Consider the following 72,089-nt stretch of genomic DNA (forward strand, 5'->3'; position numbering starts at 1 on the left):
TTCTGATTGACAAGGAAAAACACAAGTGGGATGATCACTGGTGGCCCTCCATCTTAGGTCCTTCCCCCATCCCTAAGATGGAAGTAAAAAACCTGGGTGTGACTATGGACAATTCCCTCACCCTAGAGTCGCACGCAAAAAGAGTGGCTGGCGTGTGCTATGGTCGCCTTCGGTCGCTTAAACCCATTTTGGGCTTTTTTGACCCCTCTGTACGTCAAACAATAGTCCAAGCCCTTGTTTTATCACATATAGACTACTGTAACGTACTAATGTTGGGTTCCAATCGGACAGCTATCAACAGACTTCAAAGGGCCCAAAATGCAGCTGCTCGCATTTTGTTTGCTCTGCCCAAACATTGTCATGTGTCTCACATTTTGCGGCGTCTACACTGGCTTCCGGTGCAAAAACGCATTCAATTTAAAGCCCTCTGTCTATCTCATAAAATCCTTCACTGCTCTGGCCCCCCAATCTTGCAGGGTCTGTGTTCCTTCTATGTTCCCACACGTGCTCTCCGTTCAGCGGATCTCCATCTCGCCTGTACCATCAAAATTAGAAGGAGTAGAGCTGGTGGCCGTTCCTTTAGGTATCTGGCTCCGAAGCTGTGGAATTCGATCCCCATGGAGATGCGTGCTACTAACAACTACCTGTCATTCAGAAAGCAAATTAAAACATGGCTGTTTCCGCTTAGTTAGGGTTTCGAAGTATTGCCACATGCTCTCTCCTGGGGCCTAGTTGTTTTGTTTCAAACTGTCCGCAAGCGCTGGGACGCCCTGTTACTGGGGTAGCCATGCGCTATATAAGCGTTTTTAACATAACATAACATAACATAACCTGTTATACAGCCACACTTATTCTATACTTCCTAAGTCCTGCAGTACATTCAAAGTACTTTTATACCTTTACACCTTATGTGTCTACACTACTGCTCAATATTTACGATTATGCTCTGCATCTATATTGCCACTATTCATTCACCCTTCATCTTTATAAGTAAACCCTGCAAGTCTCGATCAATATCTCACTTCTGCCATAAATGGATGCTTCTGGTATATTTGAACACACTTTATACATTTACACAACTCCTACATGGTTACGCCCTTTCTTTAAAATGAAGGGCCTGCTTTACATCCGCACGTCTTCTACCATATGTTGGCACGCCTGCTGTACTTCTTGGACTACCGTGCCCAGCAGGACTCTCGTCCCCTCGCCTCCCTCTTTATGTCGATGGCAGAAAGTGACGTGAGATCATTTTCGATCGTGCTACACATGTGAAGACACAGAGGAGCCAGTAGAAATTCGGCGAGTGCTCACACCTCGCTTGGTGCTTCTGCCCTGGTGGCGCAAGCCAACCGGCTAATCTTAAATTATCATCCGCCTAACACTGTGGTTTTAATTAGGACAGTGGACAAAGATAAAAACCAGAAAGCAGGTCAGTGTCACGCTCGCGGGATCTCACGCCCGATTCACAAAGGGACTTACATGTAGTAAAGTTATGAGAGCGGATTCTCCAAACTCGTGGTGGAATCTATGCACTCGGGATGGAATCTTTGCACTCGGGATGGAATCTATGCACTCGGGATGGAATCGTTGCACTAGGGATGGAATCTTTGCACTCAGGATGGAATCTATGCACTCGGGATGGAATCTTTGCTCTCGGGATGGAATCTATGCACTCGGGATGAAATCTTTGCACTCTGGATGGAATCTATGCACTCGGGATGGAATCTATGCACTCGGGATGGAATCTTTGCACTTAGGATGGAATCTATGCACTCAGGATAGAATCTATGCACTCGGGATGGAATCTTTGCACTCGGGATAGAATCTATGCACTCGGGATGGAATCTATGCACTCGGGATGGAATCTTTGCACTTGGGATGGAATCTATGCACTCGGGATGGAATCTTTGCACTCGTGCGGAATCTATGCACTCGGGATGGAATCTATGTAATCGGGATGGAATCTTTGCGCTTGGGATGGAATCTTTGCGCTCGGGATGGAATCTATGCACTCGAGATGGAATCTTTGCACTCGGGATGGAATCTATGCACTCGGGATGGAATCTATGCACTCGGGATGGAATCTTTGCACTTGGGATGGAATCTATGCACTCGGGATGGAATCTTTGCGCTTGGGATGGAATCTTTGCGCTCGGGATGGAATCTATGCACTTGAGATGGAATCTTTGCACTGGGGATGGAATCTATGCACTCGGGATGGAATCTTTGCACTCGCGCGGAATCTATGCACTCGAGATGGAATCTTTGCACTCGGGATGGAATCTATGCACTCGGGATGGAATCTATGCACTCGGGATGGAATCTTTGCACTCGGGACGGAATCTATGCACTCGGGATGGAATCTATGCACTCGGGATGGAATCTATGCACTCGGGATAGAATCTATGCACTCGGGATGGAATCTTTGCACTCGGGCAGAATCTCTGCACTGCGTGCTGCAGAGAGTGCATCATGTCGGAGACTCTGCCCCAAGTGTGGAGACTCGTAACTTTACTATACATAAATCCACTTGTGAAACAGGCCCTCAGATTTTTGTAGAGAAGTTGACGGGACACAGACTTTTTGTTGGAGTAAGGACGAAGAACCTTTGTTGAAAATGGAATTCACAACAACACTCATATTAAAAAACTCCAGTTTTATAACACAAGATGCTGTATCTGATGTCCTATCAATCGCAACTTGTTACTTTATTCTCAGGAGTGGTGGGGTGGGGGGCTGGGCTAGAGGGAGGGGGAAAATAATTTAAAAAAAAGAACACACCTTTTTACCACTGACCGCCACCTCTTCTTTCTCCGTCCTCCTCTCTGCATGGCAGGAAGAAAACAGCCTCCCAGAATGCCCTGGCCAATCACAATGCTGCCTTAGCAGCGTTGTGATTGGTCTGGGCGCCATGGTTCAGTGCTCAGACACCGGCTGGCAGGCTGTGCATGTTCTCCACCCAGGCTGTAATGCAGCCTGGGTGGAGAACATGCAGAGTGCGCATGACGCTTTGGCTGGCACTTTAAGTGCTACCACCACTCCTCCCCCTGTGACACGTGCAGAGCCCTACCCAGCCTGCCTGGATTCAGCTGCAAGCTGCATACAAAAAACCAAAATGATAATAACGGACGTTATTATCATCGTTATTATAATTTTTTTATTATTCAGCTTGCAGGTGAAGCAGTGCGGCGACGTTCCTCCGCCTTAGCGGAGGAGCCGCCACTGAATTATTTTACAACTCTCTCGACAGCCAGCAAGTATTAGGCGAAAACCTGCCCCTTCTTCCTGACTCTGTAAATGCAAAAAAACACAATGTCACTTATAAAACACCCTCAATTCATTGCAAGTATTTTCAATTACAGCAATTCCTTAATAGATTACCTTCAATTTTTTTATTTCTAACTAAACTTTCATATTGGGAGTAATGAGCATCCATCTTTTATCCAAATCGAAACAAACTCACAAATCTCCTTACCACACACTTGTGGTTCTGGAGCAGTTGGTAATCAATGACTTTTTCTCGGAGGGCTTAAATACCCTGCTTTCAGCCACTTGCAGTCCTCCCTCAGTTTCTGATCCCCACCATGGAATCCATTCACGCTCGCAGCCTGTTTTGTCCTCTTAGAATCAAATCTCTTTTTTATTGAGAAGGAAAGCAGAGAAACAATTATACAGCATGCTGCCGACAACCCAACCGGGCCGTCCGCGAAGTCTATCTCAATGCAATGTACAGGTTATAGTGTAGTGCGTTGTCCAAGTGTCTTTGCTCAGCAAATTATGTGTAGGGCGGTCCTGTACAGAAATATCTACCATTAAGACGCCTGCCCCAACAACACAATCGAGGACTACTCTGGAAATAGGAGTTACACAGCATGCCGCATACAACCCGCAGCCGCATCACAGGGTAGGATGCGTAACATGTCTCACATGGATAGAGTGAAGAAGTCCATTTAGCGGGGCTAACAGACTATTTTAACAAGCATTGTCTATGTCAGTAAGTCTGCCTTACAAATTAAAGTGCCTTTTGTTTAATTGAAGGGCTTAGGCACTCAAGTCATCATGCATGCACTCTGTCACTCGTCTTTGTAACCCATTCATCCAGTCATCCATCAACTGACTCATTCTTGGATATACCTTCTGACACAACCACAATAAAACACACACAAACTCAACAACATATGCAAGATAAATTAAAAGAATATAAGTAGAAAAAAGAACACATGCTGCTGTCTACACAAGGTGTGCATATGCTTGCAATAACAAAACTAAATAAAGCAGCGGGTGTCTGTCTTGCAGAGGTATCGTACATTGTATATTGTTGCTTCAAAGTTCCAGCATGGACGCCACATTTGGAAACAATGTGTTGGCCATCTTGGAATTGTAAAACAGTAATACACTATGGACGACCATTTTGAATATTGGTCACCTGATTTAGAGGAACGTCCATGTGGGATGTGGAGCACTGCAGATGAAATTAACAGCGTGCAGGCAACCCGTTAACACTGCCTATAGAGCTGTAGTATCCTCTTAGAAAAATGAAAATACAAAAAGTGAAGCAAAGAAATGAAAGGAGAACTATAAAAGGAGAAATTTGAAAATTAAAGAACTTGTCAATCAGCCCTGATACATAAGCGTACTCATGTCCAGATGAATGCGCACAAGTGATCAGAAAATGCTGTCATTCCCAGGCCAAGAGAGTGAATGACTGATGTGGACTGAATGATTACTCCATGTGGTACTGTTTCGTGGATGGAAGCAGAGTGCAAATGAAAGTCAAACCAATGGCAGAAGAAGGCTAACACGAAGGCGAAATAGAATGTATGTATTATTTAATGATTTACATATGAATGTATGTATTATTAAATAATTTTTTATATTACACGATCTTGGCAGACAGCTAATACGCCTGTTAGCTTTCTGAAGAGATTCTAGCAAGCATGATTAAAGGGCAGATATCCTAACCCTTGGATTCCTTAGAGATCATACAGAACACCAAGGCCCTTCTCTACAATGGTAATCAATGAGATATCATGTTCCAAAATACTTATCTGTAGGCTAAAACAATCAATAATCCATGCTTTCACAATCAATATGTCACATCTCATATAAGATTTGTCGCAAACTAAAAGATCCAATACACCTACTCGTCTTTAGTGTAATAACAATCCACCCTTAAAATCCTTTTTTTCTCGAAGTTTTATGCAGCGCAAACTTGACCCAGAATCAGGTATCAGAGCGATTTACATGAGCACCTGTTACATGAGGCCACATTCATTTGTGATTTGCCCAGAATCACAGGATGTAAATGTACAATGTCACAGGATGTTGAGCGTCGTTGCCGAAACTCGAACCATGTATCTTTAACACATGTTTTTCACAGTATGTTGGGCCTACTGGCTTTGTCATAACCTTTCATTACAAACAGATCACTGTGAAGGAATCTGACATAACCTTTCCCAGTAAACAGAAAGGTCTGTATCCTTTACCATTGGCTTGACTCTACAACCTACACAGGTCTACCGAGATTTGCATAAACAGACAACCACCAGCTATACAGTTATAAAATTACAATAATGCATACATTTACAATTCGCAAAACAATATACAATCACTCTCAAATGAGGACTAACAGGGATCATCACAGTGAAATTGTACTCTCAGCATTTGCCAGAGTGGACAAACAACATCAAACTCCTTGCCTACGATGGTAATCTGTGAGATTATATGTAACCAAATACCCGTCTACATACTGTAACATAACGTATTAACAATACACTCCAAGAGACCTACTGGCTTCAACAAATGCTTTTCAGAATACATAAACCAGACTTATTACCTTTGTCATAACTTTCCATAATCAGCAGATCTGACCTATGGCATCGGTTATAGTGTTTCTCATTGTACAAATGAGGCTTATAGATTGTCACCATAACCAATTCAGGACTACTGTTTTGAGCTAAAGCTTTTCCACAAGGCAGCCAACAGGCACACAGTCATAAAATAAGAAAGGTATACAAAGTTACAGCTGGTGAGCAAAATAATACCTCATCCAAAACAGCCTAACAAGGATTGTTACAAAGCAAACCTTTCATATCCATTGTTGTCTAAGGGGTACCCAACACCAAAAGCCTTGTCTACTACAGTAATCCATAGATTCCACATAACAAAATATCTATGTGTAGGTTTTAATACAGAGTACCAACAATCCACCGCTAAATCCTAGTGACTCTTTTCACAATTTATATGTCATACCTTATGTCTTTTTTGCATCTTGTCATAATAAACAATCAGGCCTACAGCCATGATCATTGCCCCAAACCATAACCACCTTGGTCTTGTTCTATTGGGTATGCTTTTCCACAAGACAAAACGTTCAATACAAGCACTGCTTCTAGTTAAAACACACAATGTGGCCATATCAAATCCAGTACTCAGGGGCACTTTAGGGTGCAGCCTAAACTTCTCTTTAAGTAGTGGTTTTTAGGTCTCGTGACCTACAATGCGCGCAAGCGCATTGAGGGATCGAGAATTCAAGTGCTCGAAATCCTCGTCAAACCAAGGGCTTCTTGCGCTGCGGTTTTCTTAGAGTTCACGTGAATCACGTGACAAAACAAGCACGCGCATTCACGGCCGCACAGCACATCAAAGGGCTTCGCCCAGCGTGCGCTCTGCAGCTTCTCCTCCCCTAATTGAATCATGGCCGTACTTTCAGTTTCCCGGCCGCCGCTCTGCCGCCGCTCTGCATTATCAGGTACGTGTTGTTTTTACTTGTATCAGGCGCTTGCATGGAGCTTGCATGGAAGTGCATGACGAACTACTTTATAACTAAAGCCCTCTCTGTCTACCCCTCTGTTCCTGCGTGTGTTTTGCTCGAATGTGGTAACTCTGTCTGCATTAGCACATTAAACCGATCCCTGTTTGCTATGCCAATGCTTCGTAACTGTTCGGGAACTGACACCACCTAGTAACTATGCCATACACTGCTTCATAAAATCTTTCAACGTTTTTTCAAACCGACCCCATTCATTTTTTATTTTTTTTTAAGTGCATGACAAACTACTTTATAACTAAAGCCCTCTCTGTCTACGCCTCTGTTCCTGCGTGTGTTTTGCTCGAATGTGGTAACTCTGTCTGCATTAGCACATTAAACCGATCCCTGTTTGCTATGCCAATGCTTCGTAACTGTTCGGGAACTGACACCACCTAGTAACTATGCCATACACTGCTTCATAAAATCTTTCAACGTTTTTTCAAACCGACCCCATTCATTTTTTTTTTTTTTTTAAGTGCATGACGAACTACTTTATAACTAAAGCCCTCTCTGTCTACGCCTCTGTTCCTGCGTGTGTTTTGCTCGAATGTGGTAACTCTCTGCATTAGCACATTAAACCGATCCCTGTTTGCTATGCCAATGCTTCGTAACTGTTCGGGAACTGACACCACCTAGTAACAATGCCATACACTGCTTCATAAAATCTTTCAACGTTTTTTCAAACCGACCCCATTCATTTTTTTTTTTTTAAGTGCATGACGAACTACTTTATAACTAAAGCCCTCTCTGTCTACGCCTCTGTTCCTGCGTGTGTTTTGCTCGAATGTGATAACTCTGTCTGCATTAGCACATTAAACCGATCCCTGTTTGCTATGCCAATGCTTCGTAACTGTTCGGGAACTGACACCACCTAGTAACTATGCCATACACTGCTTCATAAAATCTTTCAACGTTTTTTCAAACCGACCCCATTCATTTTTTTTTTTTTTTTTTTTTGCTGAATTTTTTGTATAGTCACAGAACTTGTTTTATTTGCTGCGGTGTCCGCTTTCACTTTAGCGGCGCGCTTCTTTACTTAACTAATTTGCATGCTTCACGGTCCGCTTTCAGTTAAGTGCCACGCTTTTTTATTGTTTAATTATTTCCATCAGCGTCCGCTTTCACTTTAGCGGCCATGCTTGTTTATATAATTAATTTGCAGACCCCCATGTGTGCCCTTGTGCCTCCCTCTGCTCCTGTGTTAAGAAACACAGCTCTAGACCGGTTTGTCTTCCCAGCCCCCAGTGCCTGCACAACACGTGATTAATTAGCATGCTCTCCTTCCCCCCCGGAGCGCTGTCCTACACCAGTGTGGCCAGATCTAGCTGAACATATATATTGTTATAGATTTAGTACATTTTCAGGACTCCAGGATCAAGAACAGTAGAATTTAGTGGCACATGTATCTGTATGAAGAGTTTATTGGCACTATGAACATTTCAGATAGACATCACGGATCCTTATTTAAACTGCAGACAGGGTAATGCAGTTACATTTATTTTGAGACCAATACAGCGCAGTGAACGGTGGCAGTCCATAAACTCCGAGCATGATTCATGCACTGCTCAAACAATTATATGGCACACCAGAGGCTTCAGATTAGGCTGTATCTTTCTCCAATTTATAAGGCTCCAGCAGCTTTACAAAGAACCACAATCAATAGTACCAAGCACTGGCATTGCCAATAGGTCTCGCAGTAGGAAAGTTGGAGCTATTACAATTGCAAATAACAATGCCTTTTATTTTTGTTTTCATTTTCAAAACATACAGGGCTTTGTCATTTACAAAACCAATAGCTCCAACTTTCCTATTACGAGACCTATTGGCAACGCCAGTGCTTGTTGTTGTTGATTACATAAGGCATGGACAGCTGCACTGTCAAGCCAGAACTAAAACTGCATGTAGATTTGTTTAGCCCTAGGCATAACACACTCTTCTCAAAAACACAACTGCAATCTGCAGTTCAAAGTTAATGATGGAAAGGCAAGTGGAGGGTGTTGGGACTGGAAAGCTCATTGGTAATGACTGCCCTCCTCCCATCTGTGCTGCTAGCAGGGAAAAACAAACACTATATTATATTCTTATCTAAGACACTTGAACAGCATTACAGTGCAATGTGTGTGCCCCCAAAAGGTCAAGCCCCATACCACTGTAAGCTTGATACTTTATTTGTGTTAGTGAAACTTCTCTAGCCAGAGATTATGCTGCTGGATAAACATACACAATAAATACTGTTGTGTGTAAGGGAAACACAATTTTCTGTGAAAGTACATAACTTCTGCTGAATCAAAACATGGACTCCTGTGCACCAACATGAGGGCGGATGCAAAGACCCTCTATATAATAGTCCTGAATTTTATTTTTTAGAAGGCTACATAAGGTCTGACAACAGTTGCACTGTCAAGCCAGACATTAATAAGAGAGGCCAGTATGTCACACTCCCAGGCAACAGTTTAAAGGACTGCCAAGGAGTGTCTCTGCCATCACTGTCAGTGCTCTGGTGATCAGACAGTTGTCATGTTCAGAAAGGAGGGGCGCAGGTGGTGCGGGTCTCAATCCGTTCCCATGCAGGCACCCAGCATACATGCATGATTATCAGGTGTGCTGAAGGCAACAATCAAAAATAGCCAGACACTTGCTGTATAGGTAAGTCAGGGCTGGGATGCTAACTCTTCTGAGGCATCCAAGAACCTTTTTGTCCCAATGCCATACCATTTTCAAAATTCCTGTAGCCAAGCTAGGTTGTGAAATCAGAATCCTCAAGTTGATAGGTGCAGGACTGAAGGTGACACAATGGGGATAGTTACTCTATGTGGGCATATTTCTGGAGGCTATGGAGAGTGGGCAGATGTTAAGTTTGTGCATGCCTGTGACGAGTTTGGGAAACATAATTTACCACGAAGTCTAAACCTTGTACTACCTTTACAACTTGGTCTGTACAACGACCCGTCTTTACCACTGCATTCCTTTCCCACGTAAGTCTTTACAGCTACTTGCCATAGGGGAAGCGCGTTGGACTTGGAAGTCCAGCGCATTCCCTACTGTTGTGCAGACTGGACTTGGAATAGTAATTTATGCCTCTACAAAGTCCAGTGCTTTCCCCTAAGGCAAGGTGTTAAGACTTGCGTGGTATAGGAATGCAGTGGTAAGGACGGGTCTCTGTAAAGACCGCGTTGTAAAGCATGAGTTGTAATGGCTTGCGTGGTTCCATCATATATCTATTGAGCTGGAATGACGCATTGCATTGCGTTGCTGGAGCCACAGAGTAGAAAAAGCCTAATTGTTTAATGCAATGAGACAGTGCTTGATTTTCCTGAGCCGTGACAATTGTGCCTTGTGCCACACCAATAGGACGGTGTTTACAATGTGGTGCTAGGAATCATATCCCTGTAAGAGACTGCTGAGTGTGGCTGGACACCAGGCCTCTTATCTCAATGTGTGCCTGTGGAAGGCAGTGCTCCTGCCAGTCCTTCAAGGGTTGTCCTTCACTTACTGCTAAGGGGCCTCCATGCAGCCCCCAGTTAGTTGTCCTTTCTGCAGTCCTTGTTGGGAAACATCCATTACAACACAGTCATTACAACGCACTACCTTTACAACGCAACTGTTACAACGCATGTCACTACAACACATGCCATTACAACACGCACGATTACAACACATGCCATTTCAACGCATTATAAGGTAAGTAATGGAGATTTTTTAGTTTTAGGGTGGGTATGTGTTTTAGGGGGTATACAACGGTAACCACGCATTTTTTACAACGCGGTACCGTTACCACGCTACTTTTACCACGCAAGTCGATACAACGACTTGCGCTGGGGGGCGCTCCAGGATAGTAAATATATTAATTTACTATCCAACTCCTTTCCCTAGAGTCCACGGGGACTGGAGTTGGAATAGTAAATAAAAAAATTTACTATCCAGCGCCCCTCCACGCAAGTCGTTGTAACGACTTGCGTGGTAAAAGTAGCGTTGTAACGGTACGCGTTGTAAAAGTACGCGTGGTACCGTCATATATCCGTTTTAGGGTACATGGGACTGTCTTTACATCGCATGCCATTACAACGCATGCCATTACAACGCATGTCACTACAACACATGCCATTACAACACGCACGATTACAACACATGCCATTACAACGCATTATAAGGTAAGTAATGGAGATTTTTTAGTTTTAGGGTGGGTATGTGTTTTAGGGTACATGGGAATAGCAATTTTTACCCCTACACTATCCAACACTTTCCCTATTGTTGCACTCACTGGAGTGGTAATAGCCATTTTTACCCCTCCGCTATCAAACACTTACCGTACTGTTGCACTCACTAGAGTGGGAATAGCAATTTTTATCCCTTCACTATCCAACACTTACCATACTGTTGCCGTAAAAGTATTACGCTTTGTAATGGTATGCATTGTAATGGTATGCATTGTAATGCAATGCGTTGTAATGGTAGTTTTAAAAAATAAGTTGCAATGGCATGCGTTGTAAAATAATGCGATGTAATGGTAGTTGTAATTGTTTGTGTTGTAATGTCATATATTTGTCCTTGCTGGATTCCTTTTATGACTCTGTGATATCGCTCGCACATGGGACATCTCAATGAGGCTTACCAATAGGACTGGAATGCCCCCTGCATAGTCAACAGGCATGTACCCCCTCCCCAGAATGCTCAACTGCATGTGAAAATGATATCCTGACTTTTCTTTGGCCAAGCTAACAAGTTCGTCTTGTGTGCGCTGAGGCCTATGCCTGTCCACAGTGTTTCTGAAGTCCAGAGCTTGTTGTGTGAACTGGAGGGTTATAACAAGCATACCTGCTAACTTGACACGCGACTACTATCTGTGTCTTTCCATGTTGACACACCTGTCATAAGTTCCACAACTGTTCTCACAATTTGTTTTAATGTTTCTGAAGCTTCCAGCTTCCCAGGCCAGCAGGAGATGGGGTCTTCTAACTCAGACCATTTAACAAGTTGAAGCTCCACTGAAACCCTTATGAAAGAGAATAATCATGGTAAGCAGGGCCGGACAGGCCTTTTATTCCACCGGGCATTTCCTCCGTGAGCTGTAGACCTTGGACGCTAGTACTCAAAGCCCAGGGAAGTTCCTGGTGCCTCTGTCACTTTCCACAGCTCCCAAAGGTGAACTGCAGCAGGCACAAGGAAGCTTCATGAGAGAGAGGTGTGGAGGGAAAGGTGGAGAGGTGGCAATCAGAGAGAGAGAAGAAAGAAGGACAGGGAGAATGGATGGATGGAAAGAGAGATTGAGACAAAGATAGCACGGTTGGTGTAAACATTTTTGTCCAGTCCAGCCCTGATTGCAAGAGATATCACAGTGTTAACTGAACTATATCAACTGTTTCGATTAAATGAGTTAATCTCACTTAAAATTGATCAGTATTTAATACTATAGACTTATAACCCATCATAGCGGGCTATACCGGCTATTAAAGGCCTGCTCCAGCGTAAAAGGCCAGAGCCGAAGGCGAGGGACTTTCAGAAGGAACCAGGACTTTAATAGCCGGTATAGCCCTGCTACGTAGGGCTATAAGACTATTAGAACATTCTGCCACTAGAGGGCAGAATGTTCTAACAATTAAGACAAAGGCCTCTCGAAGCTCACTCGTGAGGCTTTTGTAAAACATTGGAATGTTGCTCTGCGGGCCTTTACCGCCCGGTAGAAGCATGTAGCACTCCATTGTCTACAATGGAGCTCCCAACATTTCAATGTTCTAATAAAGTTTAGACTAAAAAAATGATGAAAAATGCAAGAACTAAGTTTATCACACTACCGACCCTTCCTAAAGGCCCAGACCAGTGATAACGTCTGTGATGCTCTGCCTGAGTGCTGCCACAACCTGTGTTGAACTAGGTAAATACCACATGTGCAGTTAGTAGTACATTGTGTTAAACAGACCGGCCAACTCAATAACATCAGTCTGAGCAAATGGCACTCATTCCACTCAATCTGCACCTTGAGTGGAAAATCACTGGCACTTGTGAGGGGCTCACACAGGAAGCCAGGTGCAGTTCATAAATGAGTCACAAAGCAAGTGCTCATCAGGGATTTTAATGCTCATATGTTTCTTATTGTTTGTGACTCGCCTGCAATGAAAACATCTTGGCTGAAGCATCTCTTATTCAGAGCCACACAGAGAGGTTGTGAAAGCAGCTGCCAGGGTGTGTGATGGGCACGTGCGGCACTTCATTATTTCTGGGTGTTGGCAGCACAGATTTATTTGAACAATATTGGTGTGTTGTGCTTTGTCTTCTTTTTGCACATGTTTTCCTTGGGTTCTGCCATTAGTCAGAGACTAGGTCTTTCTTGGACTGGCTGCTTGACACAAAAGGAAACAAGCATTGGCGAAGCCAATAGGTTGCGCCTTTGGGGCCTATTGGCTTTGACTGTGGTTTTCAGCGATGCTGTGTACAGCATCCCCAATGCTGTGCAGCATGGCCAAAGAGTACACAGAAAAAAGGCATTATGACACACCCATCAGTGTCATTTTGTAGGAGCGCAACATGCATACGCGTGCCTACAAAGTGCCACAGGATTTTTTTTCTTTTTATTTACTGATCCGCAGTGGCGTCACTAGGGAGTTGCGGGGGGTGCGGACCGCACCGGGTGTCACCCCATCATGGGGTGACACCAATCTGGTTTGTTATGCTGGCTGGCTCGGGCGCTGACTTTGGTGTGGGGGCACCATGTTCAACACTTTAAAAGCACCGGATGCCGCATACTTTGTCCCTGCAATAAAAATGACAACTCCAGTGATTAATGTTCTTCCTGGAGAGAGTCCGGAGCCTTTTCCACTGAAAGTATTGACAGATCGTAGGGCAGAGTTTAACATGCCTGCTGCAAAGTGTGTATCCTATTAACATCACAAAGTGCATATAATAAAAAAAAATAGGTCAATGGGTTACCAGTTTGGTCTGAGATCCCTTTCTTACTTTCAGTTTATAAGTTAAAATCTTAATATAGAGCAGTGAGCTATTAACTGCCATCACAAGCTGCATGCAAACGGCAAGGAAAATATTAAAGCAATATCATTTTTGCCCAGACTTTCGTTGTCCGAATATTGCAAAAGGGTGTCATTTGGGTAAATATCACTACTTTTTATTAATGAAAACCCCTAACAATGGTGTTAAATTTTAAATTCTAATTTGTGCTTTTCCAGTCCAAGGACTCTTAAACTATACTGCCTACCAGTATAGATGACATGTGACTCCTACCCCTTGTAGGTCTCTGTCTTACGTAACATTTCCTATATACTGATTTTCACAGCGATGATTGTCCCTGTGCAATGCATGTGTGATGTAAAAAATGTTGACATCTTAAACTGGCATGAGTGGTGCGTGCTATAAAACTAAATGAATCTAAGAGATAGTGGTTATGGAGACTTGAGGGGACTATCAAATGGTGGTAGTGAAGGAATCTGTGGTAAAGGTGGTCATTGGGGGGGGGGTCGCCAACAGACATTGTCGCACAGGGCACCACCAGTGCTAAAGCCGGCCCTGGTTTGAAATGTGGCAGTGCAGGCACACAATCAGATTCAGATCGCGGCAATCGCATTACTCCCAGACAGGGATGTATGTCATTACAACGCAGGCTTTACACCATGCTATCATTGCAATGCAGCTTTCACAACGCAAGTCGTTACAACGACTTGCGCTGGAGGCGCTGGATTTAGGAATAGTATGATTTACTATTCCAACTCCAGCCCACGTGACAGTAGGGAAGGTGTTGGAATAGTAAATCATGCTATTCCTTAGTATATAGCGCCATCCAGCGCAAGTCGTTGTAACGATTTGCGTTGTGAAAGCTGCGTCGTAATGGTAATGCGGTGTAAAGCCCGCGTTGTAATGGCTGTTTCCCCCCAGACAGTCCCCAAGGCCGGCCCAAGAAGAGACAGACAGTCACACACACAGTGCTATTAAAAAGGAGAGCTTCAGCTTTAAAGAGACGTGTCAAGGAGCGATCTCTACTCATGATTTATTTCAGAGCTGGTGTTTTCTACATTATTTATGTGTGACTGCACGCAATGTTCCAAAAAACAAGCTCTCTTGCTTTGGCTCTTTCTTAGAAGGTTTCCCACTGATCTGTTAAACGTGGTACTGTAATAATTTGACCCCGTGACTCATCAAAGTCCTGGAATGGATGACCTCCTCTTTTTTAAAGTTAAATGGGGCCAAAACGGACATCATGCTCTTAGGTTATAAAGCCCCAATTAACCTGGACCCCTGGTGGCCTCATTGTCTGGGACCCCCTCCGGTGCCTAAGACTCAAATAAAAAACTTGGGGGTCTGGCTGGACTCCTCTTTAGGATTCCAATACCAGGCCAAGAAGGTGGCCTCGACTTGTTACGGATCGCTGAGGGTCCTTAAGAAAGTTTTGGATCTTCTTCCATTTGAAGCCAGACGCGTGCTGGTCCAGTCGTTGATTCTTTCGCGCCTGGACTATGCAAATGCTGTCTATATGGGGGCCCCAGCAGGTCCTATAAAAACTCTGCAATCGGTGCAGAACTGTGCAGCTCGTCTGCTCATGAAAGTCCCTAAACGATGCTCGGCAAAGGCCTCACTTCGGTCGCTTCATTAGCTACCAATTCAGGAGAGGATTATGTTTAAAACCTTGTGCTTGGCGCATATGTCCATCCACAATGTCGGCCCTACCATTCTCGGTCCCCTGTTTCGTCGCCATCAATCGGTGAGACCTCTGAGATCTAACCAGCGAAATCTGCTGGTAGTACCCAGGGTGAAGCTAGCCCAGATGGGCGGCCGCCAGCTTTCCTTCCAAGCAGCCAAGGGATGGAACAAGCTCCCAGATAACATCAGGCATGAAACCAACCATCTGGCTTTCAGGAAGCGTCTAAAAACATTTTTGTTTCAATAATGTCTTTTCACGTCCTCTGGTCTTACAGTGCTGGGATGCTCGAGGGTAGCCATGCGCTCTACAAGAAAGTATTCATTCATTCACTGGTACAAGAAAAAAGGGAAGTGTAAAAACAATGATTTTCCATTTTAATTTCCATTGGAAACTGTTCTCTGATACTGAAAAAAACAACTTGGCAGAAGTTAGGATTTTACTCAGAAGGAATGCTATTACTTATGGTAAATCTGTTTAGCAGGTTTAAGAAATATTAGTTGAAATAAGTCCTTGGTGTGCTTATGAAGGGGTACATTTTTCAGAAAAGGTAGTGATATCTGGACCGTTATGCACTAAAAATAAAAAATTACTTTCTGAGGGAGCATTTTTTCCAGTCAGTCAATGGGGTACTGCAAAACCTGGTATGGTACTGCCGTAATTGACGTTCTGATTGGCCAGCCGTAACTTTTCATGAAAATGCTGTGGTGGTCATGTCAGTACTCTGGGAATTTGCCATCTGTGTCCACTAGCGGACTCGGAGCGGAGGAGGTCCATGCGGTAAGTCGTGAGGGGGTGACATCATGAGTTACCCGCACCGGGTGACACCAACCCTAGTGACGCCACTGCTGATCCGAGTTGGATAGGTAATTTAAAAAAAGTGTAAAAGTAGTTCTTTATTTGAGGAATGGGTTGGGAAAGAAGTAATGAGGTGGGTGAGGCAACATGGAAGCAGAAGCAGCACAGAGGGTGGAGGGTGAAAGCAACATGGAGGGCACAGGTGAAGGAAGCAATACACAGGATGCATGGAGAAAGCAACAGGAGTGAGAGAGAGAAACATGGAGAACATGGAAGGGGAACAGCACCGGACTAGAGAGAGGAACATGAAGCTACTGGGGAAAGTACATTGGCGAGAAAGGAAGACGGAGGAGAAGCACACGAGGGCGAACACAACATGGAGTGATGCAGGAGACAAGCACATGGGTGAGAGAGAGGAACACAAAGTGCAAAAAAGGAGTACATTAGGGAGATAGTGGGAAAACACATGCCTTTTAATGGAAGGGCTTAACCACAAATAAAAATGAAGTGCTGTGGAGGGACACAAGTAATGGTCCATGCTCTAGGGGAGGGACACACACAAAAAAGGAAGTAAATCCCACACAAGCTTTTGAAAAAAATCACGCAAATGAGAGTGACAATGACGCCAGCCAATACTAAGCAACCAGTGGGCTTCAAGTCCACTGCAAGCTAAGTATATGTATTTTCTCCAACAGACAACATGCGCTGTGGGTTAGGCGAGACATAACAAATAAGTCGCAAAACCAATAGGTTTGATGCTCGAACTCTGACAAAAGCAATAAAGGTCCCTGCAGTGGTGCTAAACAATCTTTTAAAGAAAGGATTGCTTAGTGAAAACAATTCATGGAGGGATGATATACATCATTTCTTTTTAGAGGAAATGTAGTCCTTCATGTATTCCCATGAAGGCTGAAGTATATACCCAAACAGCTAACAAACAGAAAGAGAGTGAGACTAATGTACCCCACCTGCCTGATCCAAGAAGTGATAGAAAATATTTTAAGCTAATGGTTGAAGGTTCTGGAGCCACAGAAGCCAATGGCTAAAGGAAGCTGAGCCAAAGCCCCTTTGAGCAAGCACAGAATAAAATATGTTCACAATGAATGGCTCAAGAACCATTACACTTCTAACGTAAGAACTTCTGACCATAAATGTGTATATGTTCCACCTTTATAAAGTGTTGGGTTATGGAACCCTTGCCTCTGCTGAAGAGAATACTCTAATTACTTACTGATAATCTTCATTAATTTGATTCTTCCCCATACTGAAAGTTAGTGAGGTGGATTTATCTCAATGACCTGCACCCCACTGTCATTTCGGAAAATGTGTTCAAGCCCAATTCCTTATAATGGGACCCTCCAACGTAGCAAGACATACCAAAAAGGGTATCTCTCACTTTACCATTAATCTGAAACACTTTGCACCTCAGATGACCAGGCACCTCCGGGAAAGATGTGGTACGTGAATAGTTGGAAAGCCAAAATTAGAATTATGAACATTATTGGTAAATAATGTGAGCATTATCACCATTCTCTCTTCGACATTCAAACCCTTACATAAATTAAGATATGCCTTAGGAGTATATATTTGCCCTTAACCTAACAACCACACCAATTCAAGCCAACTCTAGCCACTTGGCAGCACATCCACTTAATGCAGTAACATAAAGGATTTATAAAGAAAACACACCTCCATGACAGAAAAGAGTACTCTGGAGCTCGAAGGGCTCCCTGCTCCCTCATTCAACAGGTAGTGGGGCACATCCATTGAGCTGCCCTCTAGTTGTCTGAAAGGGGAAACATCCATTACAACACAGTCATTACAACGCACTACCTTTACAACGCGGCTGTTACAAAGCATCAGCCTTTACATCGCATGCCAGTGCAACGCAGCCATTACAATGCATGTCATACAACACATGCCATTACAACGCATGTCACTACAATGCATGCCATTACAACGCATTATAAGGTAAGTAATGGGAATTTTTTAAGTTTTAGGGTGAGTATGGGTTTTGGGGTACATGGGAATAGTCATTTTTACCCCTACACTATCCAACACTTACCCTACTGTTGCACTCACTGGAGTGGGAATAGAATTTTTTACACCTACACTATTCAACACTTACCCTACAGTTGCCCTAAAAGTATTATGCGTTGTAATGGTATGAGTTGTAATGGAATGCATTGTAAGTGTAGTTTCTAAAAATGCATTGTGATGCATTCGTTGTAAAATCATGCGTTGTAATGGATGTTGCGATGTAAAAAATGCATTGTAAAAGCATGCATTGTAAATGTTTGCGTTGTAACGTGTACTATTCGTCTGAAAGAGACCATGTCTCAGCCCAAAATGCTGTTTTCTCCCTACAAGATCATCCTTGAGAAGAATCTCCAAAATCTCATATATAAATTGCAATTTTTAGCAATGGCTCTGTGAGGAAGCAGAAGACATACTGTGACGGGTCTTCCACAAAATGATGAACAAGCTGTCGCAGCACTGGCAGGATGTTGACCCAGACCGATAAATGGCCATTGTTCTAAGTGCATCTAACAGATGCAACCTATCCTGCTCTTCAGAAGCCAAATTTATTCGGATTTAAGTAACATCCCATAGAGTACATAAAATCACAACATCATCCACAACACATAATATCACAATCAAGAGTCGCATAATAAAATCACATAATTCATCATGATGTATGTTAAAAAAAAGTACAAATAACTACATAGATGGATACATCAATAATTTTAAGGCACACAATAATATATACAAGGATTAAAAACACTGCAGTAATGTCAGTAATATGTGCAAAAAGCAGCTACTTGTGCAGAAATAAGCAATGTGCAAACTAGGCAAATGGTGGTGCAAAAACTTTTCACGCCATGTTCAATGACACTCTTGAGCGAACAGCAGCTTTGAGAAAACAACTGACTCTGAAAATCACTTCGTCAGTGCCCAGCCTCAGTAAATCACCAAGGGCTAAGTTAAAGTCCAACTGGGCGGTCTTGCGGAAGTATGGCATTAAAAAATGTTTAGTATATTTTACATAAAAGCCACAAAAGAGCATGAAGTGTAAAAGACTTTGTTTCCCGCCACGGTTACAGGGACAGTTTAAGTTTTCTAAATTTCTATTAAAGCCCATTGGGAAGCATAATAGATTTTTGATGCTCCCATCCCTGAACCGAAACAACAAGCTCCTGTTCCATTTACTCATCTTCCTACACAGGCAGCCTTGGGGTAGGTCATGAGGCCTGTCACTAGATACCAGGATGGTTATGTACCTTATAGTGGCAGGTCTTACGAGCTCTTTCTTTTCCCTCTCATTGTTATAGAGATTATACAGAGCATTTTTTACTAAGTTCTTGTGTGTACGATCTATTATGTGGGGAGATGTAAATAAGTGACCCTGCTCTACACTCGCTAGACTTTTTTCCACCGCCCCAAGCCATGGTATATGACTGGCCCGCTCACATTTTAGACAATCCATGATGATGTCGCGGGTCAGTAACGCAGCTGGATTCGTCCATATTTTTAACCAGAACAAGGCGGGTCTAGATTTTATAAAATCCTCTGTATACTTAAGGCTCAGTTCTCGGTGGCATACATACCCCCCCCCCCCCCAAGATCTTTCTACAGAACCTATTCTCCATCGTCTGTATATTGGTGCAGTTCGTGTAGCCCCACACCTCGGCGCCATAGGTTCCTGTAGGTATGCATTGAGTCTTTTAAATTTGCAACAGTGATATAATAGCCTCAGCGTGTAGAGGTTGACAAAGTGAGGTTACAGAGTTTTTGGCTTTACCCAGTTTGTTTCTCCCCAGAGCAACATGGGGTTGCCATGAGCCGGAGTCGGCAAACAGCAGGCCTAAATATGGGAAAGTGCTTGTGCATTTTAAAACATTATTCCCTATCGAAATTTGATTAATCTTATGTTTTTTTGGGCCACAGCACATTATAAATGATTTGTTAAAATTTGTGCAGAGACCAAGGTCTGCCATGTACGAAACAAAACCGGAAAATTAAAATTCGCAGGGCATTCGGTGTGCGGGCCATAAGGACCGCATCATCTGCGTAGAGAAGGGTGGGAAATGGTTAGCCATTGATTAGCGGAGCATCAGTTGTTAATTTACACACAGAACTGCTTAGTTCGTTTATATACAAGATAAAAAGCAGGGGAGCCAGAACACAACCCTGTCTGACCCCCCTGCCAATAAAAATGTCACTAGAGACTTCACCTAAGGTATTCAAACAAACGCAGGCCCTCAAATCACTATGCAAATGAGCCAAGAAATAAACCAAAGATTCATCTAAACCATAATTCAACAAAACTGACCATAATCGAGAACGATTAACAAAATCAAAAGCAGAACTTAAATCCATAAAGCCTAAATAAAGGGGGGATTTTTTTGCGATAGTATACTTTGCCATTAATAGATTTAAGTTTAGGCATTGCTCCACAGTGCCCACATGGCTTCTAAAGCCTAGCTGGCATGGGTGTAGGATAGAATTGTCTTCTGCCCAAACTCTAATCCTGTTAAAAAGGACCCTGCCTAAAATCTTCAAGGTGTTGTCTATTAAAGATATTGGACGATAACAGGCAGGGTCCGATCTGTTGCCTTTTTTAAAAATAGGCACAATAGTGCTGTTTGACCAGGTTACTGGAGGAGCAGTATGTTATGTTATGTTATGTTATCCGTATTTATAGAGCGCACAGATACCCCAGCAAAGGGGCGTCCTGGCGCTGGAAGAACAGAAAACCGGACAAAAGCAATACCAAGAAAGCAAAACAACAACCTTAGAAATCCAGTGGAAAAAGGAAAGTTTTTATAGCTCTCCTGAAAGCCAAGAGACTATCAATGGCATGAATATACACAGGAAGGGAGTTCCACAGCCTGGCAGCAAGCACACGAAAGGAGCGGCCGCCGGTTCTGGACCTCTTAAAGCGTGGAACTATAGCCAAATGAAGGCTAGAGGACCTCAGAGAACGAGTGGGAACATAAGGAGAAATAAGGTGCTCCAGAATCTGAGGAGACGAGTGTTTAAGGATTTTAAACGAAAGACAAAGGGACTTGAACTTAATTCGCTGAGCCACCGGCAGCCAGTGGAGCTTCTGAATAGTTTTTTTGGCTGAGCAGAATCTGGGTAGGCCAACCAGAGCCCTGGCGGCAGCGTTCTGCACGCGTTGGAGTCTTAAGAGTTCAGCCTGATTAGATCCAAGCAGAAGAGAGCTTGCATAGTCCAATCTTGACAAAATCGTAGCTTGTACAATAAGCTGTCTAGTAGGAGCATCAAAGAATCGAAAGGTAGATCTGAGTTTACGGAGAGTGCCATAACAGGTGGCGGCTACTTTTTTTGTATGGATAGCAAAATTAAGTTGAGGATCAAGCCAGACCCCTAGGTTTTTAACCTCGGTGACAGGAATAGGGGTCGGGCCGAGCTCAGATGGCCACCATTTATCACCCCAGAGATGACTCTGCTTACCGACAATGAGCACCTCGGTTTTTTTGGCGTTCAATTGAAGGTAGTTATCCGTCATCCAGAGGGCCACTGAGAGGAATCCCTCACGGAACTTAGCAAGCTCCAGGTCAGAGGCTCCACTTATTGCAATCGCCAGCTGCGTGTCGTCAGCGTAGGATACCATGGTAAGGTTCCAACGTTTAGCGACAGCAGCCAGCGGCTGCACATAAAGGTTGAATAAATTGGGGCTGAGGGCCGAGCCTTGCGGTACTCCCTGGTCAATGGGATAGGGTCTAGATTCAAATGGTGGGGTGATAACCTTGAAGGTACGACCAGATAGAAAAGATCGAAACCATTCAAGTGCCACATTATCGACACCTGCCTCAACCAACCTCTGTAATAAAACAGCGTGGGAGACCGTGTCGAACGCGGCACTGAGATCAAGAAGCACCAGAGCCGCCGTGTGACCAAAATCTACCAAAGACCGGAGATGTTCGACCATAGAGAGCAGCGCAGTCTCGGTACTGTGACCGGGCCGAAACCCATTCTGCGAAGGATCTAATATATTCGCAGAGTGGAGATGGTTAGATAAGATGGTATTGACATGGGCCTCGGTCAGTTTAGCAGCCCAGGGGAGGAGGGAAATGGGGCGGTAGTTCTCCAGTTTCAGAGGATCCAGAGCCGTTTTTTTTAAGATGGGAATAACCTGAGCCTGTTTCCAGATAGCCGGGACCGTACCTGAAGATAATGATAGATTAAAAAGGTCTCGTAACGGAGGAAGACAAAAAGGAGCGGACTCTCTAAATTGAGTAGGTCGTAGAGGATCGATAGGAGAGCCAGTATTAACTTTCACTACAGATTTGTTAATGGGATAAGTTGTTAAAAATATTACACAGTAATGGCGCCCAGAAGTCAGGTTCCGATTTAATTTGGTCAATGGATAGACCATCGGGCCCAGGGGCTTTATTCCCAGCACTTTCTGAAATGGCATCTTCCACCTCCATTAGAGTAATATTCAATGTAGTTAACGGAGGGGTGGTGTCCATGGGATCAGGTGGGGCCTCATAGATTTTCGAAAAATGGTCTACCCACACATCCCCTGGAATATTGCAATTTATGGGGGTGATATTTGTTCCTAGTGATCTTAGACTCTTAACTTCGCTCCAGAACCCAGTGACATCCCTCAAAGACGCAAAACGCACAAGAGAGTCCCAATGATCTCTTACTAACTTCTCTGATTTTATTTTAAGAGTGTGCTTATAACTGGCCCTCAGTCTCCTCACAGCAGACTGATCTTGTGGGACCGCTGTGAGGGCCGCCCTTAGTTCCCGGTTGGCCTTAGAACATAAGGAATCAAACCACCTCGGTTGTGTATGGTTAATTACTCGGGCTGGTTTAGAGATCTCCTTTTTTATAGCCTTGCAGAGGCCTGTAAAGGCCTCAATGATAACATGTTCGGGACTGTCGGTGGATAGACAAACTGACACTAATTGAGGGTGCTTTTGAATGGTGCGAGTTAAGACTCCCTTATTATCCACCCCCGCCAGACCACCCTAAGTTTATCTGTGGATACCACTAAGTTTTGGACCCCAATTTCCCTCTTGTTCCCCTGCTTCTTAATGGATTTAAAACTAATTAAAATCGGATAGTGATCACTATAGGGGACGGTGACAACCTTAGCCTTTAATAAAAGTTCTTCTAAGGAAGAGGATATGAATACATAGTCAATTGTTGTTGAACATCCTCGTCCTACATAGGTTGCCACAGGTTCTTCGGTCCCAGTGATATTTACCATCTCCATGGCTCTAGCTAAATCACGTAGAGCTAAGTGGTCAAGCAGTTCTGCTCCTCTTTTGCAGCTAGGGGTTCTTGGGTAAATATGGGCATTAACATCCCCCCCTATACAAATGCCATCAAAATTACCGTATTTGTGACCATCAACAATTTCGGCAATAAAATTAAACAGTCTTATAAAATTGTCGTTGGGATGAGTTGTGAAATCATTGTTATAAAAGTTGATTAGACATAGCTTTATCCTACTAATGTATATTAATGCCTGAAAATTCTTATCATTAACAGGTAATGTTTCAATTCTAACTCCTGCCGTGATCTTAGTCCAAATAGATAGTCCACCACCTGGGCGGCCCATGGTCGGGGTGGGTACAATCTGATTGTAACAGCTGTACCCTTCCTGAAGTAGTGGACTAATACACCAGGTCTCCTGGAACATCAGGACATCGAAATTGGTAACCCACTCTGTCCACTCCTTAATTTGTGTTTTAGCTTTGAGACCAGCAATGTTCCAGCTCAGGATGGTCAGGTCATCAGTTGATGTAAAGATGTTGATGGCCTGGGGAGATGTTAAACTTGTAGTTGGTAATGTGGATACTCCTGAGTCATTGGATGCCATTGCATTGCGGCAAATTGGCGGTTCAACTATGGAATCTACTATATGTGGCTGGTCGTTAGATGTTGTGTCAAGGGTGGTAGATGGTAGTGGTCATTCAAAGCTATTCGGCTCAGATAAAACACCAAATCTATTAAATAGGGGAAAAAGTGGTGGGGCTTGGTTAAATGATCTCTGAGGGGGCCTATAGAAGTAGGCCAATGGAAGTGCGGTTATAACAGTTGATGGTCCAGGGTGATTATTGTTGTTAAGAATGTATTTGGCTGTGCCAGGGTGCCGGAAATTAATCACAATGCAGTCGCCGTTAATGTTCTTAAATAAGGGACCGACCCAACTTACTCGGCGTGCTGACAAAATTTCATTGGAGATGTCATAGCCTACCCCTTTGTGCTTGCATAGCCAATCTATACATTTGTTGTTTAACTGGACCCATGACTCGCCTTGGCCATCTTTAAGCGATGGAACGCCTGCTAAGACCAAGACGTATGGGCAAGCATACGGTGGTAGATGCAGGGCACTTCCCTGAGATTTTATGGGCCTTGTTATCACAGCAGGCCCCTTGTCAGGGGCAGTAGCAATGGTGGTTAATGCCCCTGATTTGGGGATAGCTAGAGTTGGGCCATCCTTTCGCTTGCCGCTAACTGTGCTGGAGGTGCTGGAGGACCCAGCTGCCACGGCCGGGGTGTATTGTGGTTTCGTGGCAGTTGGGGTTTTCCCAGCAGAATTACTCCCAGGTGCAGCAATAGGTGTAAATATACTACAACTGGGAGTCTTTGGCCCTTCACCCATATTGGCCTTACAGGCAGACTCTATTTCTTTGAGTAAACGATCTCCCCTCAATAAGTCTAAACTAATCACCCCTTCCTTTTCACGTCTTCCTTTTTTTTTTTCAGAACAAACTTTTTATTAGGTTTTGGCAGTTGACAGCATACAAGAAATAAACCACCGCTCCCTAAGAATCAGAGAGGCAGTGTGCTTGTAAAAGTATCACTTTCAAATACAGTCAGCTAACATTCCCCCAGTATCCCACCCTCCGCTATCCCACCCGGTGCCCTCCCTCCGCCCCGCACGGTGTCTACAGTGTCCATCAAGAGGAACCTAGCAATCTCAATAGCTGCATGTGAACCAATTCACCCAGTGCGACCGCTGAGCCTGCTCCAGGCGAGGTCGCCCCCACCCACCGCTGCTCCTGGTTGGTTTTCTGCCTCTTGTATTCACCTTCCCCTTTTGCCTTCTGTACCCCTATTTCCCCCCCACCTGCTACTCTCCCCCTACTTGTTAGCTCTCCTCTCCAGCCGCCGGACGACCCAGCCGCCGCTGAGCCGCCCTCGGCCCTCCTTCCCGCCACTGACCTCCAGCCGACTCCACCCCCCCCTGCCCACTGGCCGCACCGCTCCCGCCACCCAGCTGACCCGCCCTCCCGGCGCATTACTTAAGGGGTCAGAGTGCAGGGGTAGGGAGCAACCGCTGAGCCTGCTCCAGGCGAGGTCGCCCCCACCCACCGCTGCTCCTGCCCGCTGATTACCAGTGCGCTGCCTGCTGACTGCGTTGCCTTCTGTGTTCCCCCCCCCTCCTGCTGCTTCCGTTTTTTTCCGCCTGTATCCCCTTTGCCTGTTGGTTTTCTGTTGGTTTTCTGCCTCCTGTATTCACCTTCCCCTTTTGCCTTCTGTACCCCTATTTCCCCCCCTCCTGCTGCTCTCCCCCTACCTGTTAGCTCTCCTCTCCAGCCGCCGCTGATCCGCCCTCGGCCCTCCTTCCCGCCACTGACCTCCAGCCGACTCCGCCCCCCCTGCCCTCTGGCCGCCCCGCTCCCGCCATCCAGCTGACCCGACCTCCCGGCGCATTACTTAAGGGGTCAGAGTGCAGGGGTAGGGAGCGACCGCTGAGCCTGCTCCAGGCGAGGTCGCCCCCACCCACCGCTGCTCCTGCCCGCTGATTACCAGTGCGCTGCCTGCTGCCTGCTGCCTGCTGACTGCGTTGCCTTCTGTGTTTCCCCCCCTCCTGCTGCCTCCGTTTTTTTCCGCCTGTATCCCCTTTGCCTGTTGGTTTTCTGTTGGTTTTCTGCCTCCTGTATTCACCTTCCCCTTTTGCCTTCTGTACCCCTATTTCCCCCCCTCCTGCTGCTCTCCCCCTACCTGTTAGCTCTCCTCTCCAGCCGCCGGACGACCCAGCCACCGCTGAGCCGCCCTCGGCCCTCCTTCCCGCCACTGACCTCCAGCCGACTCCGCCCCCCCTGCCCACTGGCCGCCCCTCTCCCGCCACCCAGCTGACCCGCCCTCCCGGCGCATTACTTATGACGCCCCCTGAGCGACCACGCAGCGGACGCGCGCAGCGGGAGCACCGATTGAGCGCCGAAGGTGCGCCAAAGGTAAGCCCGTCTGCACCCGTCCGCGCCTGGATCGCGTCCAGCGCCAGGACCCCTGGCCCCTGCAGGCACCAGCCCACCCGCCGGACCTACAACTCCACCGAACTCCACGCACTCAACACCGGCCGAATCCCGGGATGCTACCGAGCCACCCCGAGACGCACCCACGGACCCTTCAGCTGCCACTCCTGCAAGTACACCTGCAACCGGACCGGCACAACACCAGCACCGACTAAGCCAAACACCAGCAGCAACCACCTCAAGTGCATCCTGCTCAACACCCGCTCCGTCCACAGACACGCCGTCGAACTCTGGAACCTCCTCAACACCACATCTCCAGACGTTGCCTTCCTCACGGAAACCTGGATGAACGCCTCCTCAACGCCTGACATCGCCATCGCCATCCCGGAGGGCTACAAGATCACCCGGAGGGACCGCACCAACCAGACGGGAGGAGGCATCGCCATCATCCACAGGAACACCATCCGCATCACGACCAACACCGACGACACCCTCACGACCGCCGAACACCTGCACTTCCAGATCCACACCGACCCCAAGACCACCCTCAGAGGCACCCTCATCTACAAACCCCCGGGACCACGCACACAATTCAGCGAAGACATCGCCGACTTCATCTGCCCGCACGCCCTCCCCTCCGCTGACTACATCCTCCTCGGGGACCTCAACTTCCACCTGGAGAACAACAACGACCGCAACACCACCACCCTGCTGGACAACCTCGCCAACCTCCGTCTCAAGCAGCTGGTGACCACCCCCACCCACTACGCCGGACACACACTCGACCCCATCTTCTCATCCAGCAAGGACATCACCTTCAGCCACGCCACCGGACTCCACTGGACGGACCACAGCTGCATCCACTTCAGCTTCAGAAAGAACACGATCCACCACCACCAGCAACAGGTTGCACGAAGAAGCTGGAACAAGATCACAGCCGACCAGCTCGCCGCATCCCTGGGCCAGCACCCTCCCACTAGCTCTGCCAACCACAGCCAGGCCGCCGCCAACCTCACGAAATGGATCAACAACTGCGCAGACGACCTCGCCCCACTGAGGACCCCGCCTAACAGACCCGGCAGCAAGAAAGCCCCATGGTTCACCGACGAACTCAAGAGCTCCAAGAAGAACTGCCGACCCCTCGAGAGAGCCTGGCGAAGAGACCCAACTCCGGACAACATGACCACCCTCAAGCTCGCCACCCGAAAGCACCACCAACTGATCCACGCCACCAAGAAAGCCACATTCAAGGAACGACTGGACAACAACGCACACAACAGCAAGGAACTCTTCAACATCGTGAAAGAGCTCTCCAACCGCAACGCCGGAAACAACGACATCACCCCATCTCAAGACCTCTGCAACTCCCTCGCCTCCTACTTCCACAACAAGATCGCTGACATACACAACAGCTTCTGCACTCAACCAACGCTCCCCACGACCGCACCAACGCCCCCCACCACCACCCTCCGCGCCTGGACCCCGATCCGCACCGAAGACACCATCCGCACGATGAACGCCATCCACTCCGGATCTCCTACCGACCCCTGCCCTCACCACGTCTTCAACAAGGCCGACGCTATCATCGCACCCCACCTGCGGGACATCATCAACACCTGCTTCGACACCGCCACCTTCCCGGAGAGCTGGAAGCACGCCGAACTCAGCGCTCTACTGAAGAAACCAACAGCAGACCCCACCAAACTCAAAAACTACCGCCCCATCTCGCTCCTCCCGTTTCCAGCCAAAGTCATCGAGAAGACCGTCAACAAGCAACTGGCCGCCTTCCTCGAGACGAATGGATCCCTCGACCTCTCGCAGTCTGGCTTCCGGGCCAACCACAGCACCGAGACCGCCCTCATCGCAGCCACCGATGACATCCGAGCCCTGCTCGACAACGGAGAAACAGCGGCCCTCATCCTCTAAGACCTCTCCGCGGCATTCGACACTGTCTGCCACCGCACCCTAGTGCAGCGCCTCAGCAACGTCGGAATCCAGGAGAAGGCACTGGAGTGGATCATCTCCTTCCTCGCCGGAAGGACACAGAGAGTCCGCCTACCCCCGTTCAGAGGCCACCAAAGTCATCTGCTGCGTTACTCAGGGCTCCTCGCTCAGCCCCACCCTCTACAATGTCTACATGAGCCCCCTTGCGGCCATCGCACGCCAACACAACCTCAACATCATCTCCTACGCCGACGACACCCAGATGATCCTCTCCCTCACCAACGACCCCGCCACCGCCAGAGCCAACCTACACGAAGGGATGAAAGACGTAGCCGAGTGGATGATGACCAGCCGCCTGAAACTGAACTCAGACAAGACGGAAGTCCTCATCCTGGGCTCCTCGGCCTCCGCCTGGGACGACTCCTGGTGGCCCCCCGCCCTGGGCACCTCACCCAAACCAACAGACCACGCACGCAACCTGGGCTTCATCCTGGACTCCTCCCTCTCCATGACCAGACAAGTCAACGCCGTCTCCTCGTCCTGCTTCAATATCCTGCGCATGCTACGTAAGATCTTCCGGTGGATCCCCACCGAGACCAGGAAGACGGTCACCCAGGCCCTCGTCACCAGCTGACTGGACTACGGCAACGTCCTCTACGCCGGAACCACCGCCAAGCTCCAGAAGAGACTCCAGCGAATCCAGAACGCCTCAGCGAGACTCATCCTCGACATCCCCCGACACAGCCACATCTCCGGACACCTGAGAGACCTGCACTGGCTCCCGGTCAACAAGAGAATCTCCTTCCGGCTCCTCACCCACGCACACAAAGCCCTACACAACCAAGGCCCGAGATACCTCAACAGCCGCCTCAACTTCTACGCTCCCACACGCCAGCTCCGATCAACCAGCCACGCTCTCGCCGCCGTCCCCCGCATCCGAAGAGCCACAACAGGAGGAAGGTCCTTCTCCTACCTGGCCGCCAAGACCTGGAACTCCCTCCCGACCTACCTCCGCCTCACCCAAGACCACCTCACCTTCAGGAAGCAGCTCAAGACCTGGCTGTTCGAGCAGTAGCGGACCCCCCTCCCAAAGCGCCTTGAGACCCGCCAGGTGAGTAGTGCGCTATACAAATGCTATGATTGATTGATTGAGTCAGTAAGGACGCGATCCGCGTCGGTGGCCCGAGGCTCCGGGGGGTCAAGCAGAAGGCCCCTGTAGTCCGCCCAGTTCTTCCAGATCTTAAAGTGTTTTGTGGGACACCCCCTGGCCTCAAATATTGGGCGTTCCAGTCCCATGTTAAAGTCCAAGCCCCGTTTCCACACCTCCAGCAATGGGGCTCTAGGAGCCTTCCAGGCCCGGGCTATATCTCTTTTGGCCACTATGAGGCCCAAGAGAAGCAGATGTCGTTTGTATAAATTCCCCCCCACTTGTTCCATGACATGTAGGAGGCCCAACTTCGGCGAGCGGGGAAGCTCCCAGCCCAGCACCTCCTCCAGGCACTCCCACACTCCGGTCCAAAATCTCTGCAGTCTCACACACTCCCACACCGTATGAATAAAGGAGCCTATGGCACTTCCACATCTCAGGCACTCCGGGGAGGCAATCAGCCCCGCCCTCCACAGTCGTTCCCTCGTGTAGTACGCCCTATGGAGGTACTTAAATTGAATAAAGCGCAAGCGCACCTCAATCGCTGCTCCCCTAGGGGCCTCCAGGGCTTCTCTCCAGTCCTCCTCTTCCAATCTCCCCAACTCTCCCTCCCAGACCAACCGCAATTTATCAAGGGAAGGGGAACAGTGGGTGACCAGCGTCTGATATATGCTAGATATTTTTTGGTTTCTAGTTCCCCATGAACAGTTTAGCCTCCAGGGGGCTGAACTCCGGTAGAGAAGTTAAGTCCGCTATAGTGGGGGTCAGGGCGTGTCGAAGCTGCAGGTATCGAAAGAATTGAGATTGGGGCATGTCATATTCATCCCGCAGAGCCTGAAAAGACTTGAGGACCGAGCCCTTCATGACGTGGCCCAGCGCAGAGACACCGATAGCGTCCCAGCCATCAAAGCCTCGCAGGGAAGCTAGAGCCGGCAATCTCCCATTGTGCCACAGCGGGGTTTCCCCCGTCAGCCTGTTCCACCATCCCATGCGTCGGAGCGCATTGCGCCACACCCGGAAGACTGTCTGAGTGACCGCTGGGAGCCTTTTCCGGAGGGCTGCCGAGTATAAGATTGTATGGAGCGTGTGCGGGTCCGTCAGGTATCTCTTCAGGGCATAGGTCGGGTCGCCACGATCGCCGTACCACCATTCATTGAGGACCAGCAGGTGTGACGCTTGATAGTAAGACTGGACGTCAGACGTGGCCAGCCCCCCACAATAGGTCGAGAGGAAGCAGGTGCGGAGTGCCACCCTCACTGCCCCCCCAGTCCACAAGAACCGACCCAGTGCCGAATTCACCTGTCTAAACCACTGCGGTGAAATAGGGTATGGATGATTTTGAAGTTGGTACAGGATACGGGGTAGGGCTACCATCTTAAAGATGGCCGAGCGTCCATAGACATTCAGGGACATCCTGGACCATATTTGCATATCCGATCTTATTCTATCCCACACGGGTAGCACATTGCGGGACCACGATACTCCCGGCACATCAGTCAAAAAGACTCCTAGATATTTAAGGCCTCCCGCCGCCTCCTGAAGGGCCGAAGCCCAAGGACCCAGGACTCCACTGTCTCCCAGGACCCACAATTTCGATTTCTGTACATTTAGCGTGAGACCGGACACTTCGCCGAAGATACGCATTATATCAAGGACCCTGGGACCGGATCTGTTCAGGTCCGTAAGAAAGAATAGAACATCATCGGCATAAAGCGCGATTCTTTCGGACAGACCCCCCACCCATTCCACCCCACGCAACTGTGCATCCATCCTCACCCAAGCCGCCAGCGGCTCCATCGCTAGGGCAAACAGGTAAGGCGAAAGAGGGCATCCCTGCCGGGTACCTCGGCCTATAAGGAATGAGCTGGACACCGCTCCCGCTCCCCTCACCGCCGCCGTCAAGTCCGTATATAGTAAATGAATGTAGGACAGGAAACGCGGGCCCAGGTTGAGGCGGAGAAGTAGTGCCCGAAGATACGGCCAGCTCAGGGAATCGAATGCCCTATCTATATCTGCTAGTAAAAGGGCCGCTGGGATGTCCGCCGCCCGCGCCGCCTCCACCACTAACTGTGCACGTCGAATGTTATGTCTAGTTGCCCTGTGGGGCATAAAGCCGGCCTGGTCCGGATGGACCAAGTCCGTAATATAGGGGAGAAGGCGTTTTGCTAAGGCCTTTGCTAAGATTTTCGCTTCAAAGTTGAGCAATGAGATCGGACGATACGACTCAGGGCGATCCGGCGGCCTCCCAGGCTTGCAAAAGACCACCACCTCCGCGTGTCGCCAGTCCGCCGGCAGGCACCCACAGTCCCTGGCCGCCTCCAGAGCCTTCCTGTAGCGCATCCCCAGTTGGAGATTAAACGTTTTCATAAATTCGCATGGGAAGCCGTTAGGCCCAGGGGCCTTGCCAGCATTCAGTTCACCCAGAGCCTCTCCCAGTTCTTCAGCCGACAACGGGAGGTCCAGTCGGGCACGACCTTCATCCGAGAGCGCCCGGGGCGGGAGATCCGCTAGGAATTTGTCGATCTCTTCCGCCGTGAGGGACTCCGGGGGGGTGTATTGTGTCGCGTAATATTGAGCAAAGGTCTCGGCCAGGGCCTCCGGGGCCGTTATAGGGCCACCCGCTTCGTCTCGGAGTCCCGGCAGGGACTGGGCCTGAAAGGTACCCTGGCACAGCCTGTAAAGCATCGTGCTGGATTTATCCCCCCATTGATAAATTCTACTCTGCGTAGCCAGCCAAAATTGGCGGGCCTCATCTAATAATAAGGAGGTATATGTCTGCTGGTGATAGAGCAACTGCCCCACTGCTTCGCCGCTCCCTTCCGACGTGCATTCCGCCTCTCGGCTACGAACCTGACTCGCCGCTTCTGCGATGGCCAACCTGTGGGGCCTACGGTTCGCAGCGCACCACGCAATGTCCACGCCGCGAAGCACCGGTTTTAGGGCCTCCCACAGGGTCATAGCGTCAGTATCCGGGCCATCATTTTCCGTCAAGTAATGCGCTATAGCCTCCCTCATGTGCGACTGGTAATCATCGCGCTGTAGGTGCCACGTGGAGAGGCGCCAACGAAACGGCTGTCGCTTCGTATCTAAAAGCAGCGTCAATGAAACCGGGGAGTGATCCGACAGACCCCTCGGAAGTATTGAGGTAGAGCCCACCCTTCCTATCCAGGGCTGGGGGACAAAAAGGTAATCGAGGCGAGAAAAGGATTTGTGGACTGCTGAGACAAATGTGAATTCACGACTACACGCATGCTGATAACGCCAGGCGTCTACCCAACCCATCCCCTGCACCATTCTGCTCAGTTTTGTGGTGGCCTCAGGCAACTGACCCACCCCAGGCCTACAACGGTCCAGTCTCCCATTCATGACGTCATTCCAGTCACCGCCCACTATCGTCAATGCATGCGGGATTTCAGCCCAAACATCAAACAGCCGTTCTATCAGGGCTTCTTGCAGCGGGGGTGGAGCATAAACACTGCCGAACACCATGGGCTCATCTTCCCTTGACCAAAGCAAACCTTCCATGCGCATCCAGCCATTGTGTCTCATGTGTATATTGCACTCTACGGTGTATCAAAATTGCAACACCTCTGGATCCCCTCGCAAACCCAGCGTGGAACACCTGATCATATCCATATCTACGTAAGCTAAGGGTTTTGGTGCCCATAAGGTGCGTTTCTTGAAGGAGTAATACATCCGCCTTTTCTTTCTTCCCCATTCGTAAAACCGCACCCCTCTTAATTCTGTCGAGCACCCCTCTCACATTCCAGCTCAAAATGTGCAGTGAAGCTCGCGGGGTTTCCGCCCCCTGTCCATCAGCCGCCATCAGTAGGCCAGAGCTTCAATCTGTCGGGCATCAGAGGCCACACACATACATATACCATCCTCCAGGCTCCCGTATACACCGTGCATAAACTAGGCCTACCCACTCCCTCAACACCTCCCCTACCCCCCCACCCCAACCTGTCCCCCCGCTAACCCCCCCCGCCTCAAACTATACCAACAACCCCCCCTCCAACCCCCACCCCATACCTCAGCAACATTGAAGTACCTGTCGCGGCGCAGGCGATCCCGATCCTCCAATGGGAGGCCGGAGACCCACTACACCAATGGATCCCTCCCAACTACCCACCAAGTGTCGAACAACCCCCCACCCAACACGTGGGAACGAATTCCGGGAGAACGCCCGCTCTCTCTCGAGCGTCTCCCGACCCATGGTCTACCCACAAACAGTCATTCATGTAGTAGCAGTTCAAGTGGCATGTCCGTTATCAGTATCTGCCCTTGCCTCACCGTCATGGTGCCTCCTCGGCCCCTCGAGCCTGTAATAGTAGCCAAGGACAATGCGGTACAGGGACTCAAGACTTCAGGGGGGAAGAGTCCGTCGCTTCAGCTTCCTCCACCGTCTCCTCCTGGGGAGGCGGGCGCTTCTGGAAGCGCGACCTCCAGTTGCTCCTGCTGCGTGATCTGCGGGCGTCTTCTTGGGCTCCGACGTGGATGACGAATCCGAGCCTCTTCTCGGAGGGGTATGCACTTTAACACGCACTGTTTCGTCTGTCCACTCAAATACTTCCTCCGGAGAGTTAAAAAATTGAGTGCGAGATTGAAATACCACCCTCAGACGGGCCGGATAGAGCAGGGCATAAGGGATTTTCAATTCGCGTAGGCGTGCTTTCGCTGCCGTGAAGGATTGTCGTTGCTGCTGGACCAGTCTGGTGTAGTCCGGGAAAATCAGGATTTTGTGGTTGTCGAACATGAGAGGGTCCTTGGCGCGAGCTTGACGTAGTATGGTGTCCCTGTCGTGATAGTTGAGCAGTTTGGCTATCACAGCACGGGGACGAGCCCCGGTAGGCGGCTTCGGAATAAGGGCACGATGTGCCCGCTCTATGATGAAGCAGCGCGAAAGGGAGTCCGGCGGAAGACATCCCTCTAGCCACTGAGTCAAGAAGGCCTCCATGTTTGCCTTCTCACAGTCCTCCGGAAAGCCCACAAAGCGCAAGTTATTTCTTCTGGCCCGTCCTTCCGCGTCTTCCACTCGCAGCGCCAGACCCTTTTGGATCCCCTCCATGGCGGCTACCTTCTTCTTGAGGATCACTACGTCGTCTTCCACCTCCGTGATCCTGGTTTCAGTTTCCGTGATACGGGCGACCGCGTTGCGCAGATCTTGTCGAAGCAGGGTAACATCGGCTCCGACCGCCCCTATCTTCGCATCCAGCATGTTCCTCGATTGCGTAATTGCTGCCATCAGTGCCGCATTATCTGGTCCCCGCGAATGTATCCATCGGGCCCTGCTTTGAAGAGCCCCCGTTGTTGCCTCCTCTAGTCATTGCGCTCGCGGTGCCCACGCCTGTCTGCTAGGGAGACCGGGGCACAGAGACAGCCCCCACTGTCCTCGCAGAGTCCAAGGAGCAGCACCCCCAGCTGGCCCGATGCGGTCTGTGGCACCACAGATACCCCGTCAAAGTCACTGTGCCACAGGAGGTGCCCCTCGCCCCCACACACCCAAGAGTCAAGCCACTGTATCGGGGCACCGTGTTGGAGCCAGCGTGTCAGTGTGTGTCCGTGTCCTCTGCCCCATGGGCCACTGGAGGCAGCCCAGGTCTCTCACCGCGCCTCCCCGAGGAAAGGCCAAGGCGCCCGCTATTTATCCCACAGGCACTCGTGAGGGCCGTCTCACCCAGCCAGTGTCCCCCACCGCGGTCCGGCACGACCGCCGAATGATGGGTCTCACCCCACCGGCACCCAGGCTTCAGAGAGCTGGTTCAGTATCACTGAGGGGGGGGGAGCGAGAGACGGGAGGACAGCCGCCCCCTAGCGTTCCAAGGCCCCCAAGCCCCGCGGTCCGAGTCGGCCGCCGAACGGGGCCGGGTACAGCCGCAGGAGCGTCCCCTCCCCCACTAGGCCGCACACTACGCGGCCACCCCTTACCGTCACGATCGATATCCGGGCGCTGGTCACACCGCCTGCAGTCCGCCGATTCTGCTCCCTCACCGGCCACCTGGCGCCTTGTAGAGTCGGCTGATCACCGGCCGCGGCCCCACAGGTCTCACGGCAGGGGCGGCACTCCTCACCCCTGTCTTCCCGGCATCACCTCACTTCCGGGCGGGCCGCCCTCAAATCTAGGCCCCGGCTCCGGCGCCCAACGCAGGCCTCACCGCCGTCCCGGCTCCACGCTGCCGATGGAGGCAGAAAGCAATCCTCCAGGGCTGCCACACCGCCGTCGGGTCGTCTCCTCCTGCGCCTGCGGACAGCCACACACTTTTGGGCAGATCCAGGTCGGGACTACGCCGGATAATTGAGAGGATATCTGGCGGCGGGACGGAGCTCGTTCAAGCCACGTCCGCCATGCTCGCTGTCTTGGCCACGCCCCCACGTCTTCCTTTTTTACAAGATTTTCCAACCTATCCAGTCTTTTAAAAATAGAATTAAATTGCTTGATCATTTGACTTTCCATCTATTTAAAAATGGCATCTACAATAGTCTCGATAAGATTCCCATTAGTCTTTGGTTGGCTGATGCTGTTGAGTAGTGACTCAGTCTGTGTGCAAGCAGAGGTGTGGCCATCATGTGCAGGACTTGTTGGGGGTGCAGCGAGAACCACTTCGTCGTGTAGTGTGGACTCATTCGTGGCGACGCCACCCCCCGTTCGATCTTTATTCCCTTTGGTCCACATACTCTGTGGGGTAGGTTGGCTTTTGTTACGAGGAGGTTGCTTCCTCTTGTTAACTGTTAGTTTGGAGGCGCCTCTTTCCTTTTCTCACCTCCAGGTTTTTTACTTGAGGTTGGGGGGCAATTACAGTATGCACGACTGGGTCTGATAAAGAGTCAATAGTAATATTGGGGCTACTGCCCCTGGAAAAAGTTCCAAAGAATTAGCAGGTAAGGATGGTTTTGCAACTATAACCACAGGTGAGAGCGGGGGGGGCAATATTGGGGTTTGCCAAAGCTGACTCAGGGTGTGTACCAGCGAGACCCATTGACATTCTCCTCTCGGTGAACGCAATTTCGTTAGTTACCATATTAAAAGCGTTTTCTAACATCCTTTTCAAGGAAGGTTGGAGAACTAAGGGTCTATCAGGGACTTGTGTCACGTTGTTGGTATAACGTTTCACCATTATTAATGATTAATAGTAATTGGTCAGCCTCACCTGGTATGGGCGACTTAGGGGGGTGGCCCTGCCCAGCCTCTTCTGGCCTCTGAGGGCCTAAGAGGGCCCCCCCTTTGCCCGGGCTTCGCCCGGCGTCCCGCGACGCGGGGGCTCGAGCGTCTTTATGCGCCTCCTGGCGCCCCACAGGCTTCACTTAAACCGCGCCGCCGCAAAGGCTGCCGGGATTTGCAGGCCCGGGGCGGCGGCGCTAATGGCGGTGGTATGGCAGGCAGTCGGCGCTTCAGCGCACCAAGTCTGTTCAGCGTGACTCTTGGCGGTGGACTCGGCAGCCAACGAAACCTCCAGCAGTCCAGAAGAAGCCAAATTAGAATATTTATTAACTTTATAGAGCACTCAATGCCATGAGTACATTGTGTGCCAGGTCTCCTTCGAAATTAGGTATTGCCAGGGAAATCAGTAACACTTGTTTTGATTCATCTGGTTTTTCATCTTTCCCAACCACCACCCCTGGTATTCACCCAGAGACTCCACCTGCTACTAACAGGTGGAGTCTTAGGGTAAAATGATCCTGACCAATAGGGTTCCTGTGGTACTCACAATTTTTCATCCTGTTACCCGCCTCAGCCATTATCAAAATTCAGAGGGCACGCATATGGAGGCACAAAAGGTGAACAGCAGAAGTGAACCACTAGGAAAGATTACTGAAAGAAAACAATGGGTTTCAGTTGTTAATGAAAGATTAGGCTCGTCGGATATTTCCTCACTGGGGTTGGAATCGAGCTTCATGGTGCACCCCCCTTCACCAGTGGTCGGACAGGCCTTTTATTCCATCTGGCATTTCCCTGGTGGGCTGGAGACATTGGACTGGAGACTGGTTTTGAAAGTCCATGGCTGCTGCTTGTGCCTCTGTCATTTTCCCAACTCCCTGAGGTTAATTGCAGAAAGAAGAGGTGGGCTTAGGGAGAGAAAGGGAGGGAGGTGGAGAGAAAGAGGATAGAGAAGGGAAGTGGCAGGGAGGTAGCTTAGTCAGTGAGATTTAAGGGGTGTGAATCTCACATTTCTCAACTACAAAAGTGGTAGGACACATGGTGAAGGAGTGAGACGACCAAGATTCAAGTTGTATTGTTACCATGAGGAGCACAGATAGTATTTATTTGCATTAGGTGGGACTCTGTCTACAGTGGCACAGTGGGGGAAAATTGATGGATTGGAATGCTCCCCAGATCGATTCTCACTGGTTAGACTATTTGCAAGCATTCATATTTAAAGCTCCTAACGAAATGAGAATTACAAGAAAAAACAACACTGTCATAGCAGACACGACTCAGGGTCCCCAGACCAAATCACCAAGCCAAGAATGCATTTGGGGGTGTGGCACACCACAAACACCCCCCACACCCTGAAGCTACACCCCTGTCCGTCCCACCTGGGCTTCGTAGTTCTCCCTAGGGACTCATGACTATTGTCACATACAACACAACGTGCTGGAGTCCCTGCCTTAGGATCACTTATTTTAAGTGTATTTTCACTACACCCATGCATGTAGGGAGGGTTCCATGCTTCCAGTCCTCGCCTTTTAAATATCCTTTTCTCAAGTGGTTGACTGCCCTATGTTCTAAGCTCAAGTCGCAAATAGAGGTGGGCGCACCAGCAAATTATTAGGGCAAGCAGAGCCGGGTCAAGCGACTGGCTTTGGCTCCAAGGTTCAATGCACGAGCAGAGCCAAGAAAACAGTTGGCATATATATCGTGCAACAAACATAATGTAAAAAGTTGATACAGTCTCTTCAAAATTCAAAAAAGTGTATTTCTTCAAAAGTGATAGTTTTTAAACACGAACTTAAAACATTAATGGCTCGCCCTCCCAATGACCATGCCATTAGTGAAATAAGAAGCAAGTCCGTAGTTATGTAAACCATATACGTGGGCTAAATTCTCATTATAGATAGTGAAATATTACAGACTATTAAATGAAACATTGGATGTGCTTGTACAGTGCATATCTTGAACTCAGGTATTTAAAAGTGCTCTCGTATCTGATAACGAAAAAGGAGACTGTGCAGTAAATATTTTGCCTAGGATTAAACAACTTGAACTAGCAGGAAAGCCGGGATTGATTCCAGATTATCTGGTTTCACATTTTCAAATTCAGCCACCTGATGGAGAGGTGTGGCGCCGCGGCCAGGGCGACTGACGCTGGAATCTGGGGATCAGGGTTCGACAGAGACGTTTTAATGCATGGGCAAAGTGGGCTCTGGCCCAGGGCCCCAGCCTTTCAGGGGGCCCCCTGACAGAGTCAGCTCCGTTCTCCAAAGTTTTGCCCTAATGACCTTGAATATTGCTTTAACAGATTGTTTTAAATACTGTTTTTCTTTAATTTATTTTTTATGTACCTGATGTGTGAGAGTCTAGTACAGCCATATTGCAGACAAAATGTTGTGTTTATGTTTTATGCAATATACATTATAAAAACTTGCTTTTAGATAAAAAAAGGCCTAACAGATAAGAAATGGGAGGGTATCACAGAGCTTATTTGCAATATTATTGGTGAGCTGCTGCTGTGTTGCACTATTGAAAACACACATAACTATCCCTGAATATTAGATGTAAACACATTTAGGGCCTTATTTATGAGAAGTGATGCATCGCTTTGTGAAAACAGGGATGCATTACTTCTTAGTGCGCCCTCCTTGCAACATGATGGATGCGTCATATTTACTGTACAACGCATCATGTCGCAAGGAGTTACAGATACGTCAGTATTTCCGACGTATCTGTAGGCGCAAAAGTGTTGCATTGCTGGGGTGTGTCTAAAAAAAGAAGCAACTCCAGCAATATGTCCTTTCACATGGGGCAATCCCTATGTTAAAGGGCCTGCATCAGTCTTACTCCGCAGGTGTAAGATATTAACGCAATGGCATCCGAGAAGTGGCGCAATGAGTTCTCATAGATTCCAATGAGCCACTTCTACAAGGCTTTTTGCGGGGAACATACACCCTGCATACATTATACCTGGCGTAGGTATAATGTGGTGCAGGGGTTTACAAAGTGATGCATCTGCCTAGATGCGTCACTTTGTAAACAGGGCGCAACATGGCAAATTTTTTACGCTGCCAGTGCGTCACAAAAAGTGACGCACTGGCTGCATAAAAGTGAAGCAAGGCCTCATAAATAAGGCCCTTAGAATTTGGACAAGTGTTTCTTTGCACTGTCAGGGACCTAATGAAATTAAATGAAATGAAATAGTGTATTTAATAAAGCACACAGCTACTCAGACTAGAGTGTCCTGGCGTGTGACAGCAGGAGGACCCATCAGTTATTAAAAAGCCAAGTTTTTAAGTTCTTCCTGAAAGACAGTAGGTCCGTGGTTAGTCTCAGAGACTTAGGGAGTCTATTCCACAATTTTGCGCCTAGAAACCCGAGGGGTCTGCCTCCAGTGCAGGCACAGCATATTTTAGGCACAATGGCCAGGTTGGCATTGGAAGATCTTAGGGGTCTAGATGTTGTGTAGCTATTAACGCGCTTATTTAGGTAGCCGGCTCCTAATCAGTGAAAAGCTTTTCAGAAGATGGTCATCGCTTTGAAGTCGAGCCTTTCTTTTATGCAGAGCCAGTGTAGAGACTTAAGAATAGGGGATATACTAGATATGGCTCTAGGACTCAGGATGGCTCTGGCCGCCGCATTTTGTACCACTTGTAGGGCACTGGATAGGGGATTTGGGAAGACCGTGGTACAAACTGTTGACATAGTCAAGCTTTGATGTCACCAGAGCCTGCAGCACGGTCTTTCTGCTCATAAGCGGTAACAGTGGCAAGAATCTTTTATGCATCTGGAGTATGCCAAAGCAAGCGCCAGTTAGATTTTGGATTTGAAAGCGCATAAAGAGTGTCTTGTCTATGATAATTCCTAAGTTTATGACTTTCTCCTTTTCCACGGGCGGGGGCGGCAGATCTTTTTGCCATCTAGAGCTCCAGTCAGGCGTTTCTGGTTTACCAAAGAAAGCAACTTCAGGTTTGTCAGGATTGCACTTCAGCTGAATGATCTTAAGCCAGTTAAAAACCTTTGTGAGGCAAGACCTAATGATTGCCCCGTCAAAGGTGGTTTCTTTTTCACATGTAAAAATCAGCTGAGTGTCATCAGCATAGGAACAAATGTTGGTGCCGTCTTCCTCTACCATAACTGCAAGGGGGGATTAGATATGTATTAAAAAGGGTAGGCCTGAGAATGGAGCAATGAGGGACACCTATATTCATGGCCGGACCGAGAATGAGAAAGGGGGGGAGCAGATGTCCTGAAATATGTTTACCAAGATCCATGTTAAGGCGGTTCCCCCCCAGGCTGATGTTAGAAAGTCTCTCCGGGAGCCTCTCATGTGGGACCACATTGAAGCCCACTGACAGATCGAGCAGTGTCAGAGCAGCCTTGCCTCCCTGGTTCAGCTTACCCTTGAGAGATTTAGTCAATTCCAGCAGAGCGGACTCCATACTGTAGTTAGCCCTAAAATGAGATTGGGACACATGAAGGAGCTTCCCATCTTCAATGTGGTTTGGAGGGCCTTGTTTACATGCTTCTCTAATACTTTGGAGAAGGCCGGAAGAAGGGAGATTGGCCTGTAGTTGTCAGGGTCCATCGGTTTGGCGTTAGCCTTTTTTATCAGTGGAAGAATCTTAGCATTCCAACATAATTTTGGCATGTTGCCTGAGGAAAGGGAAGGATTAAAGAGCTGGTTTACCGTGGGGTTTATGGTGGGAGCTAATAGGTTCAGGATATTTGCTGGACATGGTTCGGTAGGAGAGCCAGACTTAATGCTTTGGAGAAGGGTCTGTGACTGTTCAAGCTGAAACTCAGGGAAAGCTAGTAAAGATGGAGGATCCAAGAGGTGAAATTTGCTATTAGAACTAAGGTAGAAGGTCCGTTCTTCCTCTGAGATGTTAGTGAAGGCTTGTTGGATCACAAAGACCTTTTTGTGGAAGAATTTAGCTATTTGCTTAGACAATTCTTCTGTGAATGGCCCTGCCTTTGTGCTGGCTTTCGGGTGGTAAAGGATTTAACTATGCTAAAGATTTCCTTACTCTTATTTTGGGTATTTTCTATCTTGGATTGAAAGATATTTTTCTTGGCTGCCTGCACAAGAAAGTAATGAGCTTTTAAGGTGTCTTTATACACCTTCCGGTCCTCAGGTAGATAGGATTCACACCATTTCCATTCCATTTTTCCACAATTTCTTTTGCTAGATCTGAGGGAATCGCTAAACCATGGAGGTGGTGGGGCCGACCTCTTTGAGGAGCTGGAAACAACCGGTACTGCTGCACCAATGTTGGTTAGGAGCCATGAATCTATTGAGAGAGCGTCCGACTCGGGGAAGCCAAACAGCTCTAGTGAGGAATGACTAGGGGCGCCTGTTAACATTGGATGGATATTTTATGGAACGTCCTGTAATTAGAGACCCTCTGCGCTGCGTTAGCCCGAGGGGCTGTAGCAGTTGAGAATGAAGAATTTTATTAGGAGTTTGTCAGATCAGGTAATAGGGAGAGGTAGGCTTACTCATATGCCAAAGATGTGAAAGATTTGGGCCTCCCTATCTCGAGACCAACGGTCCCGACCCCCGCGCACTGTAGCTTTAGGTTATACCTTTTTGATTAACACAAAAAAAAATGTGCAAATATAATCTTTATACTTATCACATTCTTAATGTTTTATTTCGACACCAGAATGCAAGCTCTTATTGCAAAATAATCACAAAAATGAAAACATATATTTACATTACATTTCTCACAATTTATACATAAAGAAATTAATTTCCACAAATTCTTCTGTGATTCCTTTTTAGGCGCTCAATGCATTTCGGGCCATGCTTGACCCTTCATCAGGAGCCTGTTTCATCTAAAAAAACAATGCAACACATCCATCAGCGACCTCTCCAGAATGGAGAATTCATGACAATCATTTGAATGTTGTGAACATAAATGTATTTTGCGATGCTCATAATACCATGTGGGAAGTGTGTGTGCTTAATGAAGCTTAAAAAACCTACACCACACCAATGTGCTCAAAGCAAAAATGAAAAAGCAACCATGCTTATGCTTACATGGTCCTGCCACTGAGTGACCTTTGCAATCTGTGAGAAAAAAACACAACTATCAACTCCTGCTTTTTCGAGACACAAACAATAGCTCACAACGTATGCCGAAATAATCAACTCTGCCCTTACCAGTACAACAGACTTCGCTGTTCCACGAGGTAATTCCCAAAACGCCGGTCTCTCCCAGGACCCTGAATGACTCTCTTGATTGCCTACCACCAACGAAAAATAGGCGAAAATCAGTCTCCGGTACATTTTATAGCAACTGCCTGATGTGAACTCTACTCGTATGTCAGCTCACTTTCTTAATCAGTTTATCCTCGTAGCCATTACACTCCACCCTGACGTCTTCTGCAAACCTTTGGGCCTTCTCATGGGTGGCAGTAGAAATTGATGGAAACCTGTTGCAGGCCTGCAGCGTCTCCAACAAGGAAATTGTTTGAGAGTTTTTCCATTGACCATATGTTTATTGAAATCCCCCAGAATAAGGCAGTTGTTGTATTTTAAGTCCAGGGATGTGGTGGCTGTATTAAGCATAGTAATAACATTTCCAATTGCACCGGGAGGTCTGTAAATCAGAAAACCAGCTATTCCATGATAGGGGCTAAGGTACAGCGGAAGTCTAAGGACTCTGCGCCCTCGATGTTTTTCCTTCGGGATGGGAGAACAGTCTTAGTTTTTGATTGTAAATTATGGCAACACCCCCCCCTCCCACTCGGTCAGTCCCTCCTAAGGATTTTATAACCTGTAGGGATGGCCGAGATGATAGTAGGGTTGGAGGCTTCAGACAGCCAGGTCTCAGTGAAAAATAAAAGATCAGTCTGTTCGTCTAAAAGTTGGTCATAAATGTGTGGTTCATGCTTTTGAATAGAGCGACAATTTAAAAGGGTGGCCGATAAGTCCTCTGTTTTCTTATTATTTGTACACTTATTGTTGCGTGGGAGGGTCTTGGATGCGAGTTTCCTGGGCTGGAGGAGAGACAAGTTGCACTTTTTGCATCAAAAGTCTACCTCCAAGCTCGGATCAGCCGCTCTACACTGAATGCCTATGACGCAAACTGTATCGCTAATGCAGCTGAGGAAGCGGAAACTGCATGGGTTGACGTGAGGAGCCCAGCAGTAGCCCCAGCCCCCCGCACAATCGATGAATCACCCGTGGCAGACCAGGACTGAAGGAAAAGCGAGATGCGAATTGGAGCAGCTAAGGAGGTGTAGGCAAACAGAATCATGTAAAGTGCAAGTGCGCATAGGTAGGAGAAATTGTTAAAAAGCACAGAGTAATTCAGTCACACATATACAATTTAAAAAGTATTATAAACCTAGTAGCAGGGCAGGAAACACAAAATCCTACCGTTGTCAGCTGCGCGCGTCCGTTTGCATCAGGAATATATAGGCTAATGCCTACGATGCAAACTGGATCACTAACACAGCTGTGGAAGAGGAAACTGCGTGGGCGGAAATGAGGAGCCGCGGCGGACCAGGACTGGAGGAAAATCAAGATGTCAATCGGAGCAGCTAAGGAGGCGTAGGCAAGCAGAATCAAGTAAACTGCAAGTGTGCCTAGGTAGGAGAAATTGTTAAAAAGCATAGCGTATATAATGCAAGTCACGCACGCTGAAAGAGGGATCTAGGATGCGAACTTAGTAGCAAAGAATGGGACGGTGTATATTATAGGGCATGGCACACGGCAAGCTATATGGCAGACAGAAACAATCACCAAATTAGCCACCTACTGGTACTACACTCGAGAACGCATACACCAAGCCAACCCCGCACAAAGCTCAGAGTAATGGAGAGGATGCGGGAAAACCGGAACGTTGGCCCACCTCCTGTGGGAATGTGAGCATATACAAAAGTATTGTTCTCACATCATAGACGAAATTGATAAACACCTTGACACGGAGCTTCCCAGATTCCCTGCCTATATTCTCTTGGGAGTGCTGAATCCCCTAACATATCCTCTCAAGTTCAGAAGAGGGCGCCAGATAGCGATAGCGCTAGGTACAGCCTCTCAAAACATTTTACTTCACTGGAAGACTCCTCAGACCCCCTCTCACATGGGTTGGCTCCAGGGCTTGTGGCAAATATTGGGATGGAGAAGATATCTCTCACGCTAGCAGGTAAAGGCTTAACATTTGGTGAGCTCTGGCAACCATTCTTAGCCATACTGGTCGCAGAATTCTACCTATGCCTCTTGCGTCTCACCGCACTCAACAGTACCACCCAACGAGACTCGACGCAACAGTGAACACTCTGTAGCCAATCATGATTCCTAACTCGCAGTGGATGGGGGGATGTTGAGCGTGGGGGGAATTGTTCGCCTTCTTTCTTCTTCCCTTTGTCTTTTACATCTTCAGTTTGCAATGTGTGTCATTTCACTTGCATAGGCTCTGTGTAGCCCACAATTTGATGTTTCTTGCATGGCACATTGATCACTGGCTTTTAACTCAATAAAAAGATTTAAACCTAAAAAGCACAGAGTAATTCAGCCACACCTATACAATTTAAAAAGTATTAAAAACCTAGTAGCATGGCAGGAAACACTAAACCTAAAAAGCACTGAGTAATTCAGCCATACAGATACAATTTAAAAAGTATTAAAAACCTAGTAGCAGGGCAGGAAACACTAAACCTAAAAAGCACAGAGTAATTCAGCCATACAGATACAATTTTAAAAGTATTAAAAACCTAGTAGCATGGCAGGAAACACTAATCCTACCGCTGTCAGCCCGTTTACATCGGGAATATATAGGCGAATGCCTATGATGCAAACTGGATCGCTAACGCAGCTGAGGAAGCAGAAACAGCGTGGGAAACAGACTCAAATTGGATAATAAATTCAAAGACGTTCTGAACAAGGGCCCCCAAAATATTTTGGCCCAGGGCCCCCAAAATCCTTAAAATGTCCCTGGCCCCGAGATCTTTTCATTTAAGAGATAATGAGGAAAGAGCCATTTGTTAAAAGTGGAAGCGCCTTAGCCTAATGTGCTTTAATGAAAGAATTAAAGTGCTACAGAAAGCGAGCTTCTATATTTTTTAGATTCAGGGAGACGAATCCCTGACTTGGACGTCAACATGAAGTTTGTGCTATAAAAACCAACTTCATCAGGACAGGCTTGTAGTTGTCAACATTCATTATTCACAAATACAAACAAGAGAACCATCCTCGCTTATACATAATAAATCCTGACATCCGTCTCCCCTTAAAATCCCTAGATTTGTTACATACCCCAACACAACTAGCCCTACCTGGCAACACCATTCTTTCATCATCCATTCACAACCCTTCCCTTGCATGACCCAATCTCTCTCTCTCTCTCTCTCTCTCTCTCTCACACACACACACACACAATCATCTCCAAACAAACTCTCCTTGTTCTTGCTCCACATTCTCAAACATACTCTTTCTCTCCTATGGATTCCACATTGTTGCCAATAATTCTCTTGACTCTAACATGTAAAACGCATTTCCAAATTTGGACAAATAGAGCCCATCAGATCGAAACAGAGCTAAAACCGTAACTCCAATGGACTGGCAAAAACACGCATGGCCTTTTTCAACTTACACCTGGCTTTGTCCATAGTCACATGTTTCAGTTCACCCCTCTAATGTCTCCTTGGCGCAAACTCTACCCACACAATACTGGTGTTTAACCACTTATTCTTAATCAGCTGCAAATCATCCTTAATTTGTTAAAGCAGTGTCATACCGGACAAGTTAACCAGGTAATTTCCCCCCAGATGAATAATAAGTGTGTCCGGGCATCTGCTGGTTGTAATGAGTTCTGCTAAAAGTGGCAATTGTCCCCCCCCCCACCACTTTCCACTCTTGCCCCACCACAAAACATTGTCCCAGCTGCTGGGAAGCCCGAGACATCTGCCATAAATCAGTTGAAGGCAGTGCTCATAATATAAACAAGGTTGTACGACGATACAATGCAGGTAAAGACATTGTATGCCTTTACCAAGCATGTTTTACCACAAACCTGCTTTTACAACACATGCCATTACCACGCATTGTTTTTATATATACAAATAATGTATTTGTGGGGTGAGACCCCCCCACACCCCTCAACTTACCTTAAATGCGTGGTAAAGGCATGCGTTGTATAGGCATGCACGTGGTAAAAACATGCATGCTAAAAATTGTGTGGTAAAAGTACAACGAGGTAAAAACCTCGTTGAAAAGGCTGTTTCCCGATAAACAAATGTCCTATTATCCATGGCACCATTTTGGCCATAGTGGGTCCTAGTACACATCCTTACGTAAATGTTTAAGAAAAGAAGTCAGCACAAAACAGTTTCAGTGTACGTCCCGGTGATACAAAAAAAAGAATTTTATACATACTACTCACAGCACTTGGAATGCCATCTACCAATCCACCGCATCTCATGCCACGATAGTCCCAACCTGGCCGCTTCCATTGCTGCCCCTATTCTAAAAGAGTGAGTACTACATAAATGTTTATCCAAACCAAAACGCTCTAAGACCACCCTCGTCACAGCCAATAAAATTAGATGGCTTAATCCTGGACCCTTCTGCATGACAACATATTATTTCGCCCTGTTTTGCCAACCATTCTGAAAACCTCTCCCACTATCTTACCAGTCATATCATTACCTCCCCACCTTTCTTCAAAGATATCCATCTACCCCTCCCAACCTGTTCTGCCTGCCACATTTTCAGTCATATCCTTAAGCTATGACCCTCTGGAAAAACATCACTGTACCCCATTCCATGTCCATCTTCATATCCAAACAACTCAGATACACTAAAATCAAAACAAAACATGCTTATGGCCAAACGAAAGATGTGCACTTCAAAAGCATCATAAAACACAAAAGGCAGAGTTGCCAAAAACCTTTCCAGGAAATCCAGCATCACTGGTTCTTGTAACAGTGACCTAACCCTTCTCTCCTTTCCCCAGCCTCACAAAATTCTCCTCATCAATTCACCATCTGCTGGGTCATAACCCCACCTTAACTTCCCATAGAAAGATGACCCTGCCAATTTACCCGTGATTGTAGTTTGTGACAAACCTCTGCCTATTAGGCACATCACAAAAACAAGTCTTCTCTCACTACCATAGTATTCCTCATCCTGTGATGGGGCAAAGGAGCCCCAGCCATTGCTAAACCTAGCTGCCTGCAAAAAGTCCCCCCTAGCCAAACTACTCTGCAGGCACAATTTAAGTAGCCCAGTAGCTTCTGAACCGTTCTCGAATCTACCTTCCTCTCACCAATCACACACTTCAAAAGGCACTGATCTCCCGCGCCTTATCACCAAGTAACTTGTCATTCATGTTAATCCAGCTCAATTCCCAAAAATATTAGGCAAGTTGCTGATCCCTCAGTTTTGTCACACGCCAAAGGAACTCACAAGTCCAGAGACAACCTCTCAAAGCACAGTAGTGGCCTGCCGCATTCTCCGATCCCTTTCCTTCCCATAATGAGATAATCATCCAAATATTGACATACCAGCTGCTCTATCTGAAAGCCCCATTGAAAGGAAGTACTGGCAATCTCAATCCGTGAGCAAGAAATAGTACATCCCATGGGTGGAACTTTATCGACTAAGGTTGCTCCTCAAATTGCATTCCCAACAATTAAAAATCTGCTGGGTATAGGGGCATTAGCCTAAATGCAGATTAAATGTTACTTTTTCTCAGCTCCACTCCAGCCCCCCACACCTCACCAATTTTATGGCATCATCCACTGATGCATGGGTAACCATGACATCCTCCTCTGCAATGTAGTCATTGACTGAAGCCACCTTTGGCCATGAAAGATGATGCTGTATTATGCCTTTTGCTACGGTCTAAACTCAACTGGGGTGGCATGGTGAGCAAAAGAATGATGGATTTAACCCAGATCTCTTGACTGGGGGTGAATGTTTTGATTTGTTCTGCATTCCGTTCATCAATTGTGTGTATTATGCCTTTTTTGGCACTATCTCCAAAGGAGATACTATTACAATTAAAAAGAGGTCAGTCCCAGAAAGTTCCCACAATCCTACCCTCTTTAAACTCCCTAGACAATTTTGTCTCAACAATTTTCGGTAATTGCCATGCAGAGTGCAGACTTCAAATTATCTGCGCTTCTCTGAACTCTAGATTCCTAATACCCTAAATAAAACCCTTTTTGAAAACCCCATTCCAGTTTCATGGCTGCCTTCCCGTCTGAGTAAAATTACAGACACCAACACAACCTTATCAAATGAACTTGAGTAGGAGCCATTCGAAATTTGTTGAGATTGCTGTCCCCTATCTCTTGCTGGGCTCCACTGATCTCAGGTGCTAAACATGGCGAAGCATTGGGACAGTGAGTGTTGTCCACCATATTTAAAGCACTCGTGTTTGTAGCCACAAAACTGTCTGTGGCAAAATCCTTAGTGAAATCTCCAACACGCTCCTGTATTAAGACCCTGTCCTCTGTTCCATGAGCCTGCCCCTGGCTGGACGGGCCTATAAAGAAAGGCCGATATGTTATTGGAATCCTGTACAATATGCATCGTAGCCAGCGGACGCGAAGACGACATCCATTGCAACCACAATTCTGAATCTATATGTCCCGTGGTTTGCCAGGATTCATACTCAAATGTCGCTGAAACTCCTCATCATACCTAATCCATGTGTATCACCCAAAATGCCTCTGTGTTTTATGAATTATATCCATGTTTCTGAGAAGCGCAATTACCGTGTCCCCATGATGTTAGCAGTATATACTAGCATAAATAAGAAAAGCAGCTGTTCAATTGTCTATTGTCATAGGAGCCATTGGTCTTCATGCTAGCTCCCATTCCTCCTCCTTGGAACCTTCTTTAGATTCCCTATGTAGCAATTTAAAAACATCCACATATTCATGCTTCTGAATTTTATTTTTTGTTTTCTTTGATAAAGGGTACCCCAACGGCCTTGCTATCCCATAAAATCAATGTTGTTGCTCAATTATTTCACACTCATCTTTTGAACCTTTTTTTCCTTTCCTTATCCTTTTTATCTTCACATTTCATTTATTTTTCGCATGTTATCTTTTGTACCCTCACGCTGCTATTACTAGTAGCAACCTGACCTGACAAGGCCTTTTTAATGATCGTACTGCCACAGCCTTCCCCTCAATCAAGACCTCGCTCCAGCTGTGTAAGGTAATGGAGAAATGTGATCCCAATATCTATGAGCCGTAATGCGCACCATTGGCATTTGCATGCTACTGGTAGCCCTTTCTGCTGGGTATACTCTTGTCATCACTCTCCTTCGGGATTGCTCCAACTTTGAAGAGCTCCATGTCATGTGGATCCATGAGCTGCTCCAACTCTTATATCTACCCAGCAGGTCTCAACCCCCGGGACCCACACCCAATGGTATCTTAACGCATGGACATGCTTTTTATTCCTACGAGTGGTGTGTAGGCAGGACCCACTGCACTGCTTTACCCTGGGGCCTATAATACTGTTAAGATGGCTCTGCCCACACCCACCTGCCTTTGCTGCTCTGGACACCCTTCCCACTAGTCATCCTGTCTGCCTCTACCCATCCTGTCATGGGTACATGTGTCCTCAATGTCTTCTCCTGCCAAAACCTTACCCTTCTCTCCCTTTCGTAACTTAATAGCCCACAGTACTCCACCATGTATGTCAGCACCATTGCAAACAACCAACCATATGTGCCACTTTCTAAATCCATATTTCCAAGCATGCCCTCAGGCCTGTCAAAGAATGCCCTCTGGTGAAGGCCCGCTAACACTGCACGTCTCCAGCCTTCATAAGAACAGGCACCACCCTCCACCTGCTGGGCAGCCTCCTCTACAGACTGAATCACTGCCCCAGCCATCTGTAATGGAGTGACCGCTTTTGCATCACCCTGTGCATTAATGTGGAACACCTTCTGCTCTCCAAGCGTCCACTACTATCTGCAGGCCCCCATGTAGCAGGGAAGGACTATTTGTTCTTTGTAGGAATTTCTGCCATTGCGCCCAGGGAGTCCTCTGTACCAGTCTGTCTTGGCCCCCTCAAACGCCTCCATCCATGCGGCGATGAGCAAACAGAGATTGTTGCTGCAATGCCTCCCGCTGCTTCTCTTTGGGGCCACACTATACCCAACTAGGTCTGCTCCAACACCCCAGGCCTTATAATATTGTCCCTACCAGCAGCGCCTAACATACCAATGCTTCCCTCTCAACTTCACTTGGGGCATTAGCCATACCAGCAAAGCTATAAGCCACCCGCTACTATCTACCTAAAATATACATGCTTCCCTGAGGAATATAAACCTGTCTGAAATATGCTATCCCTGTCCCTCGTTCCAACTTTGTCCAAGATGGATTCTGTAAGAGGCCATAATCCCCTTCCCCATGCCTATATACCCTCAAATTAGAAACCCTGCGCATAGTGTCACCAACCTGTCCCTGTTCCCCAGGCAGTGCGGCCTGTGCCACCTGCATGAAGTCACCCAGGGGAGACCAGCTGTGGCTTTGCTCTCGCCGGGTACCCTCATTGAGGTCCTGCAGATGCACAACATTTACACCACCATGTTTTTAGGCCTCAGCCTTCCAGTTACAAATCCTTATAATCAAATGAACTAGTCCACTTGAGTTATGAAAAGCAAACCAGAACTACAACCCACCCCGAAAGCATTACATTGTCAAAAAATCAGGGCCCATGCCAGGAAACAACGCTTTACATAAAGACAGTTTCATACATAATGCCATTTTTGTCTCATTTTTATTTACATAAGAAGAGTTAACTTTCAGTATATTCTGTAAGGATAATTTTGTTGAACTGTTTCATGCTGGATGGCCCACACTCAAGATGGCTACTCAGTGTTTCTCTGGTCAAGTTATTCAGCTGGTCTATGGACCCAAATAAATTGGTTCAAGAAACGTTTTACAAGTAGTAGGCATTCCAACCATTCATCTCCCTTTCTCCAATCCAAACCGTGGTCCTTGTTGAGGGAGCTGGTAACATCGTGGTGTCCTCTGTTGCACCTGAAACGTCTCATCATCAGCTCTCACATGGCGGCCTTCACAAAGGATACACCAACCATCTAAGAAAAATGTGATTAGTCAGATAGATGAAGGTGTGGAGAGGGGATGCCCCTCCAGAAGGCCTTGTTATGTTTCATAGGGTACCCCAATATAGGCTTGAGTAATCCTTTAACCCATCACCTACATTTACGGTACAATTATACAACATAACAAGTTTTGGTGTTGACCTTTTACCTAGCTAAGCACTGCATAAATGTTGTGTGGTTTTCCCCGAAAACAATCCTCATTAATTATGCATGAGGATTCTCGGAATCACAGCAGGTTTACCACCTTCTGCATAATAACTATGTTTAGGGGTCATCCCTTCTGTCATCCTTGGCCAACATGACACAGCAAGGTAGAATCCCCTGAGGGTACCTTTTGGGTATATATACACCATATCTTTGCCGGAACAGACAGAGGAGAAGGGCTTCCTTGCTGACACACTGACCTGAGATGCTGAGGTTCCTGCACACAGACACTACAGCTCGCATTTATCTGACATCCCTTACGGTGTGTTCATCTCGAGACTAAGATGGGGTCCGACAGCCTCTCACTTCAGGTAATGGGGTTGGTTTCCGCCTAGGGGGATTCTTGGCTCTACACCTACATACATGCTAAGTACACAAAGGAACACCTAGTTAGGGTTGCATAGTAGGAGTACACATTATTACTGTCATATATTCATATGCTTGCATATATTCCTTGTTTTAGCACTATGGTAGAAATCTACCACCCATTTACTCGGTTGGTGCTAAATATCATCTATATCTATTTCTGTCTTATGGTTGTTACAGCACACCTATTTTACACTAGAATGATGCAATTTCAATAAATACTTATGTAAAACGTCCCGTTTATTCTGTTTATCTCTCTGAGACAAAGGGAGAATGAGTGACTGCGCAAAAGGTTGCACTGTTTTCACGATCCCTGAGGGATCAGGGTTGTCATATTCGATAGTTGCCAAGAACTATTCTCTCCTTGGTAAGAGGAGTTTACTGTGGCACTGTGAGCTAGCTGGTATACAGGCGTACATACCCGTTGGGAGTGTATGGAATCAGTCTGGACACCAATCCCACAGTCTATGTTGTCTAAACGCGCAGATCCTATATAGGTTAATACGAACTACACGACAGCTGGTGGTGTAATCACACTCTCCAGGAAACATCTGCCTCCTAGTAACTATCACAAGAATAATGTCAGAATGACATTAGATAACCTCACATTCACAGCCAGAGCACGGCACAGGACAACACTGAAAAGACACACTGACTCAGGACCAATTCAGAATATAATAGCAAGTTATTCGCTTCCAAAGTTTTAATTACAAAGATTATCTGAAGTTTCAGCAGCTCTAGTAAACATTCAGACAGCAGGTAGTGTCACAGTTTAATTCAACACCACCAGGCACTTAAGCAGTATACTGTATGAATTTTGGTGATTGTGCAGGATACTTTGTTGAGAGCTCTGAAAGCTCAAGTCCACTGGGTGGTCCAAATGTTTGGCATGCATAGGCAAATAGACCTTGCATACAGTTTTCAGTCCATTATGGTGTCATCAAGGCTAGGCGAAGAGGTGCAGAGGATCCTGCATCACCCCCAAAATAACCATGCTGGAGTTCAGAAGGTGAAAGAGCAATAAAGATGTATATAAATGTTGTTTTTATCATGTTGCAAGTGCTGTTTTGTTCAAAGACAGAGATAAAATGTTGTTCTGTCTCCTGAAAAGTTGCTGCTTATTCTTTTAACAACATGAAGATTGGTGTTAACTTTTCTTTCTCTGACTGCAGAGTTGAAAGATTATGTAAAATTAACTATGTGACTATCTCGCTGGGGTACAGGGACTGTTAAAGGAAAGATTGTTGGATGTCAGTATTATTCTAAATCACAATAACATTTAAATACCTGTAATGAATTTTACAAATATTCCAAAATATGTCAGCAGTTAGGTAAGCACAAATTAAGCATTTTTTTTATAATTAAATAAGTATGAGGAAAACAAAGATGTTAATAGGATCAAAACAAAACGACAATTTACTTAGTGATGTGCAAATTATAAATATTTGTTGGCACACTATTTCAATGCCTTATTTGTACACTCCAAGGTGTCATCAGCAAACCTGCATGTCAGTACGGATTTTGTGGCCACTTCAAAGGAAAATGTTGTGTCTATAAATGACAATGTGCTCCCACACTATGCTTTAGTAATATATTTGTGACAGTGAGCACCAGAGAGACTGGGAGCCTGTGCTTGCTGCCTCCAACCCGCAGTTGGGTTGGAGACAGCTCAGTGCACATGTCGGTTTGGCCGTCCTGAGAATGCCGGCCAAACCGACATGCGGACTTATAGTAGTGCCCACCATTCACTCTGGTCACTGCCTTCGAGAAAGCTCCATCCCAAGACACGCCGGCCCTCAGAACCTGAAAAATAAAACAATAATAAACCTGTTGGATTATAATTTTATTTTGCAAGTTTAGAGGCTTGCAGAGGGGGGGCGACGTTCCTCCGCCATAGTAGAGGAGCCGCCACTGCCTACCACCACCGGGTATCTTGAAACATGTACGGGCGGGTGTTGGCTGTAAACAATGGGAGAAAGCCAAGGGAGCAAAGGGTTAGTTGGTTTGGAGCGGGTTATGTATATTAACTGCTATTAGTTCATCCAGTCACTTAAACCTAGATCACCACTCACAAGTACGTATGGTGGCATCAGAATGCACTGCTACCCAGCACAAAGAGGTTCCTTTTCATCATTTGTAGATCATGATTGTATTTGTTCAGTCAATACCGCTCATTTGTTACCCATATATCATTTTCCAACAGTTTTCCGGAACTACGTAAAAGGTGGGCCTGACATTCACAACTCCCTACAGAGCTCGCGGCGTGAGTTTCCGTCATGCACCAGAGAGACATAATTTGAGGGATATTTACGGCAACAGGACTAGGTTAACTGACAGCTGTCAGAAATTGTAGTGTTTTAAAGTGATACTGTAATTGGTTTGCTTGTAATGGTAAGGAAGCAAGAGGAACAATTATATGTTATTCGTGACTTGGGACTGCTTCAATTGTACCTGGAGGATATTAGACTGCCTGCGGATGATCACTTAATGGCGGTGTTGATTTGGCGACAGCTCAGAGCTGGGGTATTGTCATGCAGAGAAAAATAACATCTTCAGGTAAGATGTTTCCTGGATGAGTGTTTTTAGGGACTGGTGGATAAACCTATTGTGCATTCTCTCAAATGCTGCGGTTTGCTCACTAGATGTGTTTGCAACTGCAAAGTATCCTTTTACTATGTACTAATTCCATGAAGTCAGTAAACCTTTACCACCCCCTAAAATGGGACTGCGCATCGGTATGAGGTGTATCAATGTTTTGCGACTTTAATCCTCAGGCTGCTTGGACAGGGGAGGCCAGAGCTGATAAAAAAGCCACAGGCCTGTGCCAATGCTGAACTGCACAATGCTATCATTGTTGGGGTGTGGTCATCACAGACGTCAGACGGATTCATTGAGGAAGTTATACTAACACCAACAGCCAGCGACGTAGCGTGGGTTGCCAGCACCCAGGGCTAGGCAAATATTGTGCCCCTAACCCGCAGACCGCTAGAACGTCCTGGCGCAAAACGTTTAAAAAAAAAAATTGGTAGTCCAATTTTTTTTTTCTTTAAAAATGTTGTGCCCCCTAAGACTTTTGCGCCTGGGGCAGCCGCCCCTGTCGCCCCGCCCACCTTACACTACTGCCAACAGCTTCCCAGCTCTACACTCCAAATGTACCTTCTCATCCTGTTTACCTTCCTTCTCCCCTTACTTGGCCTTCCTCCAGCTGTTAACATGAACAAAGCGGTCCCTTCTATTCTCCTGCAGACACTCCTTAGTCCCCTTCCTCTGATGCACTTCCGGAGGGAAGGGTGAGTACATAGCATACAGACTGAAAAATTCATGTTTCTCACAAAATTCATTTTTGTGCACAGGTATGTGCTAATAACAGGGGGCCTGGCTATACAGACCCTAGCTCCAGGGGGCGTGTTTAGGATGTGACACTTCCCAAATAAATGCATTCTTGGCTTGGTAGTTTGATCTTGGGCCCCTGATCTGGTTATGCTGTGTCTCTGTTGTTTTGTCTTGTCATGGTCCAAGAATAAAAGCCAAAACATTGACCTGTGGTGCAAAAAAGGAGAGATAATAATCCACATTTGTAAAGCGCACAATCGCCCGTAAGGGTCTCTAGGCGCTGGGGGCCGTCGGGAAGATTAAGCAAGCTATTGCTGGGCCAACCTGCCGCCCGAGCCGGGGATCGAACCCCAGGGACATTTTAAGGATTTTGGGGGCCCTGGGCCAAAATATTTTGGGGGCCCTTGTTCAGAACGTCTTTGAATTTATTATCCAATTTGAGTCTGTTTCCCACGCTGTTTCTGCTTCCTCAGCTGCGTTAGCGATCCAGTTTGCATCATAGGCATTCGCCTATATATTCCCGATGTAAACGGGCTGACAGCGGTAGGATTAGTGTTTCCTGCCATGCTACTAGGTTTTTAATACTTTTAAAATTGTATCTGTATGGCTGAATTACTCTGTGCTTTTTAGGTTTAGTGTTTCCTGCCCTGCTACTAGGTTTTTAATACTTTTTAAATTGTATCTGTATGGCTGAATTACTCAGTGCTTTTTAGGTTTAGTGTTTCCTGCCATGCTACTAGGTTTTTAATACTTTTTAAATTGTATAGGTGTGGCTGAATTACTCTGTGCTTTTTAGGTTTAAATCTTTTTATTGAGTTAAAAGCCAGTGATCAATGTGCCATGCAAGAAACATCAAATTGTGGGCTACACAGAGCCTATGCAAGTGAAATGACACACATTGCAAACTGAAGATGTAAAAGACAAAGGGAAGAAGAAAGAAGGCGAACAATTCCCCCCACGCTCAACATCCCCCCATCCACTGCGAGTTAGGAATCATGATTGGCTACAGAGTGTTCACTGTTGCGTCGAGTCTCGTTGGGTGGTACTGTTGAGTGCGGTGAGACGCAAGAGGCATAGGTAGAATTCTGCGACCAGTATGGCTAAGAATGGTTGCCAGAGCTCACCAAATGTTAAGCCTTTACCTGCTAGCGTGAGAGATATCTTCTCCATCCCAATATTTGCCACAAGCCCTGGAGCCAACCCATGTGAGAGGGGGTCTGAGGAGTCTTCCAGTGAAGTAAAATGTTTTGAGAGGCTGTACCTAGCGCTATCGCTATCTGGCGCCCTCTTCTGAACTTGAGAGGATATGTTAGGGGATTCAGCACTCCCAAGAGAATATAGGCAGGGAATCTGGGAAGCTCCGTGTCAAGGTGTTTATCAATTTCGTCTATGATGTGAGAACAATACTTTTGTATATGCTCACATTCCCACAGGAGGTGGGCCAACGTTCCGGTTTTCCCGCATCCTCTCCATTACTCTGAGCTTTGTGCGGGGTTGGCTTGGTGTATGCGTTCTCGAGTGTAGTACCAGTAGGTGGCTAATTTGGTGATTGTTTCTGTCTGCCATATAGCTTGCCGTGTGCCATGCCCTATAATATACACCGTCCCATTCTTTGCTACTAAGTTCGCATCCTAGATCCCTCTTTCAGCGTGCGTGACTTGCATTATATACGCTATGCTTTTTAACAATTTCTCCTACCTAGGCACACTTGCAGTTTACTTGATTCTGCTTGCCTACGCCTCCTTAGCTGCTCCGATTGACATCTTGATTTTCCTCCAGTCCTGGTCCGCCGCGGCTCCTCATTTCCGCCCACGCAGTTTCCTCTTCCACAGCTGTGTTAGTGATCCAGTTTGCATCGTAGGCATTAGCCTATATATTCCTGATGCAAACGGACGCGCGCAGCTGACAACGGTAGGATTTTGTGTTTCCTGCCCTGCTACTAGGTTTATAATACTTTTTAAATTGTATATGTGTGACTGAATTACTCTGTGCTTTTTAACAATTTCTCCTACCTATGCGCACTTGCACTTTACATGATTCTGTTTGCCTACACCTCCTTAGCTGCTCCAATTCGCATCTCGCTTTTCCTTCAGTCCTGGTCTGCCACGGGTGATTCATCGATTGTGCGGGGGGCTGGGGCTACTGCTGGGCTCCTCACGTCAACCCATGCAGTTTCCGCTTCCTCAGCTGCATTAGCGATACAGTTTGCGTCATAGGCATTCAGTGTAGAGCGGCTGATCCGAGCTTGGAGGTAGACTTTTGATGCAAAAAGTGCAACTTGTCTCTCCTCCAGCCCAGGAAACTCGCATCCAAGACCCTCCCACGCAACAATAAGTGTACAAATAATAAGAAAACAGAGGACTTATCGGCCACCCTTTTAAATTGTCGCTCTATTCAAAAGCATGAACCACACATTTATGACCAACTTTTAGACGAACAGACTGATCTTTTATTTTTCACTGAGACCTGGCTGTCTGAAGCCTCCAACCCTACTATCATCTCGGCCATCCCTACAGGTTATAAAATCCTTAGGAGGGACTGACCGAGTGGGAGGGGGGGGTGTTGCCATAATTTACAATCAAAAACTAAGACTGTTCTCCCATCCCGAAGGAAAAACATCGAGGGCGCAGAGTCCTTAGACTTCCGCTGTACCTTAGCCCCTATCATGGAATAGCTGGTTTTCTGATTTACAGACCTCCCGGTGCAATTGGAAATGTTATTACTATGCTTAATACAGCCACCACATCCCTGGACTTAAAATACAACAACTGCCTTATTCTGGGGGATTTCAATAAACATATGGTCAATGGAAAAACTCTCAAACAATTTCCTTGTTGGAGACGCTGCAGGCCTGCAACAGGTTTCCATCAATTTCTACTGCCACCCATGAGAAGGCCCAAAGGTTTGCAGAAGACGTCAGGGTGGAGTGTAATGGCTACGAGGATAAACTGATTAAGAAAGTGAGCTGACATACGAGTAGAGTTCACATCAGGCAGTTGCTATAAAATGTACCGGAGACTGATTTTCGCCTATTTTTCGTTGGTGGTAGGCAATCAAGAGAGTCATTCAGGGTCCTGGGAGAGACCGGCGTTTTGGGAATTACCTCGTGGAACAGCGAAGTCTGTTGTACTGGTAAGGGCAGAGTTGATTATTTCGGCATACGTTGTGAGCTATTGTTTGTGTCTCGAAAAAGCAGGAGTTGATAGTTGTGTTTTTTTCTCACAGATTGCAAAGGTCACTCAGTGGCAGGACCATGTAAGCATAAGCATGGTTGCTTTTTCATTTTTGCTTTGAGCACATTGGTGTGGTGTAGGTTTTTTAAGCTTCATTAAGCACACACACTTCCCACATGGTATTATGAGCATCGCAAAATACATTTATGTTCACAACATTCAAATGATTGTCATGAATTCTCCATTCTGGAGAGGTCGCTGATGGATGTGTTGCATTGTTTTTTTAGATGAAACAGGCTCCTGATGAAGGGTCAAGCATGGCCCGAAATGCATTGAGCGCCTAAAAAGGAATCACAGAAGAATTTGTGGAAATTAATTTCTTTATGTATAAATTGTGAGAAATGTAATGTAAATATATGTTTTCATTTTTGTGATTATTTTGCAATAAGAGCTTGCATTCTGGTGTCGAAATAAAACATTAAGAATGTGATAAGTATAAAGATTATATTTGCACATTTTTTTTTGTGTTAATCAAAAAGGTATAACCTAAAGCTACAGTGCGCGGGGGTCGGGACCGTTGGTCTCGAGATAGGGAGGCCCAAATCTTTCACATCTTTGGCATATGAGTAAGCCTACCTCTCCCTATTACCTGATCTGACAAACTCCTAATAAAATTCTTCATTCTCAACTGCTACAGCCCCTCGGGCTAACGCAGCGCAGAGGGTCTCTAATTACAGGACGTTCCATAAAATATCCATCCAATGTTAACAGGCGCCCCTAGTCATTCCTCACTAGAGCTGTTTGGCTTCCCCGAGTCGGACGCTCTCTCAATAGATTCATGGCTCCTAACCAACATTGGTGCAGCAGTACCGGTTGTTTCCAGCTCCTCAAAGAGGTCGGCCCCACCACCTCCATGGTTTAGCGATTCCCTCAGATCTAGCAAAAGAAATTGTGGAAAAATGGAATGGAAATGGTGTGAATCCTATCTACCTGAGGACCGGAAGGTGTATAAAGACACCTTAAAAGCTCATTACTTTCTTGTGCAGGCAGCCAAGAAAAATATCTTTCAATCCAAGATAGAAAATACCCAAAATAAGAGTAAGGAAATCTTTAGCATAGTTAAATCCTTTACCACCCGAAAGCCAGCACAAAGGCAGGGCCATTCACAGAAGAATTGTCTAAGCAAATAGCTAAATTCTTCCACAAAAAGGTCTTTGTGATCCAACAAGCCTTCACTAACATCTCAGAGGAAGAACGGACCTTCTACCTTAGTTCTAATAGCAAATTTCACCTCTTGGATCCTCCATCTTTACTAGCTTTCCCTGAGTTTCAGCTTGAACAGTCACAGACCCTTCTCCAAAGCATTAAGTCTGGCTCTCCTACCGAACCATGTCCAGCAAATATCCTGAACCTATTAGCTCCCACCATAAACCCCACGGTAAACCAGCTCTTTAATCCTTCCCTTTCCTCAGGCAACATGCCAAAATTATGTTGGAATGCTAAGATTCTTCCACTGATAAAAAAGGCTAACGCCAAACCGATGGACCCTGACAACTACAGGCCAATCTCCCTTCTTCCGGCCTTCTCCAAAGTATTAGAGAAGCATGTAAACAAGGCCCTCCAAACCACATTGAAGATGGGAAGCTCCTTCATGTGTCCCAATCTCATTTTAGGGCTAACTACAGTATGGAGTCCGCTCTGCTGGAATTGACTAAATCTCTCAAGGGTAAGCTGAACCAGGGAGGCAAGGCTGCTCTGACACTGCTCGATCTGTCAGTGGGCTTCAATGTGGTCCCACATGAGAGGCTCCCGGAGAGACTTTCTAACATCAGCCTGGGGGGGAACCGCCTTAACATGGATCTTGGTAAACATATTTCAGGACATCTGCTCCCCCCCTTTCTCATTCTCGGTCCGGCCATGAATATAGGTGTCCCTCATTGCTCCATTCTCAGGCCTACCCTTTTTAATACATATCTAATCCCCCCTTGCAGTTATGGTAGAGGAAGACGGCACCAACATTTGTTCCTATGCTGATGACACTCAGCTGATTTTTACATGTGAAAAAGAAACCACCTTTGACGGGGCAATCATTAGGTCTTGCCTCACAAAGGTTTTTAACTGGCTTAAGATCATTCAGCTGAAGTGCAATCCTGACAAACCTGAAGTTGCTTTCTTTGGTAAACCAGAAACGCCTGACTGGAGCTCTAGATGGCAAAAAGATCTGCCGCCCCCGCCCGTGGAAAAGGAGAAAGTCATAAACTTAGGAATTATCATAGACAAGACACTCTTTATGCGCTTTCAAATCCAAAATCTAACTGGCGCTTGCTTTGGCATACTCCAGATGCATAAAAGATTCTTGCCACTGTTACCGCTTATGAGCAGAAAGACCGTGCTGCAGGCTCTGGTGACATCAAAGCTTGACTATGTCAACAGTTTGTACCACGGTCTTCCCAAATCCCCTATCCAGTGCCCTACAAGTGGTACAAAATGCGGCGGCCAGAGCCATCCTGAGTCCTAGAGCCATATCTAGTATATCCCCTATTCTTAAGTCTCTACACTGGCTCTGCATAAAAGAAAGGCTCGACTTCAAAGCGATGACCATCTTCTGAAAAGCTTTTCACTGATTAGGAGCCGGCTACCTAAATAAGCGCGTTAATAGCTACACAACATCTAGACCCCTAAGATCTTCCAATGCCAACCTGGCCATTGTGCCTAAAATATGCTGTGCCTGCACTGGAGGCAGACCCCTCGGGTTTCTAGGCGCAAAATTGTGGAATAGACTCCCTAAGTCTCTGAGACTAACCACGGACCTACTGTCTTTCAGGAAGAACTTAAAAACTTGGCTTTTTAATAACTGATGGGTCCTCCTGCTGTCACACGCCAGGACACTCTAGTCTGAGTAGCTGTGTGCTTTATTAAATACACTATTTCATTTCATTTAATTTCATTAGGTCCCTGACAGTGCAAAGAAACACTTGTCCAAATTCTAAGGGCCTTATTTATGAGGCCTTGCTTCACTTTTATGCAGCCAGTGCGTCACTTTTTGTGACGCACTGGCAGCGTAAAAAATTTGCCATGTTGCGCCCTGTTTACAAAGTGACGCATCTAGGCAGATGCATCACTTTGTAAACCCCTGCACCACATTATACCTACGCCAGGTATAATGTATGCAGGGTGTATGTTCCCCGCAAAAAGCCTTGTAGAAGTGGCTCATTGGAATCTATGAGAACTCATTGCGCCACTTCTCGGATGCCATTGCGTTAATATCTTACACCTGCGGAGTAAGACTGATGCAGGCCCTTTAACATAGGGATTGCCCCATGTGAAAGGACATATTGCTGGAGTTGCTTCTTTTTTTAGACACACCCCAGCAATGCAACACTTTTGCGCCTACAGATACGTCGGAAATACTGACGTATCTGTAACTCCTTGCGACATGATGCGTTGTACAGTAAATATGACGCATCCATCATGTTGCAAGGAGGGCGCACTAAGAAGTAATGCATCCCTGTTTTCACAAAGCGATGCATCACTTCTCATAAATAAGGCCCTAAATGTGTTTACATCTAATATTCAGGGATAGTTATGTGTGTTTTCAATAGTGCAACACAGCAGCAGCTCACCAATAATATTGCAAATAAGCTCTGTGATACCCTCCCATTTCTTATCTGTTAGGCCTTTTTTTATCTAAAAGCAAGTTTTTATAATGTATATTGCATAAAACATAAACACAACATTTTGTCTGCAATATGGCTGTACTAGACTCTCACACATCAGGTACATAAAAAATAAATTAAAGAAAAACAGTATTTAAAACAATCTGTTAAAGCAATATTCAAGGTCATTAGGGCAAAACTTTGGAGAACGGAGCTGACTCTGTCAGGGGGCCCCCTGAAAGGCTGGGGCCCTGGGCCAGAGCCCACTTTGCCCATGCATTAAAACGTCTCTGGGATCACGTTCAAAACTCTACTACTCATCCGTAGAGCTTTGCATGGAACAGGTCCTAGTTACCTGAAAGTGAGAATCAGATTCTGCATACCTCCTAGACGTCTGCGTTCAGCAAATCTTTTTCTACCCGAAATTCCTCAGAACTGCAAATCTAGAATGGGAAGTACGTCCTTTTCTTTTCTTAGTCCTACCTTATGGAATAATCTGCCGCTTGATCTAAGATGCCCCATTTCCACCACTCTATTCTGGAAGAAGCTGAAAACATAGCCCTTCTTGAATAACTAATTCTGTTCTTTTGTCTCTCGTTCCTACATTGATAATGCAGAGCGCAAGGACACTCTACGGAGTAACAGTTGCGCATTAGAAGTTACCCTTACATTGCATTACATTACTGTAGGCCTATGGGTGTCCCGAAGTGTATCACCTTCCACCAGGCTACTGGTGACTGACAACTAGGATAAACAAAAATGTTCTGGGTGGAATGCTTGACTACTCGATTCCACTGTTTCTTGTGCACTGTGACACTCCAGATAGAGACCAGCCATATACAAAAGATATTTACTACTGCTTCAGATTGAAGAACAAAGTCTGAACTTGTTGTATGTTAGAATACTGAGCACAAAAATACTGTGGTACAAACCAATTTTAGCCAGAATATCGAGAATTATTATATCATAAGTACATACATAGATAAGCGTAGATTGACAAGCTTTAACTCCGCATCTATGAACATTGAAGATATATATATAGATGTGACAAAGACCACGGACATGGTCGAAACATGTCGTCCTTTTCTGCTGTGCAAACAAACATCCCTGCATACGATCAGTGGGCTCGTGGAAACTTTGTACCCTGTTTCTCTTCATTTGGATATATATATATATATATATATATATATATATATATATATATATATATATATATATATATATATATATATATATATATATATATATATATATATATATATATATATATATATATATATATATATATATATATATATATATATATATATATCCAGACACCCTCCAGCAGAACTGTAGGAAGAGGCACACGCGGGGAGTTCAGGAAAAGCCTTTAATTGGACACGCAGGTAAGGCATAATGCATTTCGACAAAAAGTCTTCCTCAGACGCCCCTGCTGCATTAACAAAAACAGTCCAGCGCTTCCACTTAAGATCCACCTGCAAGTCTACTATTGGTGAGACAAAGCACCTCCCCTGCCATGTGATCGCTCACCTGTTGTAGTGCTGTTTGCACTTCAGCACCCAGAATGCAACATCCCTGGGTTGGTGCTGCGCGGGGAAATAAAAATAACGTCCATGTGGCTGTGGTGCACTGCAGAGGGGAGCGCACTGTTGATGATGCACATAAAAGTCCTCGGGCTTCCCTGTGTCCCCGCATTCATCTGTACCCCCACTGCACAAGTCCGCTGAGTCCTAGGCTGGATGAATGTCCAAACCTATCCGTGAAGTCACGAAACTGCTGTGAGTGAACTCTGCCTGACTGGCGCTTGTGGAGGTGTGCTGCTGCCATCCGATACCTCGGTTGCAAAAGGGAAACTGCTCACGCAGAAGCCAGTGATACAGCAGTCAACTTGTCAGATGTGGCCTCTTGAAGCGTCTCTGGCTGACGCTATAATTATCCAGACACCCTCCAGCAGAACTGTAGGAAGAGGCACACGCGGGGAGTTCAGGAAAAGCCTTTAATTGGACACGCAGGTAAGGCATAATGCATTTCGACAAAAAGTCTTCCTCAGACGCCCCTGCTGCATTAACAAAAACAGTCCAGCGCTTCCACTTAAGATCCACCTGCAAGTCTACTATTTATTTAATATATTTATAGAGCGCAAAACCTGTCACCCAAAGGGCATCCTGGCGCTTGATCAAGGAACCATGCACTTTAACCGCTCAGGCCGTTTTTGGGAATAAGTAAGTTTTTAATGCTTTCCTAAACGGAAAATAATCCTTGTAGCTCCTCAGAGAAAGTGGGAGGGAGTTCCAAAATTTGGCCGCTGCCACGCTAAAGGAGCGACCACCCATCCTCACTCTTTGAAAACCTTGGAACCACCAGGAGGTGGGCCGATGAAGAACGAAGGAGCCGTGGAGCCGAATACCACGCGAACATGTTTTGCAAAGGAATGGGGCCCAAAAGGTGTACAGCTTTAAACACCAAGCATGCAGCTTTGAACTGTACCCGCAAACCTACCGGGAGCCAGTGTAGGTCTCTTAGAGCAAAAGTGGAAGAGCTGGACCTAGGGCGGGAGAGAGCCAGCTTGGCGGCCATGTTCTGCACCCGCTGTAGCTTCCCCAACAGATTTTTTGGAGCCTCCAGAAGAAGCCCGTTGCAGTAGTCAAGACGCCTTAGTATGGTCCCACGGACAACTTCCGGCCTGGCTTGAGCGGGGAGAAGGGGCAGGACTTTGCGTAACATGCGTAGCAGCATCATACATGTTGCAGTGGTTTTATTGACATGTATGTCAAGTTGTAAGTTAGGGCCAAACATTACCCCCAGGTTACGAGCTGATTCCGCTGCCAGCACTGGTTCAAGGAAGGTACTGGGCCAAAAGTTCTCAGGGAGCGCCCGTGGAATCCGGTCAGTGGAACAATGGAGCACCTCCGTCTTCGAGCTATTAAATTGCAGAGAGTTAGCTCGCAACCAGTCCGCTGTAGCTGCCATGCAGCGATGGAAAGTGTCCAGCGAGACCGCATTGTTCCCTTCCAAGGAGAAGACCAGCTGGGTGTCATCGGCATAATTAAATGCCGAGACACCAAAAGATTTAATTAGCTGGACTAGAGGGCGAAGGTACAGGTTGAACAATATAGGGCTGATGGCCGAGCCCTGTGGAACCCCCTGTCCTATACTCCTTGGCTCAGAGCTAAATGGCGGAAGTGAAACCAACTGTTGCCTGCCACCAAGATAGGATATCAGCCAATCTCTAGCCCCCTCAGTGACCCCACACTCCTCCAGCCTCCTGACCAGGGTCCGATGGCAGACCGTGTCGAACGCGGCCGACATGTCGAGCAGCACTAAAAAGGCTGCCCGACCACTGTCGACACGCAAACGAAGGTTGTCCAACACGGTCACCAGCGCGGACTCCGTCCCGTGTCCGGGGCGGAAGCCAAACTGGGTCTCATCGAACCACCCGATGTTCTCCAGGAAGCCTGAGAGTGAGCGGGTCACCCACTTTTCCAAGATCTTAATCGGAAAAGGGAGCAAAGAGATCAGCCTGTAGTTGGAAAGACAGGCCGGATCCAAGGTTGGCTTTTTTAGCAGAGGTGATACTACTGCTAACTTCCAGCACTCTGGCACCGATGCCGACTCCAAAGATTGGAGACAGATCGAGAACAAAGGCAAAAAGAGTTCTGCGTGGAAAACCTTCCAGAATTTGGGGGGCAGCGGATCAAGCGGAGACCCTGAGGACACCGAATGAGCCACCTTACAGAATTCCTCAAAGGAAGGAGAAGGGAAAGACCTCAGCCAGAGTCGACTGGGTGAACTGCCCGGAGCTCCCAGATCAAGGGCGACAGTGCCCGTCTGAGGTCGACTGGGCAGTTCCACCGGAGCTCCCACACCAATCGGTTGGGGTCGACTGGGTGAGCTACCCGGAGCTCCCAGACCAAGGCCAGCAATGCCCGTCTGGGGTCGACTGGGCCGCTCCCCCGGAGCTCCCACACAGACCAGCTGGGGTCAACTGGGAGAACTGCCCGGAGCTCCCAGATCAAGGTCAGCAGCACCTGACCGAGATTGACTGGGCATATCAGCCGGAGCTCCCAGGCCGGGAGCCGCAGGTAAAGGGTGTATTAAGCCCTCCAGAATCTTAGCAGTCTTCTTCTCGAAAGCATATGCCAATGAGTCACAGAGAGCCTGCGACGCACGAACCGTGTTAGCCGCACAAGCAAGATGTGACAGGTCCTTGACAATTTTGAACAGGGCTTGAGATTTATTAGGCGCCTGAGTCAAGGAGGCTTCTAAGAATGCCGCCTTGGCCCGCTTGATCTGATCCTTATAGCCTCTTAGTGCGAGCCTAAACGAGGCTTTAGCCGAGGTGGAGTACTCTCTTCTCCACACTCTCTCCGCCCGTTTACAGTTCAGCTTCAGATGTCGTAGCTCCTCCGTATACCAGGGAGAAGCCCGGTTTACTCTCACTCTCGCTCTGCGAAGGGGCACCATCTTATCCAGCGAGTCAGTGATAGACCGGCATAAGGAGGAATAACTTTCTTCCACTGAATTCCTCAAGCAGAAGTTAGCAGGTATTAAGGAGGGCAACGGAGATGAGCTGAGCAATCGCGACCAAGGTCGGCCCAGTTTCGAAAGTCCCACCCCGGCAACTTCAGAAGAGTGGTACCCCAAACATAAGGAGAAAGCCACAAGCGCATGATCGGTCCAGCATTGGGCTAAGATGTCATTAATCACTGCCGAGTGAGCGCCAGCAAAAATCAAGTCCAGAACATGACCGCCCCTATGAGTCGCCGAGCGGACCAGTTGCTGCAGTTGGATGTCAGCAAGGGCTTGACAGAGTGAAGTAAGCGCTCCGTCAAAAGGACCCCCCTGCCATAGGTTAAAGTCACCCAGGACTAGCAGCTTCGAGTGGGTATTAGATAGATCGTACACTAAGTCAAGAAACTCTGGCAGAGAAGAAGCCGAGCCCGGCGGCCGGTAGCACAACACCCTCCAGATCAGTGTTCTCTCCAGGTTTCTGAGGGAAAAACCCATTAACTCGAAGCCCGATACCTCGCTGATTTTAAGCTGGAAAAAATCCAACTTTTCGCAGTAGATGATGCCAATTCCAACACCACGATTCTTCGGCCGGGGGTGTGGATGATTTTAAAACCCGGGGGACAGGCCAAGCCCAGTTCAACTAGGCAGTTGTATATGTGTGTGTGTGTGTGTGTGTGTGTGTGTGTGTGTGGTTGGCGCCCACAGCGGGACAGCACTTCCGGGGCCAACCTGGTGGTAACTTTTGTCCGAAGAAGGAACCGGACGCCTAACCTCCCTGAACCCGAAGGTTTCCTGGACACAACCACAACCTTCCCGAGTCGGCTGACGAGGAAGCTACACTGGTCGGTACCAGGTAGGATTACGCGGGTATTCAGGGGTGGAGGAGAGTGCTCCGATCTCCGGCATGGCCACATTTGTGAAAGTCCGTCTGCACCGTGATCGGTTGACAGTGTATATAGTTCCTGAAAATGTCATCCGACATGTTGCGTGAGAGGGAGGCGGCTGCTACGGAGATGTTCTCCGATACCCCTCAGGCAACACAGAGCACAAGGAATAAGGAACCAACGAGCACTGCTAACACTAGCTCAATATAATACAAAATGAAAACACTGAAGAAAAAAATGAAGTTGGAGCAGAGTAAATGGTGGGAATCGCGCTCGCTTCAACGTTACATTGAAGTAGGGCGCATTCCACGTGGGTTGCGGATACCCAGTATTATCAGTAACCAAAGGAGGAATTATGGCAACAGTGAGACATCATCAATGGGTCAATGCCCCTCAACAGGCAGTGAATCAGAAACTGATATGCGTGATCTCAGTGTTGGAGCCATATAAAACAAACCATCTCCAGGTGAAGAAATGAATTTTTTATGCGAAGAGAGGCTGGCAACACTCAGACCCAGGGCCCCACGCAATATAACCGCAAGTGGACAAACTACAAACGTGGTCAAAGACGTAAAGCAAACAGAAAACACTGGAGGAAATTACAAAAAGAAAACGAGGGGATATTGGAGGAAAAGGTAAACCAAACAGTTGTTAACTTATCAACTGCCATCCTAACAGCTGAAGAAACCAAAACCTTGAGCCTTGGTTTGTCATACTGTTCTACCCACAATTTTGATTACGCTAATGCCAGGATGGACATTTACAAAGGAGTGTGGAAACTTAAATTGAAAAAATTCCACACTCTTAAAAACACACAAACAGTCAAGGCAACCTGACATACGAAACTATGCCATCAAGTCAGGTATCCGTATCCATGACTACCACAAACCTCATTAATGATTTGGAGGAGTTATGGAACAATACATCCAGTCGAGGTACAAATGAAATCCAACCTTCAACCGTATTAACAACTGAAACGACCTCCAAACCCACAGGATTGACCAATTTTAAACCCAAATCCACTTTCATGCCAATTGCTGTACACGACTCAATAGACACTTTCCATGAGGTAGTGACCAACAAAACTAAAAAATTGAATAAGAAGGTCAACATGACAAAAAAACACTATTGCATTGAGGACATGAAATACCAACAACTTATGACCAAACTAAAATCTAATAAAGAAGTAGTCATATGTAACAGTGATAAGGGGGGCAACATAGTCTTATGGTCCCAGCAGGATTACAAGGCAGAAGCCTTCGGCCAATTAAATGATCGAGGATGTTATGTACGCACCAACATTAACATCCTGAAGTCAACATACCAGGCATATTACAACAAATTGTCTGGACGGCGCAAAAGGGATCTTATTTGTGATGATGAATACAAATATTTGAGAAAAGACAACCCCACTATTCCATCAATATACTTTATCCCTAAAATACATAGGAACGCCAAGAGACCTCCAGGCCACCCTTTTATTACTGCCCGAGACAGTCTGCTAGAGAATACTTCCACTAATGTTGATTTCTTTTAACAGGGATTGGTGAAAGCGCTGCCATCATATGTGCGCGATACCAGCGACTTTATTAACAAAATCAAGGACACTGAGTGGGGTCCAGATTTTTTACTTATTGCACTGGACGTAACAGCGCTATATACAAGTATTCTACATGATGACGGTATAAATGCTATACAAGAATTCAAAAGAGATTGAGGGAGCGACAGTGTTCAGGTGAAATTACAAGGTTCACAAAAGTGAATTCCAACAAATGTTCTTTATTCAATCTTTGTTCAACAGAGATGATAATGTTCAATCAATGATACATCTTCATTCAATCACGAATCAATACATTGTCAGTACAGCCGACGCGTTTCGTCCAAAGGTGGACATCATCAGGGCTGTAATTATCAAGAAAATAACATAAAAAAGAATTAATCACAGGTATTTTAGGTACATAATCCTACCACAATTAACTAAACAACAACAAATTTTTGTCAACAATTTTACATTTTCAGGACACCTGCCTATTTGACAATCTACTCAGAATCGAAGAATATCAATTACAAACATTTCTGTTATATTAACAAAACGTAATGTATACTCTCCCATCAACTCCATGACTAAAAAGGATTTGACAATTAAAAGAAAAAGTGCGAGGCCTACCTCCTGTGAGAATATACAAAAGATCTTGATTCCGAATTCCACAAATATGTTTCCCACTGTAGTAATATCCTAATGATAAAATAAATAGCATTGGAATACAGCTCTAATCCTTGAGTTTTAATACATGAACATTCCAAATCCTAATGTAACAGTCCATATTTAGACATAACTAAAAAGTAGAGTACACACCTATAATCTTCAAAATAATTTATATCTGAATGATACTATTTCTGAACAACTACATGTGTACCCCAACCATATATTCTCTGATAGGTCCTTACAAAAATACCAAGGAAACATAAAGCACCAAAACCCAAATTTACTGAGCACCTTATTATTGCAATGTTTATTCAGAAATGAGTTTCTTACCTCAAGAAAATTTATCTACTGGCCCAATCTTAGCCCGAAATTCCCCTTCTTTATCTTTCCCAGATAATAATGCTTAGTCTTTGTAGTCACTGTGAAATTAAGGTGGAGGCATTTATAAAAAAAGGGGCTGATCAGTTAGTTGAAGAAAGCCTGACACTAAACTTGTAAATACTAAGAGTTATTCTACTCGAGGATCAACAACTGGTCATTATTGGAAGAGAAGGCTGAGCAGTTATCTAAATAAATATGCAAGACATCTATCTGTTTTTGTAAATACCAGCTCTAAAACCCTACTGCAACATATTAATACTGCACCTCACCTTATATCAAAGTATTCCACAAGTGCCGTCCCTAAACAGAGATAAACACAAAATATACAAAAATAGTATTTAGAAAATCATGTCTGGACTCTAGGTTCTTAGACATTCAACTTAAAGACCCACCATCTAATTCTACTAAGAGACCCTCGCCTCTACACCCTCCATTTTACCTGGTAACAATATCAGTAGTTTCGTGACATGGGGAGTCTCGGCAGGCAACGTCTGGCGTCTTCCATCCACAGCGTGCAAATGCTCCATTTCACCCGTCACCATTTAAACCCAATACTAGCCAATCAAAGCAGCCCTCCTGTCTCATTTCTTAAACGGAATTCCCGCCAGCTTGAGTCTCCTACCCGGTCCGCCCTGCATAATCTGTTAAAAGCTCAAAAGATAGTTCTCACTTACGTCCGCTACTCAAAATAAGGGAAATAGATGTCATGCATATCTACATATCCGGTTACATGGATCTCTACTGTTTTATTTCCGTTTCCGACATCGTCCTCACCAATCAGAATGAGTATTGATATCCTTTCCGGTTTACCATACTAAGTCACCGAGAAATACTGGTCTTCGGAGTAAATGCCGACCAGCCATATTAACAAAACTAAATCAATCCATCTTACACACATATCCGGTAACGTGGATGTTGACTATTTATTTCAGTTTACTTGATGTTATCAGCCAGTTCAAATACGTTGAAAAATCCTGAAGGATTTCAGTGTTTCCACTGTTTCTTTCCGTTTCCGGACCCGTCCTACCCAATCAAAAATGAAGTCGCAATGTCCTATTATAGGTAACCAATCAAAAACGCTAAGAATTACTACACTACGGAGTTGATACATGCAAGCCATATTCACAACAAATAATTATATCAATCGTAAACACATATCCGGTTACGTGGATCTTGACTGTTTATTACCTTTCCCATAATTTTATCTGCCCAACAAAATACATTGAATTATCCAATAGGATTTCCATATCCACTCAATAACTCTGCCCTAATTTATCTAAAATACTACAGTACCACCCATACTCTGTCAAATCATTACGACGATTATGAAAGAAACACCCGTGTACCATCCTGCAATGTATAACTGTTACACAACAGAGAGCTATGAATGGACAAAAATCCTAATCCTTTATAGCGGGCAAATTACCGTACCTGATTCTTAATAATACTTGATTAAATTTCCATATTTCATAAATAGTAGCTCAACTCCTAGTACCAATCATTATTATAATAAATATCACTCA

General features: G+C 46.5%; 1 long non-coding RNA gene and 1 pseudogene across 1 annotated transcript; both read right to left on the minus strand.

Moving 5' to 3' along the window:
* Nucleotides 1-1,525: 1,525 nt before the first annotated feature.
* Nucleotides 1,526-22,209, minus strand: LOC144783945 (uncharacterized; annotated as a pseudogene).
* Nucleotides 22,210-69,767: 47,558 nt separating this feature from the next.
* Nucleotides 69,768-70,867, minus strand: LOC144785190 (uncharacterized). The gene is made up of 3 exons (XR_013601804.1): nt 70,836-70,867; nt 70,516-70,604; nt 69,768-69,881 (listed from the first exon to the last, which is right to left on the minus strand). It is a non-coding gene; the product is annotated as an uncharacterized LOC144785190 (long non-coding RNA).
* Nucleotides 70,868-72,089: the final 1,222 nt, after the last annotated feature.

Source organism: Lissotriton helveticus, chromosome 10 (genome assembly GCF_964261635.1).
Source record: "Lissotriton helveticus chromosome 10, aLisHel1.1, whole genome shotgun sequence".
In the NCBI taxonomy this organism is placed as follows: domain Eukaryota; kingdom Metazoa; phylum Chordata; class Amphibia; order Caudata; family Salamandridae; genus Lissotriton; species Lissotriton helveticus.